The sequence below is a fragment of the Schistocerca nitens genome, chromosome 5 (genome assembly GCF_023898315.1).
Source record: "Schistocerca nitens isolate TAMUIC-IGC-003100 chromosome 5, iqSchNite1.1, whole genome shotgun sequence".
NCBI classification, from domain to species: domain Eukaryota; kingdom Metazoa; phylum Arthropoda; class Insecta; order Orthoptera; family Acrididae; genus Schistocerca; species Schistocerca nitens.
In genome coordinates, this window is record NC_064618.1 from 474,006,920 (window position 1) to 474,079,008 (window position 72,089).

A 72,089-nucleotide genomic window follows, 5' to 3' on the forward strand; every position below is an offset into this window, starting at 1 on the left:
AACAGCAGAACTCCTTTACTACTTTAAGCATCTCATTTCTTAATCTAATTCCCTCAGCATCACCCGACGTAATTTGACTAGCTTCCATTATCCTCGTTTTGCTATTGTTGATGTTCATCTTATACCTTCCTTTCAATACACTATCCATTCCGTTCAACTGCTCTTCTAAGTCCTTTGCTGTCTCTGACAGAATTACAATCTCATCTGCGAACCTCAAAGTTTTTATTTCTTCCCCATGGATTTTAATTCCTACTCCGAATTTTTCTTTTGTTTCCTTTACTGCTTGCTCAATATACAGATTGAATAACATCGGGGAGAGGCTACAACCCTGTCTCACACCCTTCCCAACCACTGCTTCCCTTTCATGTCCCTCGAGTCTTATAACTGCCATCTGCTTTCTGTACAAATAGTAAATAGCCCTTCTCTCCCTGTATTTCATCCCTGCCACCTTCAGAATTTGAAAGAGAGTGTTCCAGTCAACATTGTCAAAAGCTTTCGGTATGTCTACAAATACTAGAAACGTAGGTTTGCCTTTCCTTAATCTAGCTTCTAAGATACGTCGTAGGGTTAGTATTGCCTCACGTGTTCCCATATTTCTACGGTATCCAAACTGATCTTCCCCGAGGTCGGCTTCTACTAGGTTTTCCATCCGTCTGTAAAGAATTCGCGTTAGTATTTTGCAGCTGTGACTTATTAAACTGATAGTTCGGTAATTTTCACATCTGTCAACACCTGCTTTCTTTGGGATTGGAATTATTATAGTCTTCTTTAAGTCTGAGGGTACTTCACCTGTCTCATACATCTTGCTCACCAGATGGTAGAGTTTTGTCAGAACTGGCTCTCCCAAGGCCATCAGTAGTTCCAATGGAATGTTGTCTACTCCCAGGGCCTTGTTTCGACTCAGGTTTTTCAGTGCTCTGTCAAACTCTTCACGCTGTATCGTATCTTCCATTTCATCTTCATCTACATCCTCTTCCATTTCCATAATATTGTCCTCAAGAACATCGCCCTTGTATAGTCCCCCTATATACTCCTTCCACCTTTCTGCTTTCCCTTCTTTGCTTAGAACTGGGTTCCCATCTGAGCTCTTGATATTCATACAAGTGGTTCTCTTTTCTCCAAAGGTCTCTTTAATTTTCCTGTTGGCAGTATCTATATTACCCCTAGTGAGATAAGCCTCTACTTACTTACATTTGTCCTCTAGCCATCCCTGCTTAGCTATTTTGCACTTCCTGTCGATCTCATTTTTGAGATGTTTGTATTCCTTTTTGCCTGCTTCATTTACTGCATTTTTATATTTTCTCCTATCATCAATTAAATTCAATATTTCTTCTGCTACTCAAGGATTTCCACTGGCCCTCGTCTTTTTACCTACTTGATCCTCTGCTGCCTTCACTACTTCATCCCTCAAAGCTACCCGTTCTTCTTCTACTGTATTTCTTTCTCCCATTCTTGTCAATTGTTCCCTTATGCTCTTCATGAAACTCTGTACAACCTCTGGTTTAGTCAGTTTATCCAGGTCCCATCTCCTTAAATTCCCACTTTTTTGTAGTTTCTTCAGTTTTAATCTACAGTTCATAACCAATAGATTGTGGTCAGAGTCCACATCTGCCCCTGGAAATATCTTACAATTTAAAACCTGGTCCCTAAATCTCTGTCTTACCATTATATAATCTATCTGAAACCTGTCAGTATCTCCAGGCTTCTTCCATGTATACAACCTTCTTTTATGATTCTTGAACCAAGTGTTAGCTATGATTAAGTTGTGCTCTGTGCAAAATTCTACCAGGCGGCTTCCTCTTTCATTTCTTGCCCCCAATCTATATTCACCAACTACATTTCCTTCTCTCCCTTTTCCTACTGACGAATTTCAGTCACCCATGACTCCTGCATTGCCCCTATTTGATTTTGTGTTTATAACCCTGTATTCACCTGACCAGAAGTCTTGTTCCTCCTGCCACCGAACTTCACTAATTCCCACTATATCTAACTTTAACCTATCTATTTCCTTTTTTAAATTTTCTAACCTACCTGCCCGATGACGGGATCTGACATTCCACGCTCCGATCCGTAGAACGCCAGGTATATACACATAAAAGGAAGATGCAGATGAAATCAGTAATGTCCAGGGAAGCTAAGCAAAAAGGCTGCAGAAAAAATATGAAAAAATTGAAAATGAAATTATCGTGGAAAAAAACAGTTTCAACATTTATAAAAATTAAAAGTGGATAAGTGGACAGAGTACACAGAAGGCCTCTACGAGAGGCGGGACATTATAGAAAAAGAAATGAGAGTCGATACAGAAGACACACGTGATCCAATGTTAGAACCATAATTTAATTGGTATTTGGTAGACCTGCGATCAAATATGGTAGAAGACAGGATTAAAATTCTTTCAAGATTTCTGAAATCACTGAGGGGGATGACTACCAAATTACTATTGAGGTTGAAATGTACAATCTCTAAGAATGGAGACAAACTATCAGACTGTCGGAAACGTATCATCCACGCAATGCCGGAGATAACAAGGCCAAATAACTAAAACAAAAGCACACTTAGCTTAACATTTTATGCATTCAAGTTTTGGACAAGAATAATCTACAGAAGAATGGAAAATGAAATTGAGAACCTTCGAAAAAATCAAGAAAAGTGCATAGGATTTGTTGATACAAAGAGGGTTCTACAAAATAGAATGAGCAAGATCTTCAATGTTCTCGGAAAAATATATGTAAGCTATGTGGAATGTCACAAGTATTATGCTCTACACTGTAGAGTATACAATGCTGTTGCCGTATACAACACAGAAAATACGATTTAGTGTAATGTGTTCTGGGAAACGCATGATTAGTGCTGTGCCATTCTCAGATAACAGAAGAAAAGGAATTCTGAGTGATAACAAAAAGGTTTGAAGAGGTAAGCCGCACAAAAGACTAAATCTGCAAAGAAGCATAGATGAAGTGTCTCAGAAAAACCTTCTGAAGGTACGGCATTTCACCAAATTGTTGTAGGAGCTTCAAATTCTGTTTCCTGCAAATATCCTTGTTTGCGACATAAGAAATCTCGTCAAGTAAGAATTTTCTGTGATTACTGCTATATGTCGTAAACTTTCAAAGGCTCATGTAATTTAATTAAGACTATGCACAACGAACACAACGAACTAAGTTAATTAGGAAAGAGTGGTCCAGATGATAATGAGTCACGAATCAACCACATAGCAATAAATAGTTACAAACTGTAGCAACAGATGGTGCTGTACGCCTCATAATTTAATAATGGTCGACTGCAAATGACAAATGAATCATACGAGTACAACAATGCCTTAGGTGTACGACTGACGTTAAACAAACTGTACTACTCAGTGTGATTCGGTTTCCAGGTGTGATGCTGTTAGTTACGTAAGCTCATCCACCATGGCGAAGGTCATATCACATCGGATGGAAAAAATCGGTTTTTAATTGTCCTGATGCCAAAAACCGGATAAAAAGCATAACTAACTTCGGGTTTTAATGGCCCTGAGGCCAAAAACCGTACAAAAAGCATCACTCACTTCGGGTTTTAATTGTCCTGAGGCCAAAAACCGCATACATAGCATCAATCACAACTGTTTTTAATTGCCTGAGACCAAAAACCGCATAAAAATCAAATCGGATTATTAATTTCCGTGTGACTGGCACAAAACATCTTCACTGTGCTGTCCACCGTTTTCTGCAACAACTGGAAATCAAGAAACAGCATGAAACTTCCTGGCCGATTAAAACTGTCTGCCGGACCGAGACTCGAACTCGGGACCTTTGCCCTTCGCGGGCAAGTGCTCTACCAACTGAGCTACCCAAGCACGACTCACGCCCCGTCCTCACAGCCTTACTTGTCCCAATACCTGGTCTCCTAATTTCCAAACTTAACAGAAGCTCTCTTGCGAACCATGCAGAAATAGCACTCCTGAAAGAAAGGATATTGCGGAGACATGGCTTAGCCACAGCCTGGGGGATGTTCTGTTTCTGGAAACATTGTTTCTCTTCATTTTCAGACTATGAATTAAAGCAAGATCACCTTATCAATAGGCTGCACTGTTTTGTTTCAGCTCCACTACTGTTGTGCTACGGTACTGTGATGCAAAGATTCCAGGGTATGCAAGGACTACTGATATGTACCTGCAAACAAACAAAAATTAAATTCTGTAGCGTCATTTATTTACTAGCTGAGTACCTGGCATTGACGAAATATACATTTGTTTCAACTCCTGTAGAGAGTTTCCTCTATTCCCCTTTCTCTATGTCCCCTCTCTATCCATGTCTTTCTCCCTCTTCTCTCTGTCCACCTTCTCCACTACCCATTCTCTATCCATCTGCTTCTGCCCCTTGCCTCTGTCCACCTTCTCCACTCCTCACATTCTGTGCATCTCCTTCTCCCCATTCTCCATGTCGAACTTCTCCACACCCTACTCCCTGTCATCTCCTTCTCACCCTTTTCTCTGGCCACATTCTCCACTCCCCATATCGCTGTCCATATCCTTCTTTCTGTTCTCTCCTTCCACCTTCTGCACTCTCCACCTTCTGTCCATCTCCTCCACAGTCTTCTCTCTATCTATCTTCTCCACCTTCTCAGCATCCAACTTCACCATTCTGTCCATCCCTCCTCCCCTCCACTCTTTCCCCTTTCTCGGCTTCCCATTCTCTGCAAACCTCCTTTTCCCACTTTCCTCTGCCCACCTTCCTCCCACGTCACTTTGTGTCCTCTCCTTCTCTCCCTTCTCTGTCCCCACCATCCGCTCAGCCTACTTATTGTCAATTTCCTTTTTCCACTTCTCTCTCTCTCTCTGCCTTCTCCACACCCCACTCTCCATCCATCTCTTTCTGTCCCTTCCCTACGTCCAGATTCTCCACACAACACACTCTCTCCATCTCCTTCCCTCCCTTCTCTCCTCCCACCTTCTGCAGTCTCTACTCTCTGTCCATCTCTTTCACCGTAGTCTCTCTGTCTACAGTCTCCACTCCCCACATTCTGTCCATCTCCTTCTACACCTTCTTTATGTCATCCTTCTCCACTCATCACTTTTTGTCCATCTCGTTCTCCCCCTTCTCTTCTTCTAACTTCCCCACCCCACAATCTGTCTACAACCGTCTCCCTATCTCTTCATCCACATTCTCCACACAGCACACTCTGTCCTTCTCATTTTCCCCTCTCTCTGTACCATTATCCACACCCAACTCTCTGTCCAGCTCTCGCTTCTCTTCTTCGACCTTCTCCGCTCCCTACTGTCTATCTACTTCACCCCTCTTCTCACCCTGTCTTGTCCCCTCCCTATACTCTAAACTTCTCCACTACTGTGTTCACATTTTCCACTCCCCACACTGTCCATCTTCTTTACCTCCTTCTCTCTTTCCACCTTCTGCACTCCCTACTCTCTGTCATCTCCTTTGGCCTCCTCCCACATTCTCCACTTCCCACATTTCGTCCAAATCATTTTCCCACTTCTCTCTGTTCACCTTCAGCACTGCCCACTCTCTGTCCGGCTTGTTTTCTCCCTTCTCTCTATCCACCTTCTACACATGACATTCTCTGTCTGTATTCTACTCCCTCTTCTCACCATGCACCTTCTTCACTCCCCACACTGTCCAACCCCTTCTCTCCCTTCTATCCATCGAGGTTCTCCACACTGCACTCTCTGTCCATATCCTTCTATCCCTTCTTTCTGTGACCTTCTCGACTCTCCACACTCTGTCCATCTCCTTCTTACTCTCGTCTCTTTCCACTTTCTCCACTCCCCACACTCTATCTCCTCTGTTCTCTTACCTTTTTCCACCCTCTCTATACCCCATTCTCTGACAACTCGTTTCTCCCTCCTCTCTGAGCACCTTCTCCGCTCTCTGTTCATTTCTGTCTCTCCCTTCTCTCCTTCAACCTTCTCCACTCCCCACTCTCTATCCCTCTCTTTCTCTCCTTCTGTCCATGCACCTTCTCTGCTCCCCAGTCTCTGCCTATCACTTTCTCCCCATTCTCTCTGTCCACCTTCTCCACTCCTCACTCTCTATCCATCTCCTTCTTCCTCTTCTCCCTGTCTACTTTCTCCACTCTCTACTCTCTGTCCATTTCTTCCTCTCTCTTATGTCTGTCCACATCATCCACTTCCCACCCTCTGTCCATCTCCTTCAGCTCCTTCTCTCTGTACACCTCCTCCACTCCCCCTCTTTGTCCATCTCCTCCTCCCTCTCTCTCTGGCCATCTCCCTTTTTTTCTATGTCTATTTCCTCTTCATCCCTCCTTGTGCATCGCCTCCTCCCTCTTTGTCATATAATTTTGTTTTGTAGGTTGAGCTGTGGAAAAAATTGCTGTTTTGAAGAGCGCACCACAGCACATTGTGTGAAGCAGTCGCCCTCCGTTTCTGCCGGTGGCGCTGCTGTGGCAATCGCAGCTTCGGTGTCTCCCTCTGGTGGGAAAGGGGAAAGGTAGCCTGTTCACGTGCATTTAAGGGGCGCGATGAGCTCGCTAGGGGGTGAGTCTGGTCAGTTGGTGAGCCAGGTGAGGCAGTGAGTGTGTCTGTCGTCCAGAGGGAAAGTATGTGTTAGGCCGCCAATCTGCTCGAGTTTGCTCAGGCAATGGTCATTGGCGGTTGGATCGCTCGATTGCTTGGTCGCGCACTGAGACACAAGATGTCTTGTCCGTCTTGAGCGTCGGCGCATGTCAGGTCGCCACGTCAGGCCAGTGGGCCCGGCGTATAGCGAGGGGTAGTGGCTTCGCGGTTGACACGAGAGCAACAGGAGTCAACCCACGACATCGGGCTGACCGGTGCGAGCTGCGATGCCGTGAGACGGGAGATCGGCGCGCTTTCCTGCGTTCGTTGAAGCGGCTGGCAACGGACGGTTCGGGAGAGCGTTGGGGGTGCTGCACCAGGTCTTCGCCAGAAATCGCAGTTTATTAGAAGTTAAGTGATTGGAGGTATGTTGTTTCGTTTACTTGTTAAAGTTTACTTGTTTTCTTGGTGAGGTCACCAGCCGCTTTGTTTTTGGGTCGTCCCACCATTCTTCTCCGTTTGCCCACCCGCGGGAAGGTGGTTATTTATGAATTGAGTGGTCCGTCTTTCCTTGTTGAGTAGGGGCGGGTTAGAGCAACCTGTGGTTCGAGTTGTTCAGTAATCTCCCTGTCAATTTGTCATACGTTAATAACTGTCTCTGTCATGTTTGTCGGATTCGGTGTGAGCGAATTTACTGCTTAAAGTGTAACGGCTGAATTCCTGAAATATGTTTTTATCTTCCCAATCATCTTGAGAGGCGGTGAATGTGTAATGTAGAGCATGTTTGTATATTTTATGTAAGACTTCATTTCATGGGTTTTTTATTTAAATGGTCATTTTAGTATATAAAGTTGCCACCCTTGCACCGTGTGAGTATCTTTTTTTTAAAATCAAGTTGCACCTTCGGTGGCAAGTTAATTTTTTTAATGTTAGCGGTTTTGTACCATTTCCATCGCTCCTACTGGGTGCATAGTTTATGAGCTTATGTGAGTTGTTAAAATTTTTAGTTTAAAGTAATCTGGTGTGTTGCAGATTTGCACCAGTGTAGTCTTTCAGAGGTTGTTGTGAGCGGTCGTGACTACGGCCGTGTCAAAAGGGAGCGGCAAGGTTCTCAGCCCTAAAGCTCATACTGTCAATACTTGTTCTTTCTGCCTCTGAATAAAATTATAACTTGATTTTTTGAGGGTGTTTTCTGATTTTAATTTTAAATCTGTTTCAAAAACAAAAAAAGGGCTTTTAGGAAAAAAAATTCCATTTGTTGAAAGGAATTTAATTTGTTTTCATCAGTTACCCACTGGCAACTACTTCCACGCTCACATAGTGTGATTAAATGTGTTAATGTTCTTGATGAATCGCTAGTAAATAAAGTAAATTGTTAAGAAAAGGCTCTGAAGGTAAATTCACGGTTCATAGGTAATTCAGCAGTATACATGAATAGTGTTATGTGAATGTCCTGAAAACTGAGTTAGTAGAAAAGAAGTAATAAAGTGACAATTGTACTGCTTGATATACTTTTTTCCATTCATGATTTCGTAGGGTTTGAGTGAGAAAGAGTTTCATAATGGTCTGAAATTATGTGCACAGTTGTTTGTAGTCACTAAGTGGTCTCATTCTCAAGTATTGGATAGCGATCAATGCAACAAATAGTGTGGAAGTATGGATCAAACACCCTGAAGATTGTATAAGCGTTGTATTCATTACTTTGAATCGTATCATAGAGCACATATCAACCAAGAAAAGTATTTTCAGGAATATTATTAATTTCAAAAGTCAAATAGTAAATACACTGCACAACATAATTAAAGGATCATTTGACAGCCTTCCAATGACAGTTGCCTGTCTGCAGGCGTCTAGGGCTATTTCGCAGGTTTACTCTGTATAAATACATCTTTAAAATTCTCAGTAACTGTTGGCGGCTGTCACCGAAGGTACTACTGAACCTGGTGGGGGTCTTTGAGGGACGTTTTGGCGTTCTATTCTGCATGTGTCGGTGTCGCACCCTTCCGTGATCACGACAACGGTGGGTGTGAAGCAGGAGGGCTGAAGAAGCATAAGCACCCTCTGTTGCTTCGGATCATGTTCAAAGGAGGTAGGATCTCGCTCTGTAAGCGAGAGCAAAAATTACGGTCACTCTGCACTGCAAAGGGGCGCGATCACGTTCGATGGCGATGCAGCGCCACACTGTCCTTACATGATAGCAGAAGTGTCTGGGGGTGTCAGCAGCGTCAAAGGTTGTCATGAGCGTCGTCCCCGAGGTCTTTCTGGGACTGCGAAATGTGCGATAAGCAACGACCCAAGGAAAGGGGTGGTTTCATTGACTCGCTTTATGCCACCCTCTGAATCCTCTACGTGACGATTCTGATCGGCAGTGTGTATTGAGACTTTTCTCAGCCACTCATAAGGAAACCGCGTCAAAAGAAGGGTTGAAATGTGAATATCAGTGGGTGTGACGATCCTTTCATCGTGTAATACGTCTACGGCGACGTTGAGCCACATTGTGGTGAAATTTGGTGCCAATGTGTTATCAGTAACCGACCTTACACGCCATATGAACTTCAGAGCTCTGGTCTTTTTTTAGCTTGTGTCGACACATTGCTGTTTCCAGCGTCGTCGAACCCGAGGGTGACGTCGCAGGGAGCCAAGCTTTTGTCCCATTAATGAGCAAGGCTGTAGGCACCTTTGAACAAAAATTTCAAATTTGTGCCATAATGGAAGGCAATTATGGGGCTTCGAAAAGTGATCCTTTAGTTCTGCGGCGCAGGGTAGCTTTTTCGAAGATAAAATATTTTCCCCAATTCGCGTATTAACCTTCAAATCAATAAGGATCATGTACCAAACACTTTCTAAATCACCCTATGTTCAATCTCTCTCGCTAACAGATTTCATCGAAATCGGTTCAGTGGATTAGTAATAATGGTTTTAAAAGTCATGCATGATGCGATAGTTTTTCACGCGTCTCAGTGTTTACGACGACATATATTCTGAACTATTTACTGTACAATGACATAATTTTGCAGGTACATTCAGTGGTATATGTGGACATTATCTGCAAATTGTGTCAAGAATACAGTAAGTAGTTAAGTAGTAATAAATGGAAACGTCATGCCTCATGCGAAAATGAACAACGTAAATGTAGTAAGGATAAACCTTGTTTCCTTCACCATTATGCGCGTGTGTGTAGGGGGGGGGGGGCACCGAGAAAAAGTTTCTTAATTTTTGAAATTACGTACGAAGTTTGCTGCAAGACACTAAGTGCTCCCGTTCTCAAATACGGGATGATTAAAATCTGGGTATTCGCGCATCGTGCCCCACATTTCTTTTTACCTCCAACTCTATCCGTATGACACGTAGATTGGAAATTGGGACATTTGTGGTAAGTTCCTATGGGACCAAACTGCCAAGGTCATCAGTCCCTACGCTTACACACTACTTAATCTAACTCAAACTAACTTACGTTAACGACAGCACACACACCCATTCCCGAGGGGGGGGGGGGGGGCTCGATCCTCCTACTTGGTTAGCCGCGCGAGCCGTGGCAAGGCGCCCTAGACCGCACGGCTACTCCGCGCGGCACAGGTAGGTTGTTACTACTCCCACATCGATTCTTTATGGACGGTGGTACATGTACCAAGTTTGGCTGAAATCGGTCCAGAGGAGAAGTGGAACATAAGTACATAACTTTTATAATAAGTATGAATATCTTTTCTCAGTGATTCGATTTCGATGAAAACAACCTTTACTGGGTCTCTAGCTACGTCGGGCGCTGATAACCTCGCTGTTGTGCGCCCTAAAACACTAATCATCATCATCATCATCTAGCTACGTGAAGTTATCAGTGAAAACCCCATAAAACTCCGTCTTGTGGTGAGTTTGTTTGCATGGCCATCTTCCACAACAAGTGCAGACATACTTGTTTCATCACTAAGCAAGAAAAAGCGGTTATTATTGACGAAACAAATATTTCAGTCCAGTAGTTTTGGAGACGAGCGTGTTGAAAGACAGACAGACACAACGGTTTTACGGATTGATTATTGGTATAGATTTGTTTTCGAGGCGATAATAAAAGCATCAGATGCGAGAAGGAAACGGAAAAACCTTATGTACGACGTTTAAACAAAATCCAGTGGTTTAAAATACTCCACCTAACCGGCAAAGCACACCAACCATATTCAGCGGAGCTCGAGCACGTTTTCTCACAACGGGACGCTGGAGACATGTCTCGGGTGATAAAAGTTACCGGAAAACCTTCTAAAGCGGCCTTCACAACGCGTTAAGCACGCAATGAAGTGACACAAGACACTTTTTGCGTCCTCGTTGCGAACACAGGCGCGTATTACTGGCATCAAAGTAATCTCCGAGAGGGTTCTTGTCGGGCTACATGGTCTCTGTACGAGCGATAAAAGGCAGCATGCTGCCGTGAAAGCGTAGTTTAACGGCCAGTGTGCAGCAGGATTACGTCACAAAAAGGGAGCGAGTGACTCAGCAGCGTAGCTAGTGGCAGGTGCACCAAAACAGCTCCGCCTGTTTTTGCCGCACTTAACTCACACCAGCCGTTATTCCACTGCCCTGCGTGCCTCCCACGTGTGCACGAAGTGTCACTCCTGTCACGTTAACACTGTCTCAACGAGTGCCTAGAGACACGCAGTATTAATTACGGTAATGGGTACACGACGGCTGTGCAACGCATTTGGGCGTTGGTGAATTGTAAGTGGGGATTTGTAACACTACCACGTGTGTCACATGTTCTTTACACACGTACAGATAATTTATTTTTTGTTCGTTCCATTAACATCCGTAAAATAATTTTATAAAAGTGTACTTAGTCTTAATTATTGGAAATTAATTATGTTCAATTCAACAATGTCTAGTAAACATCACCACAATTTTAGTCCTCCATGCGGACGGTTTTTAGGCCATATTAGCAATACATAAACAGGAATCGTAAGAGGCAAGCGACTACAGGGGGCTGCATATGTGGCTCCGCTGGAAGATGACATGTCGCCACGGAAACTCCTAGCTGTCATCCCCACAAGTGGGAGATCTCTGGGAACGCTAAGGAAAAGATGATGGAGGAATGGCCTCTACGAAGATCTGCTACACTCAGCGATAGATATGGCAGGTAGTAGCGATGGAGAGAGGACGATGGAGAAGAGAACTTGTAGCAATGCTCGGTCGTCCGTAGCTAGCGGCTAGTGGCTAGCGTTGCTGCCTCTGGATTACGGATCCTAGGTTCGATTCCCGGCCAGGTTGGGTATTTTATCTGCCCGGGGACTGGGTGTTCATGTTGTCCTTATCATTTCATCATCATCATCATCATTTGTGACCATGGCTCGATTGGGCTGTGGAAAAAATTGTACTGTGTAGAAATTGGGACTTCGTACGGCCGCTGATGACCGCGCAGTTGAGCGTTCCACAAACCAAACATCATCATTATCATCATCATCATCATCGGGCGGTCTCTTGGTACCGACCGTGTAAAAGTAGGTACAGTAATTAGTGGAGTAACGTCAGGGAAGGAAAATCAGAGAGGAAGTCCCTCTGTATTGGGTATGCGTATAGCCGCCAAAGTAAAAGAAGGAGGAGTGAGTGCGCCAGACAGGACGCAGTGAGTCAGATGTTATATGGGGTGGGTCAAACCTCACTAACCATCGTAGCCCATTGAAGACATTTAGGTAGTCTGAAAATACAATGAAAGCCAGACCATTAGCTGCTTACAGACGTTGATAAAATCAACGGCGCAGTTGAAAGTATGTGCACCGACCCGGACTCGAACCCGGGACCTCCTGCTTACGTGGCAGACGCTCTATCCGACTGAGCCATCGAAGACAAAGATACTAGTGCGACTGCAGGGACTTATCTCTGGCATGCTGACCGTGGGACCCACATTTCCAACTTACTGTCCACACACTACATTCGTAGTACCTCTGCCCACTATACTCAATACTCGCGGCAGTCAATCTACCGATTGCCGTAGGAGTTTGAGCAATGTGAGTGCATCCGCACTGAAGATCATTGGCCGGTAAGCCTTATTCATATGAAGGTGATATTTGTTCTTTCGGACACGTCCTAAAGAACTGATACCACCTTCATATTCATCTATTCATGTATTAAGGTAGTCTTCTTCGATTGTGATAATTATAGATGCAACACCAGGGTCCACTGCTATTAAATCACACGTCGCTATTATTGTTCATTGTTGATTCTATCCTGTTGTGAAAATGGTTTCTGGTGAAAACAAGTTTTTGTTTTAAAAACGTGGATCAAAGGTGGTTACAATTATTATTAGCGAATTCTCCCAGTAAATGTAATACAGTAAGCAAATAATTCAACCAACTTTTCTTTAGGTGCTTCTTGCTGTTCCAATCAGCTTTCATTTTTCCCGATAAGGCTTGTTTACATTCTCCCGACCACATTGCTCTGTACTGTTTTTATTTTGGTTGCTCTGATGCAACTTTCCACTAGTCTACTTTGTGTCTGAAAGTGTCTCTGTCTAAAATGTCGGTTGATCTTATTTTTCGTTTTTGCGGTCCTTTCGAATTTCGTTCAGCCAAGATGTTCAGCTACTAAGTGATGTTGCACGATCTATTATCATTTTTCTCAGTCGCTTTTCTGGTAGTCTGTTGAGACAACCAAAGAATTTGATTAGCCTTTTCTTAATCTCATTTTCGATGTTTGAAAACTTGCCTGTAGCCGTATTGGGGATGTCTTGCTACTAAAATTTTCCTAATGGTTTTTCTCTCCTTTTTTGATTTCTTCAAGCTCGCGTTTTCTGATAAGCGGCAGTGTTTCGCTACCGCACAGGACTTTTGGTTTTATAATTGTATTATAGTGCCGAATTTTTGTCTATCTTGACATGTATTTTTTGTTGCAGTAGTTTTGGGCTAAACGTAATGCTTTTTCGACATTTTTGAGGCGATTTTTCTATGAGTTTGTTTCAAGACATGCGATTCGATGAATTTTCCGCGGTATTTAAAATACAGGTCCGTGTTGATTTCATCGGTTTTTGTTTCCAGGCTCCCGATTTCTTCCTTTTAACACAAGAATTCAGTTTTCTCGAATAAGATCTGTAACCCTACTTTTTTTTGCACATTATTAATATACTGAGCTGTCTGATGGAAGTCTCTTCGTCCTCTACAGGTTTCGCCAGGTGGTCCGCAAACACGAGGTACGGTATGTAGAGGTTGTTTTTAGGAAAGCCCACTAAGATTGGCTTCCAGAATCAGCGTTGCTTGAGTTCTTTTTCCCATTTTTCCAAAACCTTCTATAGGACGACGTTGAACAGAATAGGACAAAGAAATCTCCTTGACTCACACCTTTCTGAATTTCAAAGTGTTCTGAGATTTCCCCCATTAATAATGGTTATAATTTTATGATATATAATATTAATATGTAACATTAATATACACATGTAATATGGTTACAATTTACTAATAAATATGTTGTGAGCCGTCGCGGCTCTAATCTTGGCGGTAAGGCATTCCAATGGCGCCACTAACTACTTAGATTGCCGATATGATTCGATCGTGTGTCGCGAGCTGAGGTCTTTGGTCGAGGTGTGTAGGTTGTTGGTTTTGACGTGGCTTGGACAGGCAGTGGGCGGGAGGGCACGTGGAAGTGCTGGCAAGTGGTTGCTTTTGCGGTTCTCCGGCTGATCGGCACGCGTATCGAGAAGCCGCGAAAGGTTAAATCGGTCGGGGTAAGCCTGGTCGCCTCGCTAATATATTGGTATGCGGTAAGCGACGTGAAGACCTACGGACGTCGTGTGCAACCTGGTCGGCAAGTTTCCGGCTTACTCTGCAAACTTAAGGATTGCGATACTTCGACGATCGCCTGTCCGGGTTGGATACAATAACATCCTGGCTGTAATCCTGCAAGTCACGGGTCCTTCGTACCTTAGAGGAGTTAAGTGTTGTTTTCTTATTCTGAGTACTTGATATTGTAAGGCCATGTCCGTATTATACGGAAATGGACCTGTTATAGTGACGCGGCCACAAGCGTTAGTGCTCGTGACCATCGGTCAATGTTGCTAACTGCAATTTGTGTTCTAGGCCATATGTCGCGCAAGTGTAAGAGTATTCCATGTGATTGGTTCTGTGAAGGAAATAAATTGTACACCACTGGCCATTAAAATTGCTACAACACGAAGATGATGTGCTACAGACGCGAAATTTAACCGACAGGAAAAAGATGCTGTGATATGCAAATGATTAGCTTTTCAGAGCATTCACACAAGGTGGGAGCCGGTGGCAACACCTACAACGTGCTGACATGAGGAAAGTTTCCAACCGATTTCTCATACACAAACAGCAGTTGAACTGCGTTGCCTGGTGAAACGTTGTTGTGATGTCTCGTGTAAGGAGAAGAAAAGCGTACCATCACGTTTCCGACTTTGCCATTGCGGTTTATCGTATCGTGACATTGCTGCTCGCGTTGGTCGAGATCCAATGACAGTTAGCAGAATATGGAATCGGTGAGTTCAGGAGGGTAATACGGAACGCCGTGCTGGATCCCAACGGCCTCGTATCACTAGCTGTCGAGATGACAGGCATCTTATTCGCATGGCTGTAACGGATCCTGCAGCCACGTCTCGATCCCTGAGTGAACAGACAGGGACGTTTGCAAGACAACAACCATCTGCACGAACAGTTCGATGACGTTGCAGCAGCATGGACTACCAGCTCGGAGACCATGGCTGCGGTTACACTTGACACTGCATCACAGACAGGAGGGCCTGCGATGGTGTACTCAACGACGAACCTGGGTGGACGAATGGCAAAACGTCATTTTTTGGGATGAATCCAGGTTCTGGTTACAGCATCATGACGGTCGCATCCGTGTTTGGCTACATCGCGGTGAACGCACATTGGAAGCGTGTATTCGTCATCGCAATCGCCATACTGGCGTATCACCCGGCGTGATGTTATGGGGTGCCACCTCTTGTTCGCATTGACGGCACATTGAACAGTGGACGTTACATTTCAGATGTGTTACGACCCGTGGCTCTACCCTTCATTCGATCCCTGCGAGAGCCTACATTTCAGCAGGATAATGCACGTTGCAGGTCCTGTACGGGCCTTTCTGGATACAGAAAATGTTCGACTGCTGCCCTGGGCATCACATTCTCCAGATCTCTCACCAACTGAAAACGTCTGGTCAATGGTGGCCGAGCAACTGGCTCGTCACAATACGCCAGTCACTACTCTTGATGAACTGTGGTATCGTGTTGAAGCTGCATGGGCAGCTGTACCTGTACACGCCATTCAAGCTCTGTTTGACCCAATGCCCAGGCGTATCAAGGCCGTTGTTACGGCCAGAGGTGAGCACTATGGGACTTATCTTCTGAGGTCATCAGTCCCCTAGAACTTGGAACTACTTAAACATAACTAACCTAAGGACATCACACACATCCATGCCTGAGGCAGGATTCGAACCTGCGACCGTAGCGATCGCGCGGTTCCAGAATTTAGCGCCTAGAACCGCTCGGCCACTCCGGCCGGCAGAGGTGGTTGATCTGGGTACTGATTTCTCAGGATCTATGTACCCAAATTGCGTGAAAATGTAATCACATGTCAGTTCTAGAATAATATATTTGTCCAATGAATACCCGTTTGTCGTCTGCATTTCTTCTTGGTGTAGCAATTTTAATGGCCAGTAGTGTAACATTATCTGTATGGGAGGCAAAGTGGTACATGCATATTCTTGTGTTATTGCAGTAGCAGGCGCTGATACCATAACTTGGGAATACTAGCAATTTTAAGGAGTGTTCAATTTAACCCTTATTGGTACCCGCTTAGCCATTAATTTATGTTCTTTTACTCCTTGGTGGTTCTTGTATGAAGCATTTCATGTGTATTGGCAGGGGAGTTTTGGCGGCAAGTTACGCGTTACTGTTCCCAGGACCTGGAGCAGAGATGTGTTCGTGTGTTAGCGCAGCGGTACTCCCGTTATGGGAACCAATAGCTATATCTGATGGTGAGTTTTAAGAGCTCAGGAGGTTACGGCGTGTTCGCCAAGTCTGAGGTTCTTCCTCATTGTACTTCTCTTAACTATTCGTTTATAGCCGACATTCTTGTTATTACTTCTCAGCGCGTTAAGACCTGTTACTTAGCAATAGAAACAGCCGAGTCTTACCTTGATCTGCAGTCATTAGCTACTACACTTGCTGTGAAATTTGGCTGCTCGTTCCTTGTTGGCTGCGATAGCCGTCTGCTTTAGCTTTCAGCTTACTTTGAATTTTTGGCAATTGTATAGTTATTAAAGGATGTGTCGATGTTTCTGCTGGTGTTTACGTATTGAAAGTACATTTCAGTTGCGTATACCTCCAATTTATCTTGAATTTTGGGCTATTGTAGATTTATCAAAGGCTGTATCAAGGTTTCAGCTGGTGTGTACCGGCTGGAAGTACATTTCAACTGCATGTACTTCCAACTTATCGTGAATACTGGGGCAACTGTATGTTTATTGAGGGTTGTTGTTAATGTTTGGTTGGAACAAATGGATGGGCACTTACGTTTAAATTTTATACCTTCCCATTTGGTCAGTGTGAGAACAAGTGTATTTTATTGCTTAAGGGATTCTCTTAGTGAGAGCTATGCATAGCTAAGCGGCTTTCCAACGGCTACAATCAGTGTCGTCTCTTGTGATCATTACCGTATTCGAATGAATGTTGTCCCATTGTATAACGGTTACCTAAGCCTTCAATTTGTTACTACATTTAACATCTGTTACTGTAATTCACTTGCTTCTTCAAATTGTTTGTTGGACCTGCTTGCAGCCACACCCAATTCATGTGTCTTTTCTTGATTTTGGGAACTCTGTACTTCAGATTTTGGTGTCCTGCTCTTAATGGTATGAGCCTGTTCAAGTTCTGGTGAGAATTATGATTCATTCAATAAGTTTTTAAGTTGTAATATTAATTTGTTGATGAGCAATAAAGTGTATTACATGAAACAACAAACGACAAAAATCTGTGTCCACCTTGCACGTTTTTCCCTTAAAGCTATCCCAAAATCTAGTGGAATAATGGTTTCAATACTGTTCCATCTGTAAGGGAACCTGTCTACAATTTACGAGAAAAGTGGATCTGCAGCGGATTGCCACGGCTCAGGCACGCCTTCAGTATTTGATGAAACTAAGCGTAAAGTTTTACTAGTGGTTATACAGAGCGCTAAAAAGTAAACAAGTATTAGTAAGAGTCCCAGGTCATCTGACGAAATGAGATGCAAAGAAAAACAAATCTTTCATTTATGTGACACAGAACGTTTACGTTGCTCATCTAACGGATCACAGGTAATAGTAAACTGATCCGTCATCAGGCTTATAAATTGTTATATATCTTCAGCGTAGGCTTTTGATAGGCCAACGGCCTTACCGCAGTGGTAACGTCGGTTCCCGTCAAATCACCTTCGTTGAGCACTGTCGGACTTGGGTTGAACTTGGAGGGGTGACCCGTCCGGACCTCCCGAGCGCTGTTAGCAAATGGGGTGCACTCATCTCTTGTGAGGCCAGTTGAGGACCTAACTGATCACCAAGTAGCGGCTCCAGCCACGGAAACTGACAACGGGCGGGAAAGCGGCGCGCTGACCACATACCCCTCCATACCAGCATCCGTTGACGCCTACCCGCTGAGGACGACGAGGCGGTCGTTCGGTAGACACCGCTGAGAATTCCGAGGACTGTTCGCGCTGAGTTCAATTTGGCAGGTTTTTGGTCCGTTTGCGAAGCCACGAATGACCACGTGGACTCGAGGTGTAAAGAGGAAGTGGCCACAGTCGTTTTCGTCAATAACAGAATATTGAGAAAACTACCACGAGTATATGTACGAATGCATGCTTTCGCGGCAATATCCGTTAATAAAACATTCTCGGGTTTCAGGCCTCGTCAAGTGGTTTACTGCCCACGAGCTTTCGGTAGGGATCTCCACCGTCATTGTCAAGTGGATGACTGTCGCGTGCAATCCACCGTCTCTATTGAAGGTGTTGTCAGATATTCTAATCTCTATTGCCTCGTTTATCACGCAATCCCAGAAGCCATTAGTCCGTTTAATAATAGACGTCTCATCGAATGCAATTCGGTGTCCGTTTTCCAAGGCATGTTCTGCTACAGCTGATTTTTCGGGATAGTGCAGACGGTAACACCTTCCATGCTCTATGCGGCGCTGTTCAATAGTGCGAACAGTATGGCCGACATAGAACTGCCCACATCCACACGGTATCTTGTAAATTCCTGGCGTTCTGACGCCTACATCGTCTTTCACAGATTTCATTAGTAGTACGATATTTGCCGGAGGCCTGAAGATTGTGTCTGTTTTATGTCTCTTCAGGAGCCGACTAACCTTCCATGTTGTCGAACCACAAAACGGTAAGAATGCAACCTGCTTTGTGTCTTCTTCAGAGGTCTTGTTCCTTTGAGGCTTGGATGACACTGCTTGTGAGATCTGTTTGTTGTTGTAACCGTTTTCCTTAAAAAACTTTGCGTAAGTGGCTCAATTTGCGACATAGCTTCCAGCACCTCTCCTGGGCTAGTGGCCATATCGTTTGAACCCTAGACGACTGTAAAACGGTGCTCTGGTCAGTTGGTAAGAGCTGATTGCTCGAGTATGGCGCAGACTGCACTGTGCAAGCTGGTGGTTGGTCCATAACGGTGTGGGCTGTATTTACAAGGAATCGACTCAGTCCTGTGGTTCATAGTCTACTTGGATACCATTTGCAGCCATTCATGGACTTCATGTTCCCAAGCAATAATGGAATTTTTATGGATAACAATGCACCATCTGACGGAGCCACAATTGTTCTCTGGTTTAAAGAACATTCTGGACAACTGGAGTTATTGATTTGCTGGCCCAGATTGCTCGACATGAAAACCATCGAATATTTACGGGAGATAATCCAGACGTCAGTTCGTGCAAACAATCCTCCACCGGAAACACTTTCGCTATTATGGACGGCAATAGAGGCAGCATCTCTAGATGGACTTCCGACGACTTTTTGACTCCATGAGACGTGGAGTTGCTTCACTGTACCGCATAAAAGGAGGTCCGACACGATATTAGGTGGTATTCATGACTTATGTCACCTCAGTGTGTGATTGCCACTAGGATACTCACAGATAAACATCGTGCTGCAACGTGATGTAGCGCATTAAGGTTTATTTAACATCTTGATTAAGCTGTTGTTTTGTGTCATAGCATTTGCTGCTCTTGTAAAACATTGCAGCACTATCTACATTCACAGAAAACATTGCTTACACTGAGATGGTGAGACAAAATATTGTGACAACTGCACACCGCAACCTAATTTCGCCTACTGGCGTTGCGGGCAAATGATGCGGTAAAGTAGTGTAATAGAAGAGGTGGTATAGAAGAGCAGAGACAAATAGCGAATCATTCTAACGACGATTTGGGACACAAATGGGGAAATCCACTACGCAGCTTTGGCAAATGGAAGTTCCGTATTGTCCTGAGCCTTGTAACGAGCATCTCAGAAAGGGCGAAGCTGATCTGCTGTTGACGGCCGGTGAGGCCGAGCGGTTCTAGGCGCTACAGTCTGGAACCGCACGACCGCTACTGTCGCAGGTTCGAATCCTGCCTCTGGCATGGATGTGTGTGATGTCCTTAGTTACGTTTAAGTAGTTCTACGTTCTAGGGGACTGATGGCCTCAGATGTTAAATCCCATAGTGCTCAGAGCCATTTGATCTGCTGTTCGCGTGCTATGATCGTGAACTTGAGTGGAATCTGGTTGAAGGAGCAGAAACCACGAGAAGAGACAACAGGCATCATCACAGAACGTGGACGTCGGAGTTTTACGTGCTCCGTAATGCAGGACAGACAGCGAACTGTGGCAATCTGACGACAATGCTCAATGCTGATGCAGACACAAGTGTATAGGGGCACATCTTTCAGCTCACACTAATGAACATGAGACTCTGCAGCAGACGACACGTACGAGTTCCCATGTTGACGAAAGGGCATCGTCAGTTATGGTTAACTGGGCTTGGGATCATCGAGACTGCAACGGGGATCAAAGGAAACGTGTCGACTGGTCGGATTAATCACCTTTGTTGTTACTACAGATGGAAGGCCGTGTCCGAATACGTCGTCATTCAGCCGAATGGCTGCTCGAAATATCTACATCTGCATCATACTCCGAAATCCACCTATTGGTGTGTGGCTGGAGGGTACTTTCGGTACCACTTTATGATCCCTCCAACCCTGTTCCACTCGCGAATAGGGCGTGGGAAGAACGATTGTCGGTAAGCCTCTGCAATGGCTATATTTTCTCGAATCATCTCCTCGTGGTCAATACGCGAGTAGTATGTGGGGTGAAGTAATATGCTGTCTGACTCCTCCTGAAAAGTGCTGTACCGAAATTTCAGTAGTAAATCTCTCCATGATGCACAACGTCTCTCTTGTAACGTCTGCCAGTGGGGTTTGTTTAGCATCTCCGTAGCCCTCTCTCGCCAAATAACGAAACGCGCCACTCTTCGTTGGATCTTCTCTATCTCCTCTATCAGTCCTACCTGACAAGGATCCCAGATGGATGAACAATACTTAAGAATCGAGCGAACAAGTGCCTTATAAGCCACTCCTCTCGTGGATGAGTTACATTTCCTTAAGATTCTTCCAATTGATCTGAGTCTTGTGTCTACTTTTCCCACTATCTGTTTTATATTGTCATTCCACTAAAGATCGCTCTGGGTAGTTACGCCTAGATATTTTACGGTAGATGCTGTCTCCAGCTGTTTGTCATCAATAGTGTAGCTGTACAGTAATGGATTTCTTTTCCTATGTACGCGCAATACGTTCAGGGTTAACTGCCAGTGTCTGCACCATTCATAAATTCTCTGCAGGTCCTTCTGCACATTCTTACTATCTTATGGCGTTGCTGCTTTGATATAAACAACTGCATCATCTGCGAATAGCCTTAAAGAGCATCCGACGCTTTCTACTACATCATTTATATATATTGTGAACAACAACGGTCCTATCACACTTCCCTGTGGTACTCCGGATATTACCTTTACATCTGTCGATTTAGTTCCGCTAAGAGCGACTTGTCGAGATCTATCTGCAAGAAAGTCTTGAATCCAATCGCAGGTCTGCTCCGATACTCGGTAAGCTCGTATTTCTTTCATTAAACGGCAATGCGGTGTCAAATTTCGTACTGAAATCAAGGAACACGGCATCAACCTGGACGCCGTTGTCCACTGCGCTGTGGATATCACGGAGGAACAGAGCGAGCTGAGTTTCGCAGGACCTCTGTTTGCAGAATCCATGTTGATTTTTATAGAGGAGCTGTTCATTTTCGAAGAACGTCATAATTCTTGAGCGTATAACATGTTCCGTAATTCTACAACAGATTGAAGTCAACGTTATAGGTCTATAATTGTGTGGATCTGTCTTACGGCCTTTCTTAAAAACGGGAATGACTTGTGCTTTTTTTCAGTCGTTAGGTACCTTTCGTTGCTCAAGCGATCTACGATAAATTACAGCTAGAAGGGGAGCAAGTTCGTGCGCCTAATCTTTATAGAATCTTATAGGTATCTCACCTGGTCCTGAAACCCTTCCACTACTAAGCGATTGTAGCTGCTTTCCATTTCCACGATCGGTTATCTCAATATCTCAGATTTCGACGTTCACACGACGATTGAAGGGAGGGACAGTGCTACGATCTTCCGCGGTGAAACAACTTTGGAAGACCGAATTCAGTATTATCTTCCGTTTCGGTGCCGGTCTGGTCGCTGAGAGAATGAATAGATGATTTTAACCCACTTACTGATTTTACATACGACCAAAATTTCATAGGGTTTTTACTCAGTTCGGTTGACGTCTTACTTTAGAAATGATTGAACGCATTTCTCATTGCTCTCCTCACGCTCATTTTCGCTTCGTTAGGCTTTTGTTTGTCAGCTAGTTTTTTACTTCTCTTGAATCTGAGATGAAGTGCTCTTTGTTTACGTTTCTAACACGGCTATTAAAGCATGGTGGATATTTCCCATCCCTTAAAATCTTACTCGGAACGCAATTGTCTAGGGCATGTTGAACGGTGCATTTGAATTTTTTCCATTTGTTCTCCACATCTTGCAGCAGGAGCTTTCAGGACGTGTCCGGTGACCAGCGTCCTGGTGGAGGCTGGAGTACCTCCATTGAAGGTTAGGCATGCACAACTGCTCGCCAGTTACGTTGCACACATTCGTAGTTCTCCTGAGGATCGGAATTGCTACCTCCTTTTCCCGTACACGGCAGTTCATCTCCTGCATTAAGACTGCGGTTCGTGTGCAATCTGTTCTTTCTTAAGTGGAGTCCTTGCCTTTACCACGTATACTCGAGGTCCATTCACGTACACCTCCATGGTATACACCTAGGCCAAAGCTTTACCTGGACCTTTCACATGGTCTTAAGCAATCAGTTAACATCGCGGCTCTCCGCTGTCACTTCCTCTCGATGGCTGATGGTTACGTTGGCTAATGGTTACGTGTGCTCATGGATGACATATTGAACAGCACTCCTTGCCAGATGTCTGCAGGGCCATTTCTCGTGTTCTTGAGGGCATCCGCTCATGCCCTGGTGCGTCGTTTCTTCTCTGTACTGACTCCTTGAGCAGCCAAGCTATCGATAATTGCTACCCCCGCCATCCTTTGGTAGCGATCATCCAGGAGTCCATCTATGCTCTGGAACTGTCCAATCGTTCAGAGGTGATTGTGTGGGCCCCAGAACACGTCGCAATCCCAGGAAATGAACTTGCCGACAGGTTGGCCAAACGGGCTACATGGAAAACGCTTCCGGGGATCGGCATCCTTGTAAATCACCTGCGATCGCTATTACGCCGCAAGACTTTTCAGCTTTGGAAGACGGAATAGCATAATCTCTGTATGTACAACAAACTGTATGCTGCATGCGCTTAAGGAGACTACGAATATGTGGAAGACCTCAATGTGGGCCTCTTACAGGGACTCTGTGGTTCTCTGCTGACTCTGCATTGGCCATACGTGGCTAACACATGGCTACCTCCTCCGTCGCGAGGACTCACCCCAGTGTCGCTGTGGCTCACATATGACTGTCGTCCACATCATACTAGACTTCGTCCAGCCATAGACCTTGCTCTTGAATGCTCAGTTCTGCAAGGGCTGTTGCTTTAGCTATACTACTGGCCATTAAAATTTCTACACCAAGAAGAAATGCAGATGATAAGCGGGTATTCATTGGACAAATATATTGTACTAGAACTGACGTGAGATTGCATTTTCACGCAATTTGGGTGCATAGATCCTGAGAAATCAGTACCCAGAACAACCAACTCTGGCCGTAATAACGGCCTTGATACGCCTGGGCATTGAGTCAAACAGAGCTTGGATGGCGTGTACAGGTACAGCTGCCCAAGCAGCTTCAACACGATACCACAGTTCACCAAGGGTAGTGACTGGCGAATTGTGACGAGCCAGTTGTTCGGCCACCATTGACCAGACGATACCAATTGGTGATAGATCTGGAGAATTTGCTGGCCAGGGCAGAGGTCGAACATTTTCTGTATCCAGAAAGGCCCGTACAGGACCTGCAATATGCGGTTGTGCATTATCCCGCTGAAATGTAGGGTTTCGCAGGGATCGAATGAAGGGTAGAGCCACGGGTCGTCACACATCTGAAATGTAACGTCCACTGTTCAAAGTGCCGTCAACGCGAACAAGAGGTGGCCGAGACGTGTAACCACTGGCACCCCATACCATCACGCCGGGTGATATGCTAGTATGGCGACGACGAATACACCCTTCCAATATGCGTTCACTGTGATGTCGCCAAACACGGATGCAACCATCATGATGCTGTAAACAGAACCTGGATTCATCCCAAAAAATGACGTTTTGCCATTCGTGAACCCAGGTTCGTCGTTGAGTACACCATCGCAGGCGCTCCTGTCTGTGATGCAGCGTCAAGGGTAACCGTAGCCGTGGTCTCCGAGCTGATAGTCCATGCTGCTGCAAACGTTGTCGAACTGTTCGTGCAGATGGTTGTTGACTTGCAAACGTTCCCATTTGTTGACTCAGGGATCGAGACGTTGAAACGCGTATGTATTCAGTACCAGCGATGGCGAGGCATGACAGAATCTCTGACCAGAGAGTTGTTTATCGTTGCTAGTCTGCGCTTGACTGCGCGAGAGTTCAGTTGCGTGTAGCGAGTCGGCAGGAACACTTACGAGTAGTGAGTTGCGAGTTGGACTCGGTCGGAGTTATGTGTGAGGAGTCGGCGGGCGTCGACATAGGTCTCTGGTCAAGGTTCGGGACGAGGTATATTGTTAAATAAGGTAATGAAGCAGCATTGCGCACATCTGACAATGTAATGTATGTTAATTGTAATTAATTTGTTCAAGAAATGCCCCAATAATAATTTTGTTTTCAAAGCAATCGTTTTTAAGAAAAGAATCATTCCAATTGAAACAATATTTCCTATGCTTTTCCTCCCAGAATCAATTTACCAGATTAATTATTCCACAGGGCCTAAGGTCAGCGCAGCTGCCTTTATAAAATTTATCAGGTTCACCATAACGTTAATTTTGTGCGGACTTAACATTTTTGCACATTTTTATTATCATTGAGTTTTATTACTGTGGGAAGCTAATATTTGGCATTATTTGCAATTCTATTCAATTCTTTTCATTTTCATATTTTCGTGGGGAGTTTACACTTGGCGACATCCGGTCCAGGATCGTATTTCTTTGTGAATCTTCTAAGAAACAGTCAGATATCTGCTCTTATAAACTTAAATATAATAAGGATTTGGCGCCACGCTTTTACTGATTTTGTCAATTTCTTTCACAGGCCATCGGCAATTCGTTGCTCTTTGTTGTACTTGTATTTGTTGAATTTTGCATTGTCTTCGTTTCATTTGTGAATAAGTGTGATTTGTGTAAAAATGCCGCGAAAAACTATTAATAGTACATCGCGAGGTATAATGAGTGAGATAACCGAATTAAACAACTTGACCGATAGTACTTGTGACACGCAGTGTAATGATGACAATCCTGCGTTCACTGACAATCAGTGCGTTACAACCACTAATAATGATTATTATCTTAATGATGAACAAGCGAACTCAATTTTCTCCTCTGTTAATTTAACGACAATTGATGACGCGGGGCGTTCTGTTGCAATGAGCGCAGCCCAGCTTTACAGAACCGGTTTGGAAAATTCACGTGAAGAACAGACAAATTTTTCAAATGAAAATGAACAGTGTACTCAAAGCACGACAGATTTATTTAATTCGGAGGTAGTGACTAACAGTGCGCATCCGATTAGCAAACCTTTTCGAGAATCACAGAATATCCAAATGGATACACAAAACGTGACAATTGCAAGTACACCATCAAACAGCACAGAGAATAGAAATGCTAATTTTGGGTCGGATCCAATTATGGCATTGTTGCTACAAATGACTAAACAACTTAATGAAAATAATGAAAAACAAGACAAACTTAGTGAAGATTTCAAACAACAGAAAGAAAAACCAGACAACAATAATGAAAATTTCAAACAACTTAGTGAAAAATTAGACAACAATTCCAGACAGCTTAGTGAACAGATTAGAGCCGTTGCCGCGCAGTGTCATGATACTAAGGAACAATTAAGTGAGGAAATTGAGACCTGTGCTAGGAAAAGTAGCGAGGAAATTAGATCTGTTGCTCAAGAATTAAGGGATATGCAAACAGCTGCAACAGAAACACTTGGAGACGAAATCAGCGGAGTCGCTAAACAATGCTCCGAAAAAGCAACACAGTTACGCGACGAGTTTAAAGTAATGACAGCAGAATTTTCGCACACAGTGGATGCAAAAGTAGACGAGAAATTCGAACAACAGAACAGTCAAATTGACGAACGTTTTAGTCAACACCTACAAAACAGTGATACGCGTTTCCGTAAATTTATACAGGATCAGAATAAAGTAAAACGACAAGTAATGGAAACGATTACAGTACAGAGACAAGAAGACAAACGTAAATTGTTCGCGAAAGCAAAAACATACGTAGACAACAATATTGCTACAGTGTCCGACGAAATTAATACCATCAAACACCTGAACATAGAATTACGTGATGAAATTTCTGATCTTAAATCAAAAACAGATACACACACAGCAGATATTCAGACAGTGACAGACAGATTCGAAGAATTAGAACTAACACAGGATTCCGATATCGTGAAAGCTGACGTTAAAAAATTGAACGAAACCACACGTAAATTACAAAAACTGATTAATGCTTCTGACACTAAGAACGATTATCAGGTAAAAATACTGACTGAAAAATATGATGAATTGGCCAGTCGTATTGATGTTATTGAAAGTAATAATGGCAACAAATCAGACGATACTGCACCGATTTCGTTTAACCAAACACCTGAATTCCAAAATTTACAGCAGACAATCAATGAGATAGATACATCTAATAATACATTACGTAGAAAGTTGTCAAGTATACAGCAAGAAATAACAGAGGTAAAAAATATTTCAGTTACTAACACATCACAGCAGACGCCACTTTGCGAACATTTGTCAGATTCACGCAGCGTGTATAATTTGGGTAATTTACAGAGAATACGCGAATTAAAATCCGAAAAGATACAGACAAACAGATTCTTATGTAAACGTGAACCCGTTCACACATTCAGTGATGAGAACGTTGATTATAAGCAATTTGTATCTGTAAAAAAATGTAAGGAATTTAATAATGACAGAGCACAGATACACGATTTGAACCGTATACGACAATTTGTTTTTGTACATTCAATAGCATTGCCTGTAATGAAGAAAGAACAATTAGCATGGATACAGCAATTTATTTCCGCCATTGCCTGTAACACAAAAGCTGAAATTTATTTGTAGCGTGTAATAGACCTCAGGGGATTCATTACGCTTTAATGAATATGTGCCGTAGCGTGCATAGGGCCCCGAGCTGTAGTAGTGCTGTTTCATCTTTAGTTTTCTGCACTGCTGCCATCTCTTCTACTATCCTTTATATCTATCAAAACAGCTCTTTAACTATTGCTCTATCTAGAATTAAGAAATATGTAATAAAAAAACCCGATAAGACAAATTTTTACCGAAAGTGACAGTTCTCTTTAGACACTCCAGAAATGACAACCACGAGAACTTTAATATCAGAGAAAATTGTAATCATCAGTATGTATAGCATTTTCAGCATATCGTCAAAATTATCAGCAACAGGAACCACATTTAAGTAACAATAGACGTTTTTCTCCGCAACAGCATCAAAGTCAGCCGGTTAGCATACCTAACCAACAATGTAATGCACAAGGTCAACCAAACTTTAATGTTTCGCCGCGTGCACGTATAGTCTCAGCTACAATAAACAGTAACGCACGCCAGCAAGGAAATAACTACGTACAGAAAACACAATATTTCAATTCCTATCGGAATGCACCATATAGAAATGACTATCACGTCAGACGTAATATTAATGAGCACAATTATCAGCGTACGTTAATAACAGTCGATCTTTTCAGCAGCAAGAACATCAGCAACAACATATTATCATGAATGAACCAGACAATAGGTGTCATCCATAGCGTAGGACGTCAGGAAGAAATAATAGAACAGTACAAATAGTTGAAATGCCACTGATACTCGCGAAAATAATAACACGTCAGATGGAATTTGACTAGTTACAGTACAGGTTGCATATTCCAGTAACGCAAACAACACTTTTGACACGCAGAATTTTGTTCACGAGAATGTTATTTGAAACACGCCTTGTTGAATGCACCACTTTTATCGCACGCAGATCTTACCAAAAATTTTTCTATTGCCACCGATAGTTCTAACACCGCTTTAGGCGTACATATTTTTCAGGAAATTGAAGAAGATGGTTCTACAGTAATTAAAAACACCGTATTTGCAAGTCGCATTCTGTCACCTGCTGAACGAAATTATTCTGTTACAGAACTGGAAACGTTATGTGTTGTTTGGGCTTTTACGAGATTTCGGCACTTTCTTTATGGCAGACATACCACCGTTTACACAGACCACAGAGCGATACAATTTTTACTTTCAGCTAAATTTTCACACGACAGATTAAGCAGATGGAAGCTTTATTTACAAGAATTTAATTTTACAATAGTTCACATTCCCGGAACACAAAATATTGTAGCAGACACACTATCTCGTTCTCTCAGCAACAATCAGCAAGACATCGCAACCAACTTCTGCAAAGCAAATTTCAGCGTCATGTACATTCAACAAGTTGCATTTGAAAATTTTATTTCGTCGTCATTACAGGACATAGCAAAAGAGCAAAGTAAAGACAACGTGTGGAAAGAAATTAAACACCTTTGGCAAGATAAGAATAATGTTACGATTAGAAACCATTACACTGTACGCAATGACATTCTGTTTCGCCACTCTCATCCTGACAGCAATAACTGGTTATTATGCATTCCTGACGAGCTTGTTAACAAATTAATCTGGTATACTCATTTAAGTTACGCACATTACGGAGCTAGAAAATGTTTTCTTATACTGAGACAGAACTGTTATTTTACCAACATGGAAAAACGTATACGACGAGTTTTAGCGTAATGTAAAGTCTGCCAGAAAGCTAAGTCAGACACAACTTCACATATTCCTCCATTATATCCCATTGTACCTGTTAAATTAAGACATATGGCCGCTGTAGACATTTTTGGTCCGATTCCCAGAACTAATAGAGGTTTTTGCTACATCTTTGTCGCTGTTGAACTCACTTCAAAATTTGTTACCTTCACTCCGTTACGCAAAGCTACTGCTAAAACTGTTTCGAAAGCATTTGTTAAACATTTTCTATTTCATGTAGGAAATGTATTGAAAGTAATTTCCGACAATGGATCACAATTTCGATCTGCTATATGGACACGTATGTTACGAGCTAGAAACATTTCTCCGATCTATATATCCAGGTACCATGCTTCTTCGAACCCTTGTGAACGATTAATGAAAGAAATTGGTAAAATGTGTAGAATATACTGCCACAAAAGACATATTGATTGGAACACACACATATTCTCATTCCAAGATGTAATTAATTCCATTCCAAATGAATCTACTATGCTATCTCCGTTTGTTATACTGAAAAATGCTGAACCACCTAACAAAATTAAAGAATTAGTAAACTTTCCTACATCTCGTCGACTACGACACCATGAAGTAATTGACATTGCGCTGAACAACATGAAACGTGCCGCAGAGCGCCGGAGAAGACAGCAAAAACAGGTTTGTAAACGCCGTGACTTTCACATTGGACAGAAAATATTAGTACGTACACACTATTTATCCAACAAAGGAAAAGGTAGGTGCAGTAAATTTGAACTACTATACGCAGGTCCATATCGGATTCGCAGCATTCCTCACCCCAATGTTGTACACGTCGAAACTTTGAGAACCAGAAAATCCAAAGGCAACCACCATTGGTCAAACATCAAACCTTTTATTGAATGAAGACACTTTATGATTTAACATGCTACAATGCCATTTTGCTACTTTTATGATCACTTATGCAATTATATTCACATGACTAATTACCAATGATTATCGTATTTTTTCTTGGCAAGTGCCCGGCAAGGTAAGGTTAGCAGGTCGCTCTTCTTGTCGTTACACATCAGACCGTGCATATTTTTCCAGATGAATTTAAACATTTTATGACCACTTATGCAATTATATTAATGTGACTACTTACTGATGACTATCGTATTTTTTCTTGGCAAGTGCCCGGCAAGGTAAGGTTAGCAGGTCGCTTTTCTTGTCGTTACACATTAGACAGTGCACATTTTCCAGACAAAAATTACGTATGTTACGAATAATTATGCAATTCTATCTAGTGATATATTAATTTTATCAAATTTTCTCTCTATTAAAGTCTTCATTTCTCGCCTCTATTAACTAGACAACATACAAGCTGAACACAACGAACATCACATTTTTTGTCTTTCTTAGGTATATACGATTGTTTCATGTTTTGTTTGTATGCACTATGAAATAGTTAAGATATAGCAAAGACCAGTTGACTTTGACATTTTGCCTTATGATATCTCAACATCGTGACTACTTTACTGCTACATTGTCATACACTGGGTACATTTTTCCCTCTGAACACTATCTATGTTTTTTCACATATTACGTTTTTTGTCATGTTATGCTGTATGCTTAATTATGTTACCATAAACCAGTCATTATTTAGTGAGTATATGATGTAAATGCAAGATATTAATCTTTGTTCATCAATTTCAGAAAGAAATGATGCGTGAAAGAAAGAAATTAAACAGAAATGGGAATTTCACCTTCGGAATGATCGAAAGAAGATGCAAACATCGTGAGGAAGAGTAAATGGATCAGGATTAACAAGCATTAACAGGAATATACTATACACATCGTAGAATAGCAGTCTTAACTAATTTTTTCTTTCAGAATACAAGGCGATTGATGCAGGCTGTCAGACAGAACTACACATCTTAGTTTTAGTGATGGAATATACTAGAGATAAGGGATAGTTGTATAATGAGTAATGAAGTGATTTTTTGGAGATGATAATGAATGCTGATGAATAATGATGAAGAATATGCTACTATGGATAATGAAGTTTTTCTTTACAGGTAATGATGATAATGGAGTTATGATAATATAGATAATGAAATGATGGATAATGAAGTTTTTTTCTTTACAGATGAAGATAATGTGGAAGTTATGTATTCATGCTATGTAGTTATTTAAGTATTTGTTGCAGTTAGCTTTGACAGCAAGTGTTATATTGCATAGTATAATGACTGAAGGTTTTGGAAAGGACAGCTATGGAACACATCTTTATACACATTTCACTACCTTTTAATTCGAAGTTCACTACTTTTCAGCATAAAATGCGTTTCTTCTTTCAGCTTAATAATCCATTTTTTATATATATTTTTGCAGGAGAAATTATTTATGAAATTAATGTGCTATAAGCAGTTGTTCATTAAATCTATGTCATTTATGAATGTGATTACATATAATCTATTTGTTTCATAACCTTGCTACAGCTGACTCATGACGAATGACGTTACACATTTTCATTTACAGGAACAACCCAGCAGCAAATTTTTTTTTCTCTTCTTGCTTTCCCCTATAATTACCCAAAGCAATGCATTGCTAACAAAGAAAAAAATGTATTACCAGTCCCAAATAGTGATACCAGTTTAAGAGAGTTCTGAGTAATTCGGATTAGCTCTGAATAGTATGTCACATGAATAATGAATGCTACTGATTACTGTATTGAGATGACCAATGATTAATTAATAATGCTTTGTAACTGAGAAATGAATGCTACTGATTACTGTATTGAGATGACCAATGATTAATTAATAATGCTTTGTAACTGGGAAATGAATGCTACTGATTACTGCATTGGGATGACCAATGATTAATTAATAATGCTTTGTAACTGGGAAATGAATGCTACTGATTACTGTATTGGGATGGCCAATGATTAATTATCAACATTATTCTGTAATACTATGTTATAGACTACCTCCTGTTTTAAGTAATAACTTCTGATGATTTGTAACTAGAGAATGAATGCCAATGTTCTCTGTAAAATGTTCTCTGTAAAACGAATTACTTCTGATGATTTGTAATTAGGCAATGAATTTCAATGTTCTCTGTAAAACAATTAATGAACATTTTTCTGTAATACTACATTCATGGTACAGAAATGTTCAATAACTGGGCTATGAATGCCGCAAACTACTAATGTAATTCCCAATGAAGACTAGTATGTGACTTAATGTCCTTCACCTTCTGACCTAACTACCGTGAATTACTGCAATATCCATTTGTCCTGTATATCCTCTTGATCATGAAGCACTATATTTGGTTTTTGCACTAATTCTACGTTGGTGTGCCTTGTAAGAGCGTGGTGTTGACACGACATGCTGTCCACCACCATGAGCGATGGAGACGTTATTAGGGTCCCACTGTTTGGTGTACCTGATATACTGCCAAAATGATAACATGGAATATTACTACGACATTTCAGTGTGTTGGCTACGCTGATAAACACTTCTGGGTAAAGAACTTCAGATTGTCTCACTTGGTGTTGTACTTCTGTGGAAAGATATGGACTTTCAGTGCAGCTGCGTGCAACCTAAAGTGCTACAACCATGATGCAATATGGACTTTCAGTGCAGCTGCGTTCAACCTGTAACGTCTAGTAGAAAAACAACATATTATGTAGGAATTAGAAAATTAGATGTATCATATTGTGTCATTGTATAAAATTATGTATTTTTTTTTATTATTTATATTTGAGAATATCTGCGTCGGCGAATAATGAAAACGCCACAGACAATAAATGTTGAACAAAGATTAAAAAAGTATCTAGTATATAACACGTGATAAACATTAATTTCTTTGTCTTCTTAATATGAGAGTCGTGCGAGTAAGATCTCCTGTATTGTAGTAGCGAACGCTAATGTAGCTTTCTTTTGTCGAGGCTAAGAGATGTACGCCATTACGTGTGAATTCATAAAGGTCTGTAATCATTGAGATATTTAAATGTTTTAATAGAGTTGTTTAAATGAAAACTTGCATTATTAATTGTTAAAGCTTGCTTGCCTATTATCCCATCCTGTTGAGACATTTTTCAGTTATATACAAATATTATCTGTGGTGCTGAGCTGCGCGACGAACGAAAGAGCCGCTGCCGCGGCGTATTCAAACTACTTCCAATATTATTTCTTTTAGCTTCCAGACTTGCAGTGAAGATCAGCAGATTTTATGATGTGTTGCAGGTTGATGCGGGCTGCTGATAGTATATAATTCACAGTACAAATAAGTTAATGTACCTCCAAAATTTAATAAGAATCTTGCTGTGCTCTGTTCTGGTCTGGCAAACTTTACAGTGAAAACGTATTATTTTAATAAGAATCTCATGTTCTTGTGCTAGTCGTGGTATTGAATGGTGTTTTACCGAGAAACAAAATCACTGCAAACTTTTGTTGTTGAACGATCATACGAACTGTAACATCAGTGTTCATGACAAAGTAATTTCAATTTTCAATAGCTATGAAGTAGGGAAGATATATTGAGTTTTAGCATGAGTTACAGTTACGAAAAAACGTTCCTTTAAGTGTAGGCCAGATACAGAACAATAAGATCTCAATATATATATATAATTTTTTTTTTTTAAAGGTAATGACGATAAAGAATTTCAAAGCACAGCATTAATAAAAGTATTTCACGTAACTCTTTTCATACATGCGTTACTACGCGAGCAATAACAAAAACAAAACCAAAATAAATAAATAAAGAGAAATAATTTATACAATTCACGCGAGTTACGTGAAACTGGCGCCCAACGTGGGGCCCGAATTTGCAGTGGCCACAAATATAAAACTTTATGTATTTTTCTTTCAGTGTTGATTGTTTTATATATATATATATATATATATATATATATATATATATATATAGTGATAAATGTATGTATGTATATCATGATTAATGCCATGTATTAATGAATGTGCAACCACTCTTTCATAAAAAACGTACTACTGCAAGCGAATCAGAGAAGACGATCCTGATAGTACTGAGAAACTGTAACGACTACGTAATCCGGGGGCAGCCGAACCCCGAGATCAGATAAAATAAAGGTAAGACTACAGTGTAGTTGTCCTGTCTGTAGAAGCTGAGCTCCAGTGAAGTGATCTCATATCGCTAGTGGTGTGCATATTGTGCGTAGTTTGATGTTAGTGTTTGTGACAGGACAAAGTTGAATGGTAGATAGTAATTTTTAGTATGCAGTGTAGTGTAGATAAATTAACGTATTTTGTGTGCAAGTGGCAAAACTGTCAGATTTTGTGTTCAAATAAGCAATTTAGGAATATGGTTAAGTTGCGTAGTCAACGTCCGAGCAATATGGATACTGTGGAACAACAATTAGTTAGTGCAGGAAATGTAGAACCGAGTACTTTAAGCAGTACAAGTACTATCTTTGAGGATATAACATGTGAGATTGTGGGGGCAGGGGCACAGGAAGTGGTGCCACCGCCCACTAGTGATCAAGGAGATGTAGATAAAGAAATTGTACCACCACCAGAAAAGCAGGAACCAGAGAGTGGTAATCTGCCTGGTGGGTATTCACTTCAGGCTATATTAGAGCGTGTGTTAGATTACCAGGCAAAATTTGCGCAACAACAAGCTGAAAAGGACGAGAAAATTGAGATTTTTCTCGCACAGCAAGCTGAGCGAGAACGTCAGCAAGCTGAGCGAGATCGTCAGCAAGCTGAGCGAGATCGTCAGCAAGCCGAGCGAGATCGCAGGCTAGAGGAAAATTTACTTGCCCAGCAAGCTGAGCGAGATCGCAGGCTAGAGGAAAATTTACTTGCCCAACAAGCCGAGCGAGATCGCCAGCAAGCTGAGAGGGACCAGCAACTTGTGCAATCGTTAGAAAATATGAAAAAAGAGATTGCAGATATGAAACAGAATTATGAGTCGATACCTAAGGCTGTGCAGGAGTTGACGGTACAGGTCAACAACCTGCAAGTAGCAAACGCTAACAGGGTAGACGAAATAGGTGTATTAGCCAACCGAGTAGAAAAGCTAGAAATAGATTCCACACAGCTTGTAGAGCAGAAGTGGAACGAACAAGCAACTAAAATCGAAACCGAATTCAACTCATGGCTAGAAGTGAAGGAGAGTGAGATTGACAAAAATATTAATTCTAATGTAGAAGCAGCCATAGCAAATAGAGATTCCGAATCGTTCAGTGCCGCAGTAAATAGTCAGGTACAGAACGACGTGCAAACCATGAAACAAATACTCAGTGAGGATATTCCGCAGTGGCAAGTGAATATTAACAAACGGATATCCGACCTGGAGAAAGGTTTAGCACAAAGCAGAAAACATGTGGAACAGGAACCTATGTCGCCAACAGCCCATGGTTTTGGCAACACACAAACTTATACCCGATACAACAATGGGGAATCGGTAGTCGATAATGCGAAGAGCTGTAGCTTCGGTTCGGAGCACACAGCATATGTCCCAGGAGCAAACCCATGTAGTTCAAAAATATTAGTTGAAGAAAGTCTAATCAAAAATAGGCAGTTCCAAACGTTTACTACTGAACGGAAGTCAGTACACCCAGTAGTATTCATAAAGAGCTTTAAAAATATCTTGCCTAGTGTGTGGAATGAAACACAGAAAATTCAATACGTCATGTCATACATTCAAGGTGACGCAGCGTTGTTGGCTACAGAAGTAGCAGACAGCTGCCTGACATATGAACAATTTGAAAGGGCATTTCTGTCGAAATATTGGTCGCCTTGTATACAAGAGCTGCTAAGAAAATAAGTATATAATCCCGAACCGTACTCACCCCGTCTTGGGAATTTGAGACGGTATTTTGAAAAGTATATAAACAAAACGCGCTACTGGGACGAGCTTATATCACCAAGAGACATAATAAGACTACTAAAATCACATTTACCCCTTCATATCAAAGAAAAATTAGTACACGTACCAGAAAGCGACATGGAAAACTTCCTGTCTGTGCTAGATTCAATAGACTTGATCCAGGAAGACGCAAAATCAGCGTGCGATCACTCGCGGAATAATGGATCAGGGTGTAAACATGACAGAAACAATAGTACACAAAACCACAACCATGGAAATGGTGGGGGTGGTAACAAGCGGCAAGAACATTCACAAAATTGTAGTAATGGTAGAAACCAGAACGGGTATGGACAACCAACTTATAACAAAAAGCGTCGATTTGACGACCGGTACGAACCCGGAATGTCAGGGACCAACCGCTGGAAAAATGCGCGAGGTCAGTGGCAGAGCAATTATAGTGATAGTAATCGAAATTGGCAGAAGAATCAGCGAACAAGCCCAGAGCGACAGGGCAATGACCGGTATGACAACAATAGACCACCACCGCAAAACGCGCCTATTGCGCAGCCGTGGCGGCCTACAAATCAGAATGTACATATAGTGGAGGTCGCGGACAATAGCCGTCCAAGTACCTCACAAGTAAGCAATTCAACAAACTAGAATCGGCCTCGATACGCTCTCCATCGATGGCCGAGGGGTGGAGTGAGAGCAACACGAGTGATAATGTACCTGGAATATGTATGCTGCGATACAACGACGGTGTCAGTATGGATAAAGATCTACTGAACGAACCGCACCAATGTCAGAAACATAATAACGAAAATGTGCAAGCCTTAATAGAAGCGAAAATCAATGATGTTGCAGTGAATATAATCATCGAAACAAGTGCCTCAGTAAGTGTAATGAGTATGGAGTTGTTTAAAGCACTGGGGAAGGGACGTAGCATTCCGACTTTCCCGGTTAATAATTGTAAGGTGTCTGGAGCCATTAGTGCACAGAGGCAATTAGTTAGGTACCAGGTGCAGGTGGAGATTTGTAAGGAGGGCGAAGCCATAGTGAGCTCGTTCCTCGTTGTCAAAGGATTAAAGGTGGCCTGCATTCTGGGAGTAGATTTTCTCCGTGAGAGGGACGCAGTGATCGACCTCTCCTTGGGGAAATTAAGCATAGTTAATAGAGGTAGGAGGATTGAGTTATCTATGATGAAATCGAAGGAGGTACTTGTGCCGTGTTGTAATCGAATTAATATCAAAGGTAGGAACCCTTGGGTACTACAACTCGATGATTTTTCACATGTAGCAGACCTCTATTACCCGAATTTAGAGGATCGAAATTTTGAAACAAATGTTCAGGCATTTCAAACCAAAGTGCAGGAATCCGAAGGTTTAAACGATACACAAAAGCAACAGTTGACGCAGCTGCTATCGGAATATACTATGGTATTTACCGACCGACCAGGAATAGTCAAAGGGTACCACTATCACATAGAGGTGATGCCCCACAAAACATACTGTCGCGCAACTTACTCCATCCCTTGGTCGAGGAGAGAAGTAGTGGCCAAAGAGAAAAAAGATGTACGATCGAGGCATAATAACGAACAGAAATATAATGTAGGAGACCTAGTACTTATTCGGAACCACCCTAAATCCTCAGCCACCTTAAAACAGAATAGTAAGTGGCAATTGCTATATTCAGGGTCCTTTGAAGTAATAAGCGTGCCACACGAATGTAGCTATTTGTTAGCACATCCCCATACGGGGAAGATCAAAGGATTGTATCCACGTAAAGATGTGAAGTTATTTATTCAGTGACATCTCACATATAAAGAGTAATAGTTGTAAGAAGATTTTAATTATGTTTTAGAGTATAAGTATGTTAGTATTAAGAAAGAAATTTGTGTGTAATTAAACTTGGAGGAAGTGGAATCAGAAAGTGAACAATAGCTTACACAGGAAAGATTTTGTTTAAAGACAATTAGAGCCATTAAAGTATTATATGCTCATCAAGCAACGAACAATCTTCTTGTTGATAAAGTGAGGATTAATTTCTTGAATCATTTTACAAAGGATTAATTTCTTGAATCATTTTCTATGTGTAGTATGTGAGTACAATTAATGATGCAATCTTATAGTGTAAGGTAACAGTTGTAATTGTATTAGAATAAGGAACCCTGAGAGAGAGAGTCTTTACTAGCCAAAAATTGACTTTGTAATATGGAACAATTATGTGATGTGATGTTTGCTGCCAGTAGTGATTTGAGAACGACACTGGAGCAGAAGCTAATTAAAAACAAGCCTGTTCCGAGTAAACTCCGCTTTGTATGTAGCAATGCTTCAATTGAAGCCTGTGTATTTGGTACACGCCCTTGAGTATTCATTACGCGATACGCGAATTAAGTCAACCAATGCGGAACCTACACTGTAGTCATGTAGGAAAAATCATTAAAAATACTGCTAGTGCTAAATAAAGTATTTATTGAGCAATATGCCCAAGTCAAACTGTCATGCACATGGTAAAATCTGTTTGCTAGATGGGTGATAACTAGGCAAGCTACACAGAAAGAAGGAAAGGAAAACTATGTACAAAAAAAATCACACACCTTTAAAAAATTTACAAAAGGGCCATATACGCCTAGTAACAATATTAAAAGTGTGTTGTGACAAGGTAAAAACAAATAGACGCAATGGAGATGAGAGTGATTATGCGAAGAACAGTTAAAAGGTATGAACAATAAACTGTGTGCATAAATAATTGAGGAAAGGACGGAATATTGTGTGTAGTAGGGACAGAAAATGACTGTTGTATCTGTACCAATATATACGTCGATAAGTCAAGTGTTGAGTGACAGACTGTCCTAGTGCAGTGCTCAACGAACAATAGACAGTGTATAAAAACAGTAGTTATTGATCCGTTCGGAGTCGATTCAAATAAACATCGTTCGACGGAGACATTTAGTATGTGTGTACCGAAACATTTTCGCGGGTTGAAAGACACTATGGCAGTGTATCAACCGTGAGAGTGAGTGAAAGTGTGTAGTACAATGTGCGTGTGACGAACCCTGAATACCAGTGTCACAATTCCACAAGAAACCTGTTATCACGCCAAAACATCCTGTGCATACCAGTGAAGCGACGGCTTACTGAACAATAAACGCTTTTAACAAATTGCACTTTCTTCCACAGCGAGTAATCTGTGTCCTTAAAGACAGTACACCGGTTTGGAATGTTTGTTTCATGCACTACGACGGGGAGCCATGCGGAGAAGCAGAGACGAGTGCAGTGCCGCAAGCCAGCCGGTCGCGGTAAACCACTGCAACTCGCCGACACCAGCGAATGGGTCGGCGCGGTTCGCGACTGCTTGGGCGCCACGTCAGCACTACGTCGCTGTTACTGAGAGTCGGTCGTCGAACCCAGCGGCCGTCGGCACGCCGCGTTCCAGACGACGCTACTCAACAATTGCTTCGCGCCGCCAGCTCCGTACAACATTGTTGTCATTCAAATGAACTATCAAATATGTGTTTAATGCACTAATATGAATAGGGTTTATTGGACACGAAATGACGTGACAAACATTTGTTTTTTTCTTGAGTTACTTGATGCAAACTCAAAGGATTCATTGGTTCAGTGATGTATAGATATAATATGTTTTCGTCATGTTAATGAAGTATACTTGCACGAATGCTAGAACATTTTAAAACAATTGTCGTGAGTAAGTGCAGAGACGATTCATTATACTACTGTAAAAATGTGTAATAAGTGACTTTCATTACAATACAGAACACAAATATGAAAAAGGGTAGAAAGTATATTGGTAATAAAGAGACTAAAGGTTTAACATGCTCTCACAAAAGCCTTTGTTATATGTGAACATTGGATGGAGTCTGAACTTTTTGTGATCAAAGTGGGTATTAAAACAAACCAGGCGAGATGACCATGGCTCCGGCACAGTTTTCCCAGGTTTTCTGATCGCACGTAGCCCGAATGGGGGAGCCAGATAAATGTAATGACCCTGGGACTAGGTTTACGGTCACCTCGCAAAGTGTAAAAATAATATAAAAAGTGTAATTAAACCTACAGTGTAAAAGAACTAAGAAATGTAAAGTGAATGTTCCAACCAATGTAACAGACAATAGCCAAACAGACGTTAGTGGCAGCATATTGCCGAACATTTTAACGTTAGTCAATTGCTGCCAGGGGGCATTGTAACGTCTAGTAGAAAAACAACATATTATGTAGGAATTAGAAAATTAGATGTATCATATTGTGTCATTGTATAAAATTATGTATTTTTTTTTATTATTTATATTTGAGAATATCTGCGTCGGCGAATAATGAAAACGCCACAGACAATAAATGTTGAACAAAGATTAAAAAAGTATCTAGTATATAACACGTGATAAACATTAATTTCTTTGTCTTCTTAATCTGAGAGTCGTGCGAGTAAGATCTCCTGTATTGTAGTAGCGAACGCTAATGTAGCTTTCTTTTGTCGAGGCTAAGAGATGTACGCCATTACGTGTGAATTCATAAAGGTCTGTAATCATTGAGATATTTAAATGTTTTAATAGAGTTGTTTAAATGAAAACTTGCATTATTAATTGTTAAAGCTTGCTTGCCTATTATCCCATCCTGTTGAGACATTTTTCAGTTATATATAAATATTATCTGTGGTGCTGAGCTGCGCGACGAACGAAAGAGCCGCTGCCGCGGCGTATTCAAACTACTTCCAATATTATTTCTTTTAGCTTCCAGACTTGCAGTGAAGATCAGCAGATTTTATGATGTGTTGCAGGTTGATGCGGGCTGCTGATAGTATATAATTCACAGTACAAATAAGTTAATGTACCTCCAAAATTTAATAAGAATCTTGCTGTGCTCTGTTCTGGTCTGGCAAACTTTACAGTGAAAACGTATTATTTTAATAAGAGTCTCATGTTCTTGTGCTAGTCGTGGTATTGAATGGTGTTTTACCGAGAAACAAAATCACTGCAAACTTTTGTTGTTGAACGATCATACGAACTGTAACATCAGTGTTCATGACAAAGTAATTTCAATTTTCAATAGCTATGAAGTAGGGAAGATATATTGAGTTTTAGCATGAGTTACAGTTACGAAAAAACGTTCCTTTAAGTGTAGGCCAGATACAGAACAATAAGATCTCAATATATATATATAATTTTTTTTTTTAAAGGTAATGACGATAAAGAATTTCAAAGCACAGCATTAATAAAAGTATTTCACGTAACTCTTTTCATACATGCGTTACTACGCGAGCAATAACAAAAACAAAACCAAAATAAATAAATAAAGAGAAATAATTTATACAATTCACGCGAGTTACGTGAAAAACCTAAAGTGCTACAACCATGATGCAATCCTTCCCTTTCCTATCCTAATTCTTGTAACATAGTGAAAATCATTTTTTGCTAACATCATTTATATTCATGGCCTATACATTTTTTCGATATATTCTGAACTACAGTGCGTGTGCACTTTTATCATTTTTCTAACATGATTTCTATTTATTGTATATACATTTTGTGATTTGCTGATATATTCTGAACTACAGTGCTTGTACACTTATGTCACTTGTCAACATGATTTTTTTTGACATTCCGTTTATTTGTTGTGAAAATGCTAAAGAGTTTTTCAGTGTGTGTGCACTTATGCCATTTGTTAATATGTTTTGTAGTCACATTTTGTTATTGTCTAATATGTTTTGTACTCGGTGCATGTGCATCACATTTACTTCATGTTCTACATCTGTATATTCTGTGATCGTAAAGTTAATTAGTCAAAAAAATTTGTTGCTCATGGCAAGTCCAAATGACTCACCATCGCTGCCAAATTTTTGCCCCCCCAGTGGAGGGTTATGAAACGCGTATGTATTCAGTACCAGCGATGGCGAGGCATGACAGAATCTCTGACCAGAGAGTTGTTTATCGTTGCTAGTCTGCGCTTGACTGCGCGAGAGTTCAGTTGCGTGTAGCGAGTCGGCAGGAACACTTACGAGTAGTGAGTTGCGAGTTGGACTCGGTCGGAGTTATGTGTGAGGAGTCGGCGGGCGTCGACATAGGTCTCTGGTCAAGGTTCGGGACGAGGTATATTGTTAAATAAGGTAATGAAGCAGCATTGCGCACATCTGACAATGTAATGTATGTTAATTGTAATTAATTTGTTCAAGAAATGCCCCAATAATAATTTTGTTTTCAAAGCAATCGTTTTTAAGAAAAGAATCATTCCAATTGAAACAATATTTCCTATGCTTTTCCTCCCAGAATCAATTTATCAGATTAATTATTGCACAGGGCCTAAGGTCAGCGCAGCTGCCTTTATAAAATTTATCAGGTTCACCATAACGTTAATTTTGTGCGGACTTAACATTTTTGCACATTTTTATTATCATTGAGTTTTATTACTGTGGGAAGCTAACATTTGCCATTATTTGCAATTCTATTCAATTCTTTTCATTTTCATATTTTCGTGGGGAGGTTACAACGTGGCTGCACGGTCCGTTACAACCATGCGGATAAGATGCCTGTCATCTCGACTGCTAGTGCTACGAGGCCGTTGGGATCCAGCACGGCGTTCCGTATTACCCTCCTGAACCCACCGATTCCATATTCTGCTAACAGTCATTGGATCACGACCAATGCGAGCAGCAATGTCGCTATACGATAAACCGCAATGGAGATAGCCTACAATCCGACCTTTATCAAAGTCGGCAACGTGGTGGTACACATTTCTCCTCCTTACACGAGGCATCACAACTGCGTTTCACCAGGCAACGCCGGTGAACCGCTGTTTGTGTATGGGAAATTGGTTGGTAACTTTGCTCATGTCAGCACATTGTAGGTGTCGCCACCGGCGCAAACCTTGTGTGAATGCTCTGAAAAGCTAACCATTTGCATATCACAGCATCTTCTTCCTGTCGGTCAAATTTCGGGTCTGTAGCACGTCATATTCGTGGTGTAGCATTTTAATGGCCAGTAGTGTATATTACATTCAGCGTCTACAAGATATTCGGCCATAATACCATCACATCACGTTACAGATCTGTCAATAGTTTCTTAGGCGGTGCACTGAAGATACGCGGTCCGCAGCCTGTAATTATTTACGAACGATGTTGGATCCGCACAGGGTGTGGTGAAGCATGTGTAAGAATGAGTAATATTTATACTGGGCATCTGTTGTAGCGTGTAGAGTAAGATGACTGACGTGGAGTAGACTGGCCATTTCTCAAGTTATTTGTTTCTGGAAGAACTTCTGTAAGGTTTGTTTTCTTGTTTTCACCCCAAACCTCTCCTGAAACAAGACTACTTACCTTCAAATGTCAGTTCTATATTCTTAAAATTCCCCAGCAAGTTTATTCGCATTTACATCTAGCTGTTTCTGATTTCCTGCTGAAAAGGAAAGAACACCGAGGCTTATGTCCCATCGACATCATTACGGATTGAACACTAAGTCGAATAGATCAAATATGAATAAGGAAGTTTGTTACGTCGTTCAGAGAATCACCCAAGTATTTGTATTAAATGACAACGAGAAAACACGGAAAGCCTAAATGTACCGCAAGCGTTGGTAGATTACTCTTTGAATTTGCTGGATTTTGTGTAAATCCGTGTGATGACGGCCATTTCTCGTAGAAAATGAACTATGATTCATTTTCAGACAGTATCTGATTTGGGCAAAATTTCTTATACTCTTCGGGCCTTACTAAAAGGGTCGCTTAATCGCTGCCAAAGAATCACGAAACGAAAGTAGTGTACTGCGTGGACAAGGGAGAGTGATACGACCTCTGATGTTCTACTTATGAGCACCTGCATCACTAGCAGTGATGCAGTGTTGGACTTCAGGAGGAATATGGCAGCGCCAGATCGACAATCTCGTCCTAGGCAAGGACCACGATTTGCCTTCCTTGGTGTGGAGGCTGATATCCTGTTGGTCATAAAGATGTTTGTATGGTGAAGCAGAAAATACCATTGGCAGATAAAAAAGGCGTGTTAGCGAAATTGTCCCCCCTCCATATGCAGTGATTTAGTGTGGGGGGACCGAGCGAGGTGGCGCAGTGGTTAGCACACTGGACTCGTATTCGGGAGGACGACGGTTCAATCCCGTCTCCGGCCATCCTGATTTAGGTTTTCCGTGATTTCTCTAAATCATTTCAGGCAAATGCCGGGATGGTTCCTTTGAAAGGGCACGGCCGATTTCCTTCCCAATCCTTCCCTAACCCGAGCTTGCGCTCCGTCTCTAATGACCTCGTTGTCGACGGGACGTTAAACACTAGCCACCACCACCAGTGTGTGGGGTGGTACACAATGCAAGCACAGTGCCAAATTGCTATTTACAGCAACAAATCATAGCACACAATCTCAGCCTGAGAAACTGTAAATGCTGCCTTTTCCTATGGACTGACTGACTACTGTCACTAATAAATTTCAACCGACATATGGCACGCAATGTCAGTACTTTCCATATCTCCAATGCAGTGCGACAATACTTTTTCCTTTTTGTGTCTTACATTTACCCTTCATGTTTCATGTGCAGTGTCACGGCAACATTTTGTTGGTTTTATGTATCCTAAATGTTAGTATATTTCACTTTTATACGCCCTGATATTGTGTCTAGTCATATTTTTCTTGTTGGAATTTACGTTTTCATTTTTTGCTTGTTAAATTTATGTTTATCTTGCAAAATGAAAGATCATTAATTTGTGGACAAAACTAACGGGAGCGCATAACGTCAATACACAACCATTTATATACGTAAGACCATTAAGTTCCAGTTCCAAGGCGGTAATGTAGTCTGTAGGATCTAGTTGCAAAACGAAGAAGAAATTTGAAGAAATACAAACAAAGTAAAAAAAAATCGTATTCTTTCACTAAAATGCAGGATAGTAATTTAAATTTATTATGCGTGTCACAGTGCAAACGAAATATATTTAAATTTTAATCAAAAAAATAACAGCTTACAGCGTGATAAGGCAGATCCATTCTCTGCCCAGTATTACGAATTTGAAGTTCGTTCATTACACAGGCATAATATTTTTGTTATTGCTATTATTATTATTGTTATTATTATTTTTCTTACTTTTTATGCACAACATTTAACCAGTGACTTAGTCACTGGTTCCATACATCTGTAGAAAATCGAAAGCTGCTGCCAAGACCAGTACACGAATGTTGATTCCATGCTGTTTCGTGTCCTACCCTGCGTTCAGTTTTCAAATATCGTTGCAGATAGATAGCAATAAAATTATAACCATATGTAAGGCGTCTCTCGTAATCAGAGATTTGATGTTTCACATACAAAGAAATAACAATCAGGGATTAGGCAGCAACTCCTGGAAAACGGTCACCTCTAATATAGCCAACAATTGCGATTTCTGAGATACGAATTCATGAAGTTCCTGCATATGTTACACATTACACGAAAAACAAAGTGAAGCACCCAGAACACATGGTAGGATCTCAGTGTAGCTTCGTACTCGTACACACTATCGGCGGGTATATAAATGGTTAGAGGTCCACAGGTAGAATGGCCATCAGAGTGCATTATTGTTCTTCGTGTACAGTGTTGTTACCAGATGTGGTAGGGTATGTAACGGCCATGCACAGTGTCAGATGTTGATGATCACTGTGAAGCACGCTGAGATGCCGTGTATTCTTGTGAGATAGTGTTGTCAGCATCTGACAGGGCCTCTATGTGGGTCTCCATATGGCCGGCTCGTCGAATCGTTCACTATCCAGATATGCGGGACATTCGGATGTGACAGGGCCTAATGCTGTCCTTGGGAGGTCAGGCACATTCGCCATCAATGCTCCGATCGACCACGTCTAACCACCACTAGGGATCGACGGACTGTGCACTGATTTTGGGCAGAGAATGAATACCAAGCACATCGTGATTCCTCCACATCTGCACCTGGCAACCGAGAACAAGTAATGCTGCCCGTGCAACACTCTGTGTCACCACGAGACACTGAGATGAAATGCACATTGTGCCTCGAATCTCCACTTCTTTCAGTAATTATTTTCAAAATACATTTGCATTTTTTTAATAAAGCAGCATTTCACTCTAGGTTAAAGCCACCTACGTCTGCCACCGTTTCACACTGTTTAGCATGTCTGGTTGCTGTATGGAGGGTCCGGCTTCGTTCCTATTACTGTTAGGGATTTCTCCATGGTGATACGAGTGGAACTGGATGTATCAGACACGTGATGCCAATTGAGCAGCAACGTGAGTGCGGTTCCAATGTCAATAAAGCCAGGAGAGCGATGTGCTAACCGTGTACCTATTCATACCGTATCCTATGATGCCATGTGCAAAGGGCCACACGAAGATCTCTCGGTCAGTCGCGGTTGGCCCGTCAGAGACAGTAGAACGCGGAGCTTTGCTTTGCTTTAAAACCATCTCAGTGGTTTATAGATTTTTATTTTTTTATTTTTATTTTTACTTTTCTTTGAACTACTACTTCAGCAGTTATCATCATAACTTACGTTTCTCCACTGATCTGATGCCCTATATGTTTCACTGAAATATTAATCCCACCTTTTCCCTCCATTGTTACATTTGCTGAAATACATTATAAAATTTAAATGTCTTAACTGACTCGGTTGACCATGACAACGAATACTACAGTAGCCTGTGAACTGGGTTAAATATTAAAAAATGCCTGATCGATGTCCCACAAGCTCTGAAATGATCAAGTCATTTCAAAGCAACTGTTATGAAACTCTACAGACCATACAATTTTTGTAGACGAGGAAGTTCTAGTGAGAGGTGCAATGATACAAGTAATTTCGCTATAGGAAAAATAGTGTATCCGTGACAACCCCAACGGTAATGATTTTCATCGTACTATCCTACTGATCGATGGATTCTGTGAAATAAACCGAGATTACTGTTAATTAATGTATGTTCCTTTCTTCATTTCTCCAGTAGGTACCGTATATGGTGTGCCATTCCCAAGCAATGATCTGCGGGAACACTATCGAGCAGGAAACAATATCACGCAGTGATACTGCAAATTGCTTCGACAACAACAAATCGTGAGAACCCTTATGAACTACACACTCATCTGCGTTAAGCAAACTGAGCTATTTCGTCTAGATGATGTACTTTATTTTTCAGTCTGTTTGTCTAGTTGAAGCGAAAATGAATGTTCTCCACAATTTAAAACTGACAATGAGAGTTCTAATTTCCATTGAACTACTGCAACAGAAATATAGTCATGGACTTACGAACATCAGGTTTCTTCTTCCAGATGCTTAGTCTCCGAACTGCACAATTCAACAAAATGAAAACCTGAAAAATGAAAGAAATTTCCTAATATTAATTCATTTTCGTGCTGACACTTGGTATGACCCAATCGTAGAGCAGTTTAGAGTTCAGCACCAATACCTCACGGTATGTACACAAATTGTGTACATTGTTAACTTAATAGTATTCATATCTCCTTCTGAGTAGAAGTGAACAGAAACTGTTCATTTATCTGTCTTTAGTAGTAATATTTATTTGTTGTCAGAGTTTGCGAATTTTTAGATCGTTTGTATATAGTGAGTTACCTTTCTAATGTAGCTGCTGTACGCGCTAGTGTTGCTTTATTTACCTGATTACTCCAACCGTTGTGGTCTGCTTCTTCTTTCTCAATAAGTCCGTTACTGACTGTTTACTAAATTTTCAGTGATCGGTTACTGTTGCTACAGTGGCAGGTCATCAAGATTTAAATGAGTTTGAACTAGTTCTTATAGTCGGCTCACGAGCGATGGAACAGAGCATCTCCGAGGCAGCGATGAAGTGGGATTTTCCCATACGACCATTTCATGAGTGTACCGTGAATATCAGGAATCCGGTAAAACATCAAATCTCCGACATAGCTGCGGCCGGAAAAAGATCCTGCAAGAACGGCACCAACGACGACTGAAGAGAATTGTTCAACGTGACAGAAGTGCAGCCCTTCCGCAAATTGCTGCAGATTTCAATGCTGGGCCATCAACGTGTGTCAGCGTACGAACCACTCAACGAAACATAATCGATATGGGCTTTCGGAGCCGAAGGCCCACTCGTGTACTCTTGATGACTGCACGACACAAACTTTAAGCCTCGCCTCGGCCCGTCAGTATCGACGTTGGCTTGTTGATGACTGGAAACATGTTACCTGGTGGAACGATGTTCGTTTCAAATTTTATCGAGCGGATGGACGTGTACGGGTATGGAGACAACTTCATGAATCCATGGGGACTGATCAAACTGATGTGTGGTAAATTTGTGGTAATATCTTATGGGACCAAACTGCTTAGGTCATCTGTCCCTAAGCTTACACACTACTTGATCTAACTTAAACTAACTATCGACTAACACACCGATGCCCGAGGGAAGACTCGAACCTCCGACGGCGGGAGCCGCGCGGACCGTGACAAGACGCCCCAGACCGAGCGGCTACCCCGCGCGGCTGTTCAAGCTGATGGAGTCTCTGTAATGGTGTGGGGCGTGTGGAGTTAGAGTGATATGGGAACCCTGACACATCTAGATACGACTCTGACAGGTACGTAAGTATCCCGTCTGATGACCTGCATATATTCGTGTCCATTGTCCAGTCCGACGGACTTGGGAAACTCCAGCAGGACAATGCGACACCCTACCACGTCCAGAATTGCTACTGAGTGGCTCTAGGAACACTCTTCTGAGTGTAAACACCACCGCTGGCCACCAAACTCGCCAGACATAAACATTATTGAGCATATCTGGTATGCCTTGTAACGTGCTGTTCAGAAGAGGTCTCCACCCCGTCGTACTCTTACGGATTTGTGGACATTCCACCAGGATTCATGGTGTCATTTCCCTCCAGCGCTACTTCAGGCATTAGTCGAGTACATGCCACGTCATGTTGCGGCTCTTCTGGATGCTCGCGGGGGTCCCTACACGATATTAAGCAGGTGTACCAGTTTCTTTGGTTCTTCTCTGTAGCAGTAAGTTGGTAGAGACTGTGCTTGTTGTGTGCGCACACAAGATGAATAGACCACTGTGCAGAGACAGCTAGAAGCTGCGTTGATAACGGTTTCTGGGCTTTAGGGCGCTGCACTAAGCTTTGGCGGTGTTGGGCGCCAGTTGCGAAAGCTGCGACACCTTTGGTGCCGCTGGAATGTCTTCGCAACCCATATGTCACAGCATCTTCCGATGTGCATCATCTGAACAGCATGTCCTCACTCGAGGGTGAGTGGCGGACTGTGATGAGTTCACTTAACTCTCGGTGGAAGCTGAAAGTGCGAATTGTCCGAACGGTTTTGTTGTCTTACGCCTTAGCAACAGGTGCAAGGTGCTGCCCAATGGTTATAACATATTTGAGCCAGTACGGGATGTCTCACGTATTGGGCGTGTGTCGACATTCCTGCCAAGTCTGGACGATCAAAAGGGTGAGTTTTGTGGTCACTGGCAGCTTCAAACTTAGGAGGGCGATGGAGCCCCTCGGGGAAATACAAGGTAGGTTGAGAAAAAATGCCAGCGTGCACTCGGTATGTTTGCCGGCAGGTCTCATCCGAGATGGGAAGGATGCTCTGACTGCTAAATATTCTAGATAAAGGTAAGAATCAAAGGTAAGTGAAACACGATAATCAGTGCTTTCGTAGACCACCTGCATCAGGAGCTATAGTGGCGAGCGCTACAGAAAAAATTTGGAGAAATCCCAAGTACATATCTTGATCATAGTATTGTAATAGCTGGGGACTTCATCTTGTTAGCTATAGACTGGCGGAATCACGCAATTAAAACTGGTGCTAGAGAAAGGGAATCGTGTGAGATTGCTCTGAATGATCTGACTGAAAATAATTTCGAGCAGATACCTAGAGAACCAAGACGTGAGGTAATGCCTTAGACCTCCTAGTAACGAACAGACCCGAACTTTTCAATTCAATTAACATTGAGGGAGCCATCAGTGGTCGTCACGCTGTGATAACGTGAATGCCTACTGGTATCATAACGAATAATAAGAAAAGTAGGTAAATAGTTTTCGCTAACAAGGGTGACAGTATGAAAACTGAATAGTATTGTAAGTAGTTGACACCAAATATTCAGCTCTGAGGACGAAGATACAGAGCATAAATGGGTAAAACTCAAAATCATTATGCAATATGCCTTAGACAACCATATGCCTTGCAAGATTGTAAGGAATGGAGAAGACCCACCATGGTTCATTACCCTTCTCGGAAAGATACTGCGAAGGCAAAGAGAGATTCGTCTCAGATTTAAGCGAAGCTAAAGCGTAGAAGGCAAGCAGAAGCTGAGTGAAGCGTCAGGAGGACGATGTAAGAAGCATTCAATAAATTTCGAGGTAAAATTTTGTCACCCAGTCTAACTAAAAATGCTAAGACGTATTGATCTAATGAGAAGTCTGAAAGATCTATATCATCTGTTCAGTCTCTCAATGATTCCTTTTGCACTGAAACAGAAAACGACAGAGAGAAGGCCGAAATACTGCATTTGGTCGTCTAAAACTGTTTCGCCGCCGAAGTTTGTATAGGATTTCTCCTTTCAGTCATCCCACGAATAACGGAAGAGAAAGATATCGAGATGAACGATCAGATAATATAAACTATACTAAAACTGCTCAACAGGGCAAAGACAACTGGACCGGATGAGATATCTGTGAGTCCACAGAGATTGTGTGAAAGAACATTCTCCCGTTGTAGAAGTAGTTTATCGTAGGTCACTGGAGCACCGAAGGGTACACAGCGATTGAAAAAAAGCGCAGGTCATCCTCGTTTTCACGAAGGGTCGTTGGACAGACGGTCGTAATTTTAGGTCTGCACCGTCGGCTTCAGTATATTGTAGTATTACGGAACAAATTTTATGTTCTCGCATTGTGGTATTCTCGAAGACGAATACCGCCCCTACAAAAACCAGAGCACAGCAGACAAAGGCGCTCATGTTCTTGCTGTATCCAATAACTACAGGAACGCATCGATACCATTCCGCACTGTTGTTTAGTGAACATGATACGAGCTTACCGAATAACGGACCAAACTTGCAGACAGAAATCTCTCGTTCTTAACGGGGAAAAAAATTCGACAAATGTAAAGGTGATCTTAGGAGACTCCAAGGGAATGTTATACAACCGATAACCTACACACCTTATATACAAATCTTTCGGTCATGGTAACTGTTCCGTCAGGGTGCTAGCGGACGATGTGTTCTCTATAGGAAGGATACAACGCGGCAAGACTAGTGAAATGCAGAAACTACTGAAGATGACCGACAGTTGGCAAAGGGAATGGCAGTTGATCCGGAACGTAAATAAATCTAACGCATTGCGGATAAATGGGCGAAGCGGTCCGCTCCCGTTCGATTAAAGTATTGGAGACGAATCGCTGGAAACAGTGACCAACGTTAACTGCATAGGAGCAAGTAACTGAAGCAGCCTAAACAAACGGTTCTAAAATCATACGGCTGGCTCTGAGTGATAGGGAAACCTCACGGAAATGTACGTGGGGTGTTCAATAACTAATGGAACGCTTTTTTTTCTGAAAGCAGGTTGGTTTTATTCAGGGTTCGAGTACACCGTATTAGTCTCCATACTTTTGGCTACAAAACCGTATTTCTCAAAGTAATCTCCGTTCAGTGTGACGGTCTTACGTCACCTTACTAGGAAGGCCTGTATGCCCGCATGGTACCACTATACTGGTCGACGTTGGAGCCACCGTCTTGCTGCATCATCACCCCCCCCCCCCCCCCCCACACACACACACACCAATCATTCACGTATTGCTCCCAGCGGAGTGCATCCTTCATTGGCCCATATAGGTGGAACTCTAAACATGCGGGGACGGGGCTGTAGAGTGGATGAAGGAGAACCGTCGAATAAAGTTTTGTGAGCTTCTCTTGAGTGCGCAGATTTATGTGAGGTCTTACGTGTCATGGAGAAGCAGAAGTTTGTTTGCACTGTTGTGACCACGAACACGCTGAAGTCAATTCTTCAGTTTCTTGAGGGCAGCACAAGACGTTTCACAGTTGATCGTTGCACCATGAGGGAGGACATAGAATAACCCTTCAGATTCCCAGAAGACCGTCGCCATGACTTTACCGGCTGTCGGCGCGGCTCTGAACTTTTTCTTCGGAGGAGAGGTGGCGTGGCACCGCTCTATAGATTACCGTTTTGTTTCCGTTTCGAAGTGATAAATCCATGTTTCATCGCCTGCGGCGAGAAAAAATTGCCACGCTCAGTCTCGTAACGCACAACGAAAGTCGCACAGCTGGTCATTCGTTGCTCCTTATGGCCTTCTGCTAGGTGGCGAGGAACCCAAGGGACAAACACCTCTCATCACTCGAACCTCTGGACGAGTGTGTCAGGACTAGCAACAAAGAAGTCCAGTTAGCAGCTAGGTCTCTGACCGTGATCCGTCTATCACATGTAATGAGAGTGTCCACACGTTCCAACATTGCAGGAGTCATTTCTGTGCGCGGCTGGCTAGCACTCGGGACGTCGGACAGGTTTGCTCGGCCTTAATCCGTTAGAGACAGATATTTCACGCAACAACTCACAGTGGTTCTGTTCACTGCCAGTTCTCCGTAGACATCCTGCAAGCGCCTAGGAAGGTCAACGCCAGCCCAGCTCTCTGGAAAGCACCTCCGCTACAGATGCCACTTTGAGGGCTACATATAGCGCCGCCACATATTGGAACTTCATGAATCTATAGGGTGTGAAGCAGGAATATTCCACTACGTCCCGCATCAAATCGCGCATTTTTTCCAACCTAAAATGCCCGAGAAACAACATGCTTTGCATTAGTTACGGAACGACCACCGTAATTCATCCACGAAAAAGGTGGGCTAAAAATCTTTAGTTCGACCCATCCTTGATTATTGTTCATCGGTCTGGGATCTTTGAAGGAGTGATAGAACAGGCAGAGAAGATTTAACGAAGGTCGGCACGTTGCGTTACACGATTCTTTGCGCAAGAGCTTTATGGAGATGCTCAACAAACTCCAGTTGTAGACGCCACAGGACAGGCTCTGTGGATCACGGAGAGGTTTGCAATGCAAATTTCAAGAGTTTACGTCCCAAGAAGAATTGGGCAACACACGTCTCGCGAAACGATCACGACGAGGAAAACAGACATTGAGGTATACGGAGCTTTATCGACAAACATTCGTCTCAGGCTTCATTTTTGAATGGAACAGAAACGTCGGTTAGTGGGGTAGGTGTATGGATGTTAATATAGATGAGTTTGTGAGACCTCTCATGACGTTTATCTTCAGAAAATTATGGTTTTCCGTTCAGATTATTTATTGACCTTAACGAATAACTGAAGGACGGAGAAGATATTACATTCGTTGCTTCGTGATTTTCCTTGCTCTCTCCTATGGAGGAGGTCGGCGGCTCACATCCTCTTCCAGCCAGTCACCGTTAGACATTGTATGATTTTCGTAAATCGCTTAAGGCAAATTCTGGGCTGGTTCCGCCTGTAATGGCCTCGTTGTCATCGGGACCTCCAACTCTAAATTTCCTCTTTCCCGTCTTCTATATGGCGGCTGGGACTTCCGAGTAGGTATTTCCTCGTGAGTCAAAATACATTATGCACTATTCAGTCACATTAATGTGGCCGCCCGTCAAAAGCCTAAATAACCACCTCTCCCAGTGCTTACCTCTCTCCACGCATACGAAGTGTCTTTGAGCAGTAGGAAGGCACCGACAGGGATGTGGAGCCACGTCGACTCTAGTGCCGTGGCAAACTGCGCTAGGTTTCTCGGCTGAGGATCCAACAGACTGGGTTTTAATCCGGGAAGAATGGTGGCCAGAGGAGTACGATAAACTCATCCTGATGCTCTTCGAACCACGCACATACACTGCGAGCTGTCTGACACGTTGCATAGTCCTTCGTGCCGAAAAGAAATGAACTGCACGTTAACGCGGACATTGCACCCAAAGATAGACGCATACTTGTGTTGATTCAGTCTGCCGTCCAGAATGAGGGTATCACCCAGGGAATCCCACGAAAACATTCCCCAGATCATAAAGCTCCCTGGTTGTTGCAGCTGTTTTCTTTTAGACGGTTTGCCGGCCGCGGTGGTCTCGCGGTTCTAGGCGCTCAGTCCGGAGCCGCGCGACTGCTACGGTCGCAGGTTCGAATCCTGCCTCGGGCATGGATGTGTGTGATGTCCTTAGGTTAGTTAGGTTTAAGTAGTTCTAAGTTCTAGGGGACTGATGACCTAAGATGTTAAGTCCCATAGTGCTCAGAGCCATTTGAACCATTTTTTAGACGGTTTCCGACGTTTACGCCAACGGCTATCTGTTCGATGAAGCATGAAATGTGATGCCGCGCAGGGTAGCCGCGCGATCTAGGGGCGCCTTGCAACGGTTCACGCGGCTCCCCACGTCGGAGGTTCGAGTCCTCCCTCGGGCATGGGTGTGTGTGTTGTCCTTAGCGTATGTTAGCTTAAGTTAGAGTAAGTAGCGTGTAAGCCTAGGGACTGATGACTTCAGCAGTTTGGCCCCATAGGAACTTAGCACCGCCACGAAACATAATTTATGTTAAAAGATCACCTGTCACCGCACAGTAGACATCTATTTGCGGTATTGGTGTGCAAATTCCATCCTCAATCAGCGATGAACAGCAGTCAGCAAGGATACACGAACCAAGTGCCTGCTGCGGAGGCCAATACGCACCAACATACGCTGATTGGTCGTTGAAGAAACACTCTTCCTCGCCCTTCGGTCCGTTAGGCAGTCAGTTCAAATTCAAATGGCTCTGAGCACTATGGGACTTAACATCGGAGGTCATCAGTCCCCGAGAGTTTAGAACTACTTAAACCAAACTAACCTAAGGACAGCACACACATGCCCCAGGCAGGATTCGAACCTGCGACCGTAGCGGTAGTGCGGTTCCAGACTGAAGCGACTAGAACCGCTCGGCCACTACGGCCGGCGACAGTTGCTCGACAGTTGCACGTCTATTCGCCCGTACACATTCCCGCAGCCGCAGCCATCTATGGCCCATGGTGCGACACGGTTGCCTCAGCCCCGCTTCTGGATAGCGCCATTTTGTAATGCACGGTATACTTTAACGACTGCGGCACGCGAACAAACTTAGCCGTTTCAGAAATGATCAGATCGTTTTGGAATTCAGATAGTCGCTCCGTTTCCGTATTACGAAGACGACTCCACTCTTTTCCCCGTCCCTCCAACAATCTTAATATACCCTCCCCTGCTAGTGCTACAACGGGCCGTCCGTGAGGGGTTATTGCACGTTGACGTCGACCTTAGGCGGTGGTCACATTAATGAGACTGGAACGTGTACATTTAAAATAAAAATGAATGGAGATATTTTATTACGAAGTGAAATTGGACCACAATTCATTCGGTGTTCACGTCGCGAGATACAGTAGATTCGGTGAGGCATCTGCCTTCCCTATGTTTTAGTTTTCAGACTCTTATATGTCAAAATCTGTAATACGGAACTAGGCATTTATTGTGCTCTGTTAATGTGCGATTCTTCATACATTTAGATCACACTGCGTATTTCAGTCTAAGCGCGGGGATGTGGCAGGGTGTGCTTGCAGTTATTAAGCATTGTCGTTATGAGAAGAGGTTGGACTAAGCATGTTTTCACATCATGTGAAGCACCATTTATTTGCCAACGCTTGTTTCAACGCGTTAGTTTTCTTGTTTTTCCCTCATTCAAGCCTTTTATCTCTGGAAGCTACAACGTGTTTTTGACGCCCACTCGGCAGAAAATAAAACGTGTCGCATTTCGTTATTACGTTTTAACTGTCTCTCTCAGTTATTCCTCGTGAATACTGTTTAGAGATTATTGTCCTTCCCACGCAAATAACACGGGTGGTGTACGGGATTAATTCTCTGTTGTGGGCTAATGTTTGTGCGCAACATAACAGAACTTAAAGCAGTATAGTAAAAAAATGTTGCTAAATGTGATTAGGGGCGTCATGTGAACATTAAGAAGCCTCCGACAAATTCAGATGAACAGTATATAAGGAAAGAGCTGTAATGAAAAAAATGAAAGGCTATTTGCCTGCAGATGACTTACGCTTTCCAAATGTCTGTAATTACATAAATGTAAGCGGTTCGAATCGTCTTGGAGTGATCTGTATTCATATGCAATGCAGATTACTGCACTACAAATACTTTGAACACTGTAAAAAATGTGTCCGTTAGTGCATATGCCAACATTTTCTTTTACTGTCTTTGTTATCCTTATAACACTCACCGTTGTGACTCATTGATTTCGAAGGCGTAACCTAGGAAACACATACAAATCAGCAAGCACACTCACACACATCTGCTCACGCACACACACACACAGCCGCGAGCGTACTCTTGTGGCATGTAACTTCTGTACGTTACGCTGGATTGATGACAGTATATTTAGAATATCCAGCTGACTGGACTGACAGAGGATATCGTGTGTATACAAAGCAGAAGTGGGATTGTTATTATATACAAGTGTAATTTGTGGAAATACGCCTCGCGGGATTAGCCGAGCAGTCTAACGCACTGCAGTCATGGACAGTGCTGCTGGTGCCGGCGGAGGTTCGAGTCCTCCCTCGGGCATGGGTGTGTGTGTTTGTCCTTAGGATAATTTAGGTTAAGTAGTGTGTAAGCTTAGGGACTGATAACCTTAGCAGTTAAGTCCCATAAGATTTCACACACATTTGAACATTTTTTGTGCTAATACGTAAAGAGAAAGTGCTCTCCGTCTGTCATATATTGGAAGAGAGAAACTTACCACAGTAATTTACAGTAAATAGAATCCAAGATACAATTTTAAAACATATTAACGAGTTTGAATGTCGATGTTAACATGATATGTTGAGAGTTACCTACAAAGGTATACTATGAAACCCTGTTTAACTGAATTTATCGCTACCAATTTGAAAACTGTCTGACTACTGAATTACTAATACAGATTCAGATGTAGAATCGGCAAAGATACGTTACGTTCGAACACGAACTTATTAATGAAATTACTTTTAGGGAATCTTTTAAGTAATCTGAAATGCATAACTGTTTGTAAATTAGATTACATAAAAGAACAATTCACAAATTTAGTCCGAATGACTAGCTATGTTAATGTGCCTTATTACAAAAAACGCATCTCTTGAACTTACATGTAATTTCACTACCTGAGAACTGTTCCTAACGTTCCGTCGAAAAACTTTGTATTAGATCTTACAACAAATTCTTACCATTCAACGGATAACTTGATTCTGCTCTGGATGCACTGCAAATGACTATCTGAAGTACTCTGATCAGCCAGAACATTATGACTACCTACTTAATACCCGGTATGTCCACCTTTGGCACGGATAACAGCGGCGACACGTTATGGTATGGCAATGATGACGCCTTGTTAGGGCGCTGGAGGGAAAAAAAAAATGATTCAAATGGCTCTGAGCACTATGGGACTTAACATCTATGGTCATTAGTCCCCTAGAACTTACAACTACTTAAACCTAACTAACCTAAGGACATCACACAACACCCAGTCATCACGAGGCAGAGAAAATCCCTGACCCCGCCGGAAATCGAACCCGGGAACCCGGGCGTGGGAAGCGAGAACGCTACCGCACGACCACTAGCTGCGGACTGGCGCTGAAGGAAATTGGCACCACATCTGCATACAAAAGTCACCTAATTATCATATAGTCCGGGGAGGGGGGCGGTGAGCTCTGACGCCACGTTCAACCGCATGCCAGATGTGTACGATCGGGCTCAGATTTGGCGAATACGGGGGCCAGCACGTCATTTGGGACTCGCCACTGTGTTGCGACGTGTTATCTAATGGAAAAATGTCATTGCAGTCAGGAAACACGATCATAACGAAGGTTGGTACGTGGTCTGCAGCCAGTGTACAATATTCTTTGGCCTTCATGGTGCCTTACACGAGCTCCACTGGACCCATAGATGCCCATGTGAATGTTGCCCAGAGCGTAATGGAGCCGCCGCCAGTTTGTCTTCGTACCTCAGTACACGTGTCAAGGAGATCTTCCTCCGGAAGAAGACGGATTCGCGCCCTCCCATCGGCATGATGAACGAGGTATCGGGATTCATCAGACCATGCAACGGCGCCAGGGTCCAGTGCCGCTGGCCTCGTGCCCATTTCAGTCGTAGCTGCCGATGCCGTGCTGTTAACACTGACACATGCTCGGGTCGTCGGCTGCGGAGGCCCATCGTTAGGAGTGTTCGGTGCACTATGTGTTCACGCAAACACATGCACTCTGTCCAGTATTAAAGTGCGATGTTAGTTATGCACAGTTCGCCGCCTGTGTTGTTTCACCAGTGTCCCCAGCCTATGACATCTGACATCTGCAATGATGGCGGCACAAACCCGCGACGTCTGGACATGGTTTCCCCTTAGTTCCGTCACGTGCTGGAGACACTCGGCACAGCACTCCTCGAACACCCGGCAGGTAGTGCAGTTTCCGAAATGCTCGTGCCGAGCCTCCGGGATATCACAATTTGCTCTAGATCAAATTCAGGTAACTCATGCGCCTTCCCCATTCTACACCGCGACAGCACGCTCACTGGTACAACATGCACCGTGCGTGTGTCTGATTAGCAGTCACTCCTAGCCAGGTGGAGTGACGCTGCTATCGTCTGGACGGGTTTATGTCGACAGTAGCCATAATGTTGCGACTGGTCAGTCTAAATCACTGCGAGGCAGTTTGCCTTCTCATAGTAATTTCTTTTAAGCTGATGTTTTATCAAATAAGTTTGTAATTCCCTTTCCCAAATTATTAATTATTGTTCACGCAAAAGTGCATGGCGTAGCAGTGCGAATTTTACCGAACGTGTTGTGGGGATATGCTTTGTGAAACATAAATAACAAAAAGCAGAACTTTTAAATTATTTTAACGACACAAAAATGAACTCTAGCCAATAACAACAATCAGCATTCTCTCTCTCCGAGATGTCATACTCGATAACGTCTGCTTCTACGAAATATTTCTATCACGAAATTTGTTTCTCTTTTTTTTAAAAAAAATCATAATACAGTATTTTTTAAATAATATAATATGGGAGGTCGGGGCTAATTAGAATACTGAACACATGGTTGATAGTTGTCCCTGTATGTTAACGCTTAGATCCGAATGTTATGGCTTAGGTGTCTGGTTGGTTGGTTCTAAGAAGAACCGTTGTGAAATAGTTTCGCGTTCATGTTTGAGCCAGGAGAAGTTGAATGTCACCTTTAATGGTCAGGTCCTTCACCACCAAGACTCTCCAAAATATCTAGCAGTGACTCTTGATAGAGCCTTCTCTTACAGGAAGCACATAGAAAACACCACAGCAAAGCTGAGATCACGCAGTAACATCATACACAAGATGAGTGGTACTTCATGGGGCGCAAGAGCTACGACACTGCTATGATCTGCCTTAGGGCTGGTCTATTCTGTTGCTGAATACTGCGCCCCAGTGTGGCTCAGTAGCACACATGTGAGAAAAATTGACATGGAGCTAAATGCAACAATGAAGACAATAACAGGCTGCATCAAATCTACTCCTCTATACTGGTTACCACCTCTAAGCAATATTGAGCCACCAGATCTCCGAAGACAGAATGCACTGCTCAAGGAATACCAAATAATTACTTAAAATCCCCGAGATTCCAATGCACTCTGACGTTCCTGCACTCCGAATTAACCGATTAAAATCCAGGCAGACATCTGTCCTACTGGCAGAATCGCTACAGGCAACTACTTTCAGCATCAACAAAAAGTGGACGGAAATGTGGAACACTATTGCCCATGAGGAACATCAGACCCTCCAAAGCCCTGACACAAGACTAGCCGGTATAGAACTAAAGCGACGTGCCTGGAAAACAATTAATCGGATCCGCACAGGCCATGACATCTGTGGTGAAAACCTCTACCGAAGGGGAAGGTCTTCATCTTCTCAGTGTGACTGTGGAAATGAACACCATACGAGCCATCACATTGTAACAAGCTGCAGCAGAAGAGCCTACCATGGTAACTTGGAAGATTTCTTTGAAGTGACAGAGGCAGCCCTTGCATGGATCGACAAATTATTAATTGATAGACTTATTTTTTAAATTATAAATTATGAAATTAATAAATGTTTGTAAAAGTTTGTAAAACTATGTAAGAAACAATGCCAGTCGCTGTTCATATGTAATGCCATACGGCATACGATAAATAAATAAACGCGTAGATGTTATAGGAGACAATGAACTCTTTGCATTGCAATAATTACTAATCTCGTGCTTGCAGCTAACAAGAAAGTTATCTTTTCCTGGAGTGCTGTCTCTTTATACCGTCATCTTAAAAACCATCCTTCACCCTCAGGTTACACATCATGGAGAATCTCTGTGCGATACTTCTGATATCCAAGCTGCTCAGTTTGTCATGTCATAACATCTTCTCTCCACCACTCCACAACTGCTACTACTACGCAAGGCTGCGACTTGACTGTTACCTACGCAGCTTGCTTACGATTTTCGTAATCCTCTGGAAACCAGAGACTGCATGTCATGATGCTTCAAGAGACCGTATTCTGAATAAACATACAATTTTCATTACATTTGCATTCAAAGATGGACCAGGTGGCAAGATATGGAACTGACTGTGATTTACTATTATTATTAATGTATGAAGCTTTTAACTTATTTGGCATGAATTGTATACTGATGAGTTAAAACATGCCAACCATTGCCCCCAGAGAGATTGAATGCAGTCCGGGGTGGCGCTGAGGGTGCGTGCAGGAAAGTATGTAAGCGAGAATCTGCCTAGCGACGATATGGCCTGAAAATGAGAACACCCACTTACATCAACGATTTTAACAAAGGGCAGCGCCGGGGAACGAACATCTGGGAAAGTGGTTGAAGGATGACGAAACCACCAGTGAGCGATTAGGTGTTGGACGTAAACGCCTCATCACAGAAAGTGGAAGTCCGAAGCTTGGCCACAACGTAAAGCTGGTTATGAGGCTATCTGAGGCAAATTACAAAGCTGGTGTACGGACATGTGTTTCAGAGCACGCAGTTCAACGCTCGTTGATGAGCGCAGAGCTCCACACGAGACGAGTCTGGCGTGTTCCCACGTCGATCCGAGCAAATCGGCAGTTGGCACGGGATCACTGAGGTTGGACCGTGGACCGATGGAGACATACTCAACATTTACAGGGACTGTACCAAGATACTACCCGCAATGTGGAGGTAGCGAGAGATATGAAGGACACGATGTCAGCAAATCCGTTCTAGTCCTCTCCGAGAATGTTCTCTTCACTGCTTCAGAAGGGACGTTACAGGCGAGTATTCATCTTACGTGAGTTCCATCTGGTGGCGTATGACGGATCTGGGTGAAATCAAGTTTTTACCGACTACCCGATTCTGCTGTGACAGTTTACGAGTGATTCAAAAAATTTTGAAGGGTAGCAACGCGAAAATACCCAGATGATGCAATATTAGCTGGAGGCGACTTTAACCTACCGATTGTTCAGGCTGTTCGGAAATTCCCGTTTCAGCATCCAAGCCATGTGTAGGGGAGTGAGTACATAACACACGGCTGAGCCAAAACACCGCTTCCTTAATAGCTTGATTTTCTCTCTCACGAAATATGTGAACGATATACGTATCAGGGACCCGACTGTTTGTTGGTAGGCTTTTGGAGGTATGTAGCATTAAATGTCTACGCACGAGTCATGTAATTCGCGTAAAGAACGGGCCGATCAACGGTGTGCTCCGAAACACATGTGCGTGCACCACCATAAATCACCGTCTATCCTAATTTACCGAGCAGAGAAGCCTCTGAACCCCAACTACTGTGAAGAGTCATTGACGTCCAACGATTCAGTGCCTAGTGGTAGTTTCAGTGTCCTACCTCTTCCCTTAGGTGATCACGACAGCAGCACGTGAACATTTGATTGGCTTCCCCATTTTTGAGATACTCGTTCGCAGGCTCTGCGTAATAATTATCTGCCCTTTGTCAAAGTGTCTTATTTCAGTGGATTTCCCCACATCTCCGCTGGTGTGAGCTCACGTCGGAGTCTGCTCCGCTTTTGCTACCAAGTCACGTGGCCGTACCGCGATCAGACGGCATCCAACGACGCGTTGAGCAGTGGTCATAATGTTTTGGTTTATCAGTGTATTCTGAATTGGAGACCATATATGGAAATGTACCGTTCCGTGCAACAGCCACTTTAAAACATGCTTCCTAATTGAGTATGCAACAGGATAGTCATGGTGGGAGCTGGGGGCAGGGAGAGGGGGGGGGGTAGCTGTTGATTACGTCGGAGTCTCTAAAGTCATCTGACGTTCGTCCTGCCTCTCTGACCTGGTTCGAGCTTTAATGCACATGTCTCTGAGAGTTAGATCAACATGGCTGGGCACATGTGGGCAGAATATACCGACATCATCCTTCTGAATGGCGAAGCTCACTGTAATGACAGAGCTGCTCGTCGCCTTTATCAGGATCGTTCTCCACAACATCTGACTCCAACACATAGCCTTTCCCCTACAACTACGCGACGGCTTCGAGAAAGGGTACCTTCACCGTCAGCAGGCATCACTGTGGTACGACATGGGGACGTCGCACGTCGCTCAACGAGTATACGAGCAATACGTTTGGCTATTAATGAGTGGAATTGGAAAACAAGTGAAGTACTGGGTCATGCCTAATCAATTACTTGTACAAGTGGTCGCGTTACCAACATGTTTTCAGATGGTGATAGCACGTGAACGGTACGTTTCGGAACAAGCGTTCCAGTTCAAAATATTATCTACTCATTCCCCTCTATAGTCCTAGAAGTTTCGAACTTAAATTTCCGATAACACAGTAGACTGGGACATCTATGTATCTATTCCAAGAGGTAGAGACAGACAGTCTTGCGAAGTACTTTGGAAACATTTTCCGAAAGGTGTCATGAGCAGCTAGTTAGACATTGGACGCGCGATGAAAATATTTTAGATCACGGAAGCTACCAACAGGCCTGACCTCACCGACAGTGCCAGCATAGAGATAGGGATTAGTGAGCATGATGCCATCACAGCGATTATGGTTGGTAAGGTTAATAAATCAATCAAGAAAGCTGATAGAGAATTTCTGACAGGAAGAGCAGATAATAAGTTCTTATCATGCTGCTTAGACAAGGAATTGAGGTCAATTAGTTCCAGCGTGATGGATATAGCGGAATTATGGTCAAAGTTGAAACGGATTATAAAACGTGCTCTGGAAAAGTACGTGCTGAGGAAGCGTATTAATGACGAGAAAGACCCAGGGTGGTTGAAGAAAAAATTGGGAGAAATATGAGCAAGCAAAGGCTGTAGCACTCTCGATAAAGAGAAGGCGCAAATGACGACAGGCAAAAGTTAGCAGAAATTCATGCGAGTGTAAAAGAAATCCATGCGCGAAGCATACAACTACCACCGTCGTATCAAAGCAAAAGATCTTGCCGAGAATCCGAGAAAATTCTGGTCCTATGCAAATCCGCTGTGTAACAGAAGTGCATGCTATTACGTATATCAGAAGCACGTGTAACTTCTTTTTAATCAATTTGAAGTAATGCTTTCGGAGTCGTAAGTTTTATCTGGTTAATTAAGTTTTATGTAAGTTCATACCGAATATTGAAAGATTCAGTAAACCCACTTGCAATCAAACACGCTTAATTTTCTTAATTTATCTACTGCTGTAGCTGAAACTTCTTATTTTTCATTAAGATAAAAGAAGTTTTGTATAAATGAGCTCAGTACCCTGGTCTGATGAGTCAATTGTTGTTAATGAAGGTTTGATTTCATATGAAAATTGCTATCATAGCAAATTTCCTTTTAAAGAAAAAGAGAGATAGGAAATAAAACGATTGTGGGGAACAAATGTGGTACAGTTTCTTTTCTGGGTAACCAGTCATTCCCACTTCCATGATCAATCCTTTGTTAGCCAGGACCATTTTACAACCCGAGATAGAAGGCCATAGGCAATTTGGCAATTTTACGATTGTTTAAAATTTATAATACTAACCACATATTATGTTAAACAGTGCCAATTATACCTCATTCGTAACGAAATGTTACTCAAGACAGAAAACTTGCTACATCCGTTGAACAAACGTGTCATCGGACAAAATAAAAAGGGGTGGACACAGTTAATTGTTTTAATTTGTGTTCTACTGTTAGGCTTCTTCCAGTGTACAGGGGCGCTCCAGTACGCCGAGAACCAGTTACTCAGAGTGGACATTAATTGTGGAAAGAGTCATTCGTCACATCGAATCATCCAGTACATCGATCTTCTAATGGTCAGCGGGGAATCGGGTACTATGCGCACCTCAGCCGGGCACGGCAAAAACTCTCGAGGACCACAGCAGCAAGCAAGGCAAGAAAATACTCTTTCCCAACTCATTTCCGGTGAGAAGCAGCACTCACTGAGATCTCACTTCCTCTCTTAAAGGAACTTTTTTTTTCTCGTCGAGATTATTGTGGTCGAGGCCGTCGCCGCTTACGTGGAAAGCTCGGAAAATACTCTTCGCGTCGTTGAGGAGGAGACAGCTGTGCTCTTGATCCCCGGCAACACAAGTGCTCCTGCTCGGCGCTGTACCAATGTAATTTTCTAATAAGAAGCGGAGTGGGGACGGACGAAAGAGGTCGAGGGCAAGAGAATATCGGGGAGAGAGAGAGGGGGGCGAGTGTGAAGGGAGAGGGAGAGAGAGACAGACAGAGAGAGGCGTCTGTGAGAGGAACGGAGCGGTGCGCGAGAGGAGATGAAAGAAAGGCGCGTAGCGCCTTTTTATTGATCGCTTCTGCGTGAAGGCGGACGAAGAAAGCGCGCGATGCGAAGAAAGGAGGAGAGGGTGCAGAGACGCCACTGGGGGTGTGGGTAGGGGTTAGAGGGGGGGAGGGGGGCCTCGGAAAGGGTGGCAAGCGCGCGAGAGGCGGTGGGAAGCAGAGGAAAAGGAATTGGCGCCCTCGCAAACAGCTACATCAGAATGGGAAGTTGTGTCTCGCCCCTGAATATATCATACAGGAAAAGTTAACTCCAGGTTCAGATTGCATCTGTTGAAAATAAATAAGAGTGGAGGGGGGGGGGACTGAAGGGGTAGAGGAGAGGGTAGGGTGGAGTGGGTGGGGGGTAGTATTGGTAAACCGGTGGCGAAGCCCGGGTGTGATGAGGTGGCCCTGTGGGGTGGAGGGAGCTGAGGGACGCAGTGGTGTTCTCGACGGGTGGACGGTTCGCTGCCCTACCCCGCCCCCCCCCCTCCCCCTCACCCTAGCTGCCGCCGGGCTCAAGTGCTAATGGCAGCGCCGGTCCGCGGGAACAAAGTTTTAAGTCTGCAGTTTAGTGGGCGCGCACGGAGGCGAAGAGAGGGGTCCCGCAGACTGCAGCTGAAGCGGCGCCGCAGAAATTTCCGCTTCGTTAAGGCTCATTCATAATGACACTGCACACCGCCCGGGACCTGGCCAGTGTTTGGCGGCGGCGTCCGTCTGTCTCGCTGCTCCTCGGCGCTTTCATTTTTTCGTCTGCGCCATTTACGCCTGCCCTTTACGCAGAAAAAAAAAGAGCGACGCAGTTTCTCGTGGCTCTTGAAAGAAGCCTTACGTCGCGAGAGGCAATTGTTTCTTTTCGCAGACGTTTTTCGATCTCTTCTGGGCTTAACCTCTTCCCCGCTCATTTAGCTAAGCGAAGAGTGCTACTTCTCATCAGGACTGCCGGAATTGGACTGAAGACGACCGTCAGCGTCTCTCAGATTGTTGCAGCCACTCACTTCTCGTGTCGTTTTCTTTTCGTAGTCGTTGTGTTTATACGGTGGCACCAAAAAGTACTGGCGCTGATAGTTTTTCAGATCTAATACAAAATACATAAAAATTAAGAACATTATGAGCCGCTGAGAACCAAAGTGGTCTAAGTAAAAAAAAATTAATTTTTGATTTATACCACACAGTTTACTCACAATCCACGGAAGTTGGTTATGCAGAAGTGGTATGACGACACCAAACGGAGCCACTTGAGAGCTCCAGATGCATTCATCACGACAGAGTCCAGTCCGTTCGCGGGAACAGTGGTGTAAGTCCCGGCAAGGCAACGTGGTCTTGTTGTTCTGCGTGTTTGTTTACGCTCTAAAATCAAAACGGCATTGTAACAGTGCTAGTAAGTATTAGCATTGTTTTATTTCTTGATACCTGTAATATTTAGACGTTATTAAAGCAGAAGTTTGTCTTTGTAAGGGAAGTTTGCACTCGTTGTTGAAGTTTAGGTTAAAATCTGGAGGAATCAAGCAGTGATGTCTCACGTAAACTATAAACTCATCCATCTGCGCGACCTGTCAACGAAGCAAAAAGCAAAGACATGATGATACTTCTCCCGTAAATCTCTCCGTTGCATCAGGCTGTGTTCAACCAACTGACAACTGCAAGCTCGGGTCAGAAATCTGGACCTGGACGCGTTGACCCCTTGGTAGAAGAAGATGATGTAGACGATGATATCGAGTAAACAGATACGCGCCATTATAAATCCTCTTGAAATATCAGCTAGACAAGAATTACATTTTAAGTTCAATTGGCTCTGAGCACTATGGGACTTAACTTCTGAGGTCATCAGTCCCCTAGAACTTAGAACCCCTTAAACCTAACAAACCTAAGGGCATCACACACACCCATGCCCGAGGCAGGATTCGAACCTGCGACCGTGGCGGTCGCGCGGTTCCAGACTGTAGCGCCAAATACGGCTCGGCCACCCCGGCCGGCACATTTTAAGTAATTTCAACATTTAGAAACAACAATTTATTTATAATCCGTAGATTAACACCCACCTGAACGATTAGACAAATGAGGAAGGTAGCATTCTTGTAATCAACAACAATAATGCAATTACTTTAACTCAAATTGTGAGAGAAAAGTGCATAATGGGAGCAATAAGTGCCGACTTACATTTACTATATCACATTACGTTTATGTTTTATAAATGAATTAGAGTTACTGAGATTAAAAGACAGAGCATTACTTCACAGGTATTCAACTTCACGAAAAAATTTACAAGACGAGTGGTACAACTTTTGATTTATACCACTTTACCTTTCACTATGAGCACATTGCTGAGAGGAAAAGCGTTACCTCAAATTTTAGGAACAATTAAAAGGAAATTAAGGTACAAATAATTAAAACGCCTGTAGTAAACGTAATCACAATATTTCATTTGTACATTTCATCAAATGAATCACGAAATATTGTAAAGTATGAATTTACTTTAAACGAAGCGCAAAACCTTTCATTTCTCAGAAGTGGGAAAAATCGAGTTACACCGCTTTGGCTCTCAGGCGCTCGTATGTATAACATTAACTATGTCTCAATAACGGAAATAATTTTTACATTAAAATATTTTCCCGGCACAATAGAAAAATATTTAATCAATTAAATGAGGAATTTCTCCTGCTCAGTAAAGTATTGGCACCCTGTACGACGTTTTTTATTTTGCTTGACAGACAGTGCAGCGCGTACCAGATTTGTGAAATCGGAGTTGAGAGACATTTCAGTCGCTTGCCTGACGGTCAGTGTAAGGAGCATTCACTTGTCACGATGAGCAGGAAGAGGAAGGAGAATTCCGTATCTTTCAGCAATGAGGCAGTTTTACTGCATTCACAGCGAAAAAGCTACGGTGAGATTGGTAAAGAACCTTCTTTTAATTATACAACAGTGTAAGCAATCATCAACAAGTTTCAAGAGACTGGTCCAGCAAAAAATAAACGCAGATTTCCAACGTCGAAGAGTTGTTACATGTAGGGAACGTCGAAAGATAGTTCGTCTTGCATAAAAAGAACCCTTTAAAACATGCTAGGTCGTTTGCATTGGACATCCAGCCAACGTCCAACAAACAGGTCAGTGCTCGAACTATCCGGCAAGTTTTTAACGCAGCTGATATTCATGGCAGATTTACAACAAAGAATTCATTTATTTCAGAAGTTACCCGAAGAAAACGCTTGCAGTCTGCCAATGGTTATGTCGATAAATCGATTGAATTTTGGAGTACCGTGCTATTTTCTGACCAATCCAAGTTTAAATTGCTTGAATCTGACGGAATGGGAAAAGTGGGGCATTAACAAAATCCAGAGCCCCAATAATAACATATGCTACCTACGATAAAGCAAGGGGGAGGGGGGGGAGAAAGCATAATGATTTGGGGATGCATGGCAGCTTCTGTTATAGGTGACTTGGCAATTATTGAAGGTTTCGTGGAGCATCGTAAATGTATCGACTGTTGCGATGCCATTTACGTAGTAGTGCACAAAAACTGGGTTTCAATGGCGTCTTTTACTTTCAACAAAACCACAACCCTGAACAAACGGCTCTGAGAACTCGGGTGTGGTTATTATATAATGCCAGAAAAAGGGTTTTCAGTCGAACACAGAGCCCTGTTCTTAACCCGACAAAGCGTTCTTGGGCGCACTTGGATACAAAAATTCGAAAATGTCGTTCTACAGAGAAGCTGGAGTTTCAGAGAGTGTTGTAAGAGGAATGGTCGAAGATCCCACCAGGTACTACTCGCAACTTCGATCACTCCATGACTGCTACGGTCGCAGGTTCGAATCCTGCCTCGGACATGGATGTCTGTGATGTCCTTAGGTTAGTTAGGTTTAAGTAGTTCTAAGTTCTAGGGGACTGATGACCACAGATTTTAAGTCCCATAGTGCTCAGGGCCATTTGAACCATTTTTGATCACTCCATGCCCAGAAATGTCAAGAAGCTGTCGTCAACACCAACCGCATGCACACAGGCAACTAGAACCGAGTTAAGTGAATTAGAGAAACCGTAACTTCATATTTGTGTAGGTGTGTGAATACTTTTTGTGCGTAAAGAAACTGCCTGCTTCTTGTGAACTAATATTTTTGTTGTGAGGAACCAATTGTACTAGATGAACCTTATGTTTACTACTGCACTTAAAAAAAATTAAGTGTCTTGGCATCTACATCTACATGGATACTCTGCAAATCACATTTAAGTGCCTGGCAGAGGGTTCATCGAACGACCTTCACAATTCTCTATTATTCCAATCTCGTATATCGCGCGGAAAGAATGAACACCTATATCTCTCCGTACGAGCTCTGATTTCCCTTATTTTATCGTGGTGATCGTTTCACCCTATATAGGTCGGTGTCAACAAAATATTTTCGCATTCGCAGGAGAAAGTTGGTGATTGTAATTTCGGGAGAAGATTCCGTCGCAACGAAAGACGCCTTTCTTTTAACGATTTCCAGCCCAAATCCTGTATCATTTCTGTGACACTCTCTACCATATTTCGCGATAATACAAAACGTGCTGCCTTTCTTTGAAGATTTTCGATTTACTCCGTCAGTCCTATCTGGTAAGGATCCCACACCGCGCAGAAGTATTCTAAAAGAGGACGGACAAGCGTAGTGTAGGCAGTCTCCTTAGTAGGTCTGTTACATTTTCTAAGTGTCCTGCCAATAAAACACAGTCTTTCGTTAGCCTTCCCCACAGCATTTTTTCTATGTGTTCCTTCCAATTTAAGTTAATCGTAATTATAATATCTAGGTATTTAGTTGAATTTACGGCTTTTAGATTAGACTGATTTATCATGTAACCGAAGTTTAACGAGTTCCTTTTAGCACTCATGTGGATGACCTCACACTTTTCTTTACTCAGGCTCAACTGCCACTTTTCGCACCATTCAGATATTTTTTCTAAATCGTTTTGCAGTTTGTTTTGATCTTCTGATGACTTTATTAGTCGATAAAAGACAACGTCATCTGCAAACAACCGAAGACGGCTGCTCAGATTGTCGTTTATATAGATAAGGAACAGCAAAGGGTTTATAACACTACCTTGGAGAACGCCAGAAATCACTTCTGTTTTACTCGATGACTTCCCGTCAGTTGCTACGAACTGTGACCTCTCTGCTAGGAAATCATCAATCCAGTCACATAACTGAGACGATATACAATAAGCATGCAATTTCAATATGAGCCGTTTGTGTGGTACAGTGTCAAAAGCCTTCCGGAAGTCCAGAAATACGGAGTCGATCTGAAATCCCTTGTCAATAGCACTCAACACTTCATGTGAATAAAGAGCTAGTTGTGTTTCACAGGAACGATGTTTTCTAAACCCATGTTGACTGTGTGTCAATAGACAGTTTTGTTCGAGGTAATTCGTAATTTTCGAACACACTATATGTTCTAAAATCCTGCTACATATCGACGTTAACGATATGGGCCTGTAATTAAGTGGATTACTCCTACCTTTCTTGAATATTGGTGTGACCTGTGCAACTTTCCAGTCTTCGGTTACGCATCTTTCGTCGAGCGAACGGTTGTATATGATTGTTAAGTATGGAGTTAATGCATCAGCATACTCCGAAAGGAACCTAATTAGTATACAGTCTGGATCAGAAGACTTGCATCACATATATTTGTTTGTAACTTGTATATACATTCGTAGCAATGCTATGGTGCTGCTGTAGCGTGTCCCTCCCAAAAGTCGTCAGGTGCATTTTCTCTGTCCGCATCTCGTGGTCGTGCGGTAGCGTTCTCGCTTCCCACGCCCGGGTTCCCGGGGTTCGATTCCCGGCGGGGCCAGGGATTTTCTCTGCCTCGTGATGACTGGTTGTTGTGTGCTGTCCTTAGGTTAGTTAGGTTTAAGTAGTTCTAAGTTCTAGGGGACTGATGACCATAGATGTTAAGTCCCATAGTGCTCAAGCCATTTGAATTTTTTTTGTATTTTCTCTAGTATTTCAGCAGATATTTACAATTTCCTGTTTACAATGTGTAGCTCGAATGAGCCCAAAGATCTACTGCTTATAACGTCTTTAATGCGACGTCCAGTACCGACGGAAATGGTCGATTTGTTTCTTGTTACAAACAAAATGATTTTTAGTACGGAACTTTAGAAGTCCATTCGATAGAGAGGTCTTACATAAATAAATCTTGTTTTATCGATATGTAGCAACAGGGACAGTAGAACAAGATGAATAACCAGCACTCCAGCATCGTCAGCACCGCCCTAGCCCACAGTGACTGCTACCGTTGTGCAGCAGCGCTGCTCGGTCACTACTGGAGAAATTGTTATTTTTGGTGTTTCACTGTCCTTGTTAACACACGTCGACAAAGCAGATTCGCGCTAGATTAAATTGGGAGCGCTCTTTCGAAGAGGCTCGTAAAATTGATCTTTAAAAGCCGTTTAGTTTGTAACGGAACACAAACTGGCGCTTTCTGTCGGCGCTCGGTCTCACATGAAAGAAGTGATGATCAGTATTTGTCTGGCGTGATCCAACTACACACTGATAAAACTAAATTCCAGTTATCTGCTAAATACCAGGGAAAATGTGCCTGTCGACTCTTATGAGGGACACGTTAAATAAGGTTAAGGGGGGTACGACGTCAAACGGGCCGACTTGGAGCAGGAGAGGCATCAGAGGACATTTTAATTTCCAGTGTCTATATTTTTAAAAATAAATTCATAAGACTTCGTGAGCATCATCAGGAAGGATTCAGGATTCACACTAATTGCAGTGGAAGTTCCAAAACATAACAAAATAATTTTTTTTACGTGTGAAATTTCATCATTTTTTCACTTACTATTGGCTGCATTTGTTGCTATAGGTACACTTTTCTTCATAAGTTAAAGAGATTCTTCGATGAATTTTGCACAGCATACATACCATACTTACAGGTGTATGAAACTCTAGAATTTATTTAGTTTATGAAAAAACGAATGATCTGTTGTATTTTAAACTTCATGTTTAGAAAAAACACAAATTTTGTAGTTAATTACCTCAATTTTTATCACAGTTTTTAATAGATTTGGAAAATTCTAGAGTTTCCTACACCTTTAAGTATGGCTTGTATGCTGTGCTAAATTCATCAAACCATCTCTCTTACTTATGAAGAAAAGTGTACCTATAGCAACAAATGCTCCATTAGTAAGTGAAAAAATGATGAAATTTTACATGTAAAAAGAAATTACTTCGTTATGTTTTCGAACTTCCACTGCTATGAGTGTGAATTATGAATCCTTCCTGGTCATGCTGACAAAGTTTTATGAATTTATTTGTAAAAGTATAGAGAGCGGAAATTAAAATGTCCTGTGGTGCCTCTCCTGCTCCAAGTCGGCCCGTTTGACGTCCTACCTCCCTTAAGACTAATGAATTGCAGATAATTCTTTTAAGCAAACTGTGCAGAGCACCGTCATCGCTGTTTGCAAAAGAGTGCATTGTCTCACAT